Raw genomic sequence first — 58,238 nt, 5'->3', positions numbered from 1 at the left:
AAACATGATTCTGGGTGTGTCTGTGAATGGTTTTAGATGAGATTAACACATTGGTAGACTGAGGAAAGGAGATTGCCTGCCTTAATGTGGGAGGGCCTCATCCAATCAGTTGAAGGCCTGAGTAAAACAAAAAGGCTGAGGAAGAGGGAACTCCTCCTGCCTGACTGCCTTAAAACTAGGACATTGGTTTTTTTTTTCCTGTCTTCGAACTGTAACTAAAACTTTGGCTCTTCCTGGGTCTCAGCACTGCTGTCACTCAGATTGGAACTACACCATCAGCTCTCTGGGTCTCCAGCTTGCCGACTGCAGACCTTGGGACTTACCAGCCTCTATAATTACATGAGCCAATTCTTTGTAATGAATCTCCTTATATACACACACATCCCATTGGTTCTGTTTCTCTGGAGAACCCTGACGATTACACTCAATAAATAAACCCCATTACAGGATAAATACTCCAGTGGGCCCACTGATTTTTCCGCACAGTCTGAGGCAACATACAACCTTTAGTTCCTCCAAGTCACAAGTACGGCCTCTCTTCCATAATTAGAATATCCGGTCCAAGCTAATCATACCTCCTCATCTCCCCTGGCTCAAGCCTGCTTCTGGTTGGAACCCTCTAGCAGTTAAGTGGGTGTGGCTGGCTTCCCGTCTATTTTTCCACCTTACACCTGCCTGCCCCCCCCCCCCACCGCCCTGGCCTCTAACTTCTCTGAGGTGAGGTTGAGAGGAGGGAGGAGTGGTGTCTCTCTCGACCTGTCACTCTCTCTGAGTCTGGCAGGTGTCTAAGGCTGCTGCTTTCTCCCTGGGGAGTTTTTGTGGGCTCTTCAAAGATTCTCACTACTGTCACCCTCTCCTGAGGTTGTGGATACTGAGGTGCCTCCCTCAGCCCTGGGCATTGGGCACTACCCTCCAGCTTCTTTTTTTTTTTTTTTAAAGATTTTATTTATTTATTTGAGAGAGAGAGAGAGCATGAGAGGGGGAAGGGTCAGAGGGAGAAGCAGACTCCCTGCTGAGCAGGGAGCCCGATGCGGGACTCGATCCCGGGACTCCGGGATCATGACCTGAGCCGAAGGCAGTCGCTTAACCAACTGAGCCACCCAGGCGCCCTACCCTCCAGCTTCTTTATGTGTTCTCACCTCCTGCCCCCCCCACCCCAGAAGTCCTCTTGGGCAGTCTCTAAGACAACCCCAAGGAGGCTGTCTCTTTTGGGGCCAAGAAAACACCCAGACAGCCTTTCTCCCAACAGGCTCCGGAAGGGCGGAAGGGTAAGCCAATGCTGAGGGACAGTGCTTCTTCTCTTGGCCACAGTGGCAGTGAGCTTGCTGTCATTTGCCCTTTAGAAGTCTTGGGTGGGAGGGACGCCTGGGTGGCTCAGTCGGCGAAGTGTCCTACTCTTGATTTTGGCTCAGGTCATGTCTCAGGGTTGTGAGATCGAGCCCCACGTCAGACTCTCCCTCTGCTCCTCCCTCTGCTCATGCTCTCTCTCTCAAAATAAATAAATAAATCTTAAAAAAAAAAAAAAAAAAGAAGTCTTGGGTGGGAGCAGACCCCAGTCCAGGGCCTACTTTAGCGTTCTGGAGTGTGGAGCTGACACCACTCACTCTGGCCCTAGGTTTCTTTGTGGCTGGGTGGGGAATGGGGGCTGGGGGGACCCACTGTGGCATTCTGACATGTGTGCAAACACCCTGGGGCCAACCCTTGACCGATTCGGAACTAGGAGTCCTTGCATAAATTCAGTCTTCCTCCATCCCCCGCCCCCAGGCTCTGAGGTACCTTTTATATGGCTCCTCAGAAAGTCCCCGGTGATATCAGGGCCCAGTTACCTACAGCACTGGTAAACCTTCCCTGGTTCAATCTTTTCTGCCCACCCCCCCACTCCCATTCCCTGGGACCACTCCACAAAATAAACTCTACAAGGAAGCCCCTTTCTCAGGCTCTGCTTTTGAGGGGTGGTGCGGAGACAGGCTCAGATGGACCCCTCATTCGGCTTTGGGTTAAAAGGCATCACCTCCCCACATAACCTGTCGTTTTTGGGGGGTAGATGGGGTTTTGGACACAGCAACTACTACCCACCTCTGCCTCAAATCTCTTCAATTCTTTTCCCCTTCCTACTCTCAGACCTTTCCTATCCTTGACCCCCAGAGTAGCTGAACAGGTCTGAGGACCATTTCCTTTGTAGATCTGTGTATGTATCTGCCAATTTGGCACCTTACCCGGAGAGTTCATATTTACTGTTGCTTAGTAGCTGTGTAGAAGCTTCCATTTTCATATCCTGTCACACACCAAACATTCAGGCTAGAGTTCGTTTTCTGGGAAACAATGGCATCTAGTTTTTTCTTTTGGGTCTGCAACATGATTTCCAGCTCTCCTACCATCCTGGTCACATCCGCCCCCCTACCCCCCATCCCCCATCCCCAGGTCCTGTTCTGAGCTGGCTTACTAACGTCAGTCTGAAACTATGCCCACTCCCTGCCCCCCGCTAGTCACAACAACAAGGCCTACATACTATGCAGCTATAAATGCAGCCCTGATGTGTTTGTTTTAGCAGCCACGTCATCTGGCTACTTCAGCAGTAACTCCCCGTTCCCATTTCCTAGTGCCTTCTGGACATTTCCACTTGGATGCCTGCAGGCTCCTCAGATGAACAAATCTGCAGCAGCTCGTTATATCCTCCCACTGGCTGTCTCATGTCTTTGTGGTCTCGGTGGATGGAGTCATCCAGACAGTGTCCTGGGCAAGTCACCTCAGAGACTTTCCTAAGGCCCCTGACTTCTCCTCCCCTGCCCTTGCCGTTGGCCTATCCCCAGACCCTCTGCAGACCCTCTGTGTTCGAAGGCTCGAACATTTCCCAGTCCCCACTGCCTCCTCTGACCTCCCTCCCATCTCTAGTTTGCTTTCTCTAAGTCAAATCAGATCTCATCCCTTTTCCGGGATAGAAACTCTTACGGCCTTTTTGTTGCCCATATGATCATCAAGCTTTTTTTTTTTTTTTAAGTTTTTTAAGTTTTGTTTTTTTTTTTTTTTAATAGAGAGCACACACAGGTGTGCACACGAGCTGGGAGGGGCAGAGGGAGATGGAGAGAATCTTAAGCAGGCTCCAGGCCCAGCGTGGAGCCCCATGCGGGGTTCGATCTCATGACCCTAAGATTGTGACCTGAGCCAAAAGCAAGAGTCAGATGCTTAACTGACTGAGCCACCCAGGTGCCCCGTAAAAATTTTTTACGGCGCCTGGATGGCTTAGTCATTTAAGTGTCAGCCTTCAGCTCGGGTCATGATCCCAGAGTCCTGGGATCGAGTCCCACATGGGGCTCCCTGCTCGGCGGGGAGTCTGCTTCTCCTTCTGCCCCTCCCCTTCTTGTTCTCTCTCTCTCTCTCAAATAAATAAAATCTTAAAAAATTTTTTTTTTATTTTTAACTACACCCAAGGTGGGGCTCGAACTTATAACCCTGAGATCAAGAGTCGCTTGCTCCACTGACTGAGCCAGCTAGACACCCCTTGATCAGCAAGCTTTTGATTCATGAGCAAGAGATACAAGTGTTCCCAAACTGGTCTTAACAGCCTTCCTCAGCCTCAGTCCATGCTCGTGCATGAGGCCCATGCCCAAGGTCTTCTTCCCAGGTCAACGCCTCGGGTCCAGTGGGACCGTGGTTTGAAGCTCTGGGTCCCTCTTTAATTCAGCCACCAAGTCCCTGGATTCCAGTCACTGACGGTAACCTGGTGACTGTGGTTTTCCAGTCCTTTCCAGTGACTTTCTGCTCTCCTCATTTTATTCTCCTATTGAGTCAGGTTGCTCAACGATGACTGCCTGCTATTCATTTTCAAAGTCTCAGGATCACGCTGGCTGCATCCAAATAACCCAATCACGTGAGTAAATACTTCCCAATGCCCTGGGAGCATCGAGTGGCCATGGCTCGTTAGGAGGCTGCACAGTGGCCTCCACGCTTCACTCTCAGTACCCGGCTTTGAGGGCAGGATTCTGGAACACTGTGATCTTCTCCACCCACACTTCTCAGTTGATGTCATCCTGAGACACTAACCTTAGGGCACTTTCAAAGTACCTGCATGGGTCCATGGATCTGCAGAGGCTCATGGGTAGGCCCAGCCTATTCTTGGAGTGGCCAAGGGGACCTTGGCGCCACTGGAGCCAAAGCAACTGAATCCACGGGGTGGAAGTCACCCGGACTGTGGACGGACAGTTGTGTTTTTTTTTTTTTTTTTTTTTTTTAAGTAATCTCACAAGTGCCCAATGTGGGGCTTGAACTCACGACCTCCAGATCAAGAGTTGCATGCTCTTCTGACTGAGCCGGCCAGGTGCCCCATGGATGGACAGTTCTTAACTCTGGACCCTATGAACCTCTAGGTGGTGAATCCCCAGAAATTCTTGTAAAATCTGATGATGGGTATTTGTAGTTCTGGGGAGAAGGTTCACAATTTTCAGCAGATTCCCAAAGGGATTTGTGGCAAATAAGGTTCAGAAAAGGAGAACGAAGGAGCCTTACAGAACCACCATTTTGTTAGAATATGGTTCTTCCTGATTATAGTAGTAATCCATATTCATCATAAAATTGGAAAGTAAGAAGACCACAGAGAAGACTCTGAAATCACCCTTGATTCCAGCATGCAGAGATAACCATGTTGGCATTTGGGTGTGCATCCCTCCAGCCCTTTCTCTGTGCAAACATAAGCACATATCATCCTAAATCTGGGCAAAAGGCTCTTTCGTGACCTGCTTCTTTCTACTTAAGATATCATGGACATTTTTCCAACTTATTAAATATTCTTCTAGAACTTTAAGGACTTTTTTTTTAAGATTTTATTTATTTATTTGACAGAGAGAGACACAGAGAGAGAGGGAACACAAGCGGGGGGAGTGGGAGAGGGAGAAGCAGGCTCCCCGCTGAGGAAGGAGCCTGACGTGGGGCTCGATCCCAGAACCCTGGGATCATGACCTGAGCCGAAGGCAGACGCTTAACTGACTGAGCCACCCAGGCGCCCCTAGAACTTTAAGGACTTAAATGACGTCATAATATTCAATCACTTGGGTGCCTTGTTTATTTTACATTGCTTTCTGGGTTTTGTGTTTTTTTTGTTGTTACTATAAATAATGTGATAAACATCCTCTTACATACATTTAAAAATATTTCTTTGTTTTCTCTCAATATAATTCTAGAAGTGGAATTTTTCCCTCTTTTATTTATTTATTTTTTAAATTTAACTTCAATTAATTACCATATAGTGTATTATTAGTTTCAGAGGTAGAGTTCAGTGATTCATCAGTCTTATATAATACCCAGTGCTCATTACATCATGTGCCCTCCTTAATGTCCATCACCCAGTTACCCCCCCACTTCTCTCCCCTCCAGCAACCCTGTTTCCTATGATTAAAAGTTGCTTATGGTTTGTCTCCCTCTTTGATTTTGTCTTGTTTTGTTTTCCCCCTTCCCCTATGATCCTCTGTTTTGTTTCTTAAATTCCACATATGAGTGAGAGCATATGATCATTGTCTTTCTCTGTAGAAGTGAATTTTTCTAAGTTTATTTAAGTAATCTGTACACCCAGTGTGGGGCTCAAACTCATGACCCCGAGATCAAGAGTCACAGGTTCTTTCAACTGAGCCAGTCAGGTGCCCCTTAGAAGTGGAATTTTTTTTTTAAAGATTTTATTTATTTGTCAGAGAGAAAGAAAGAGAGAGAGCACACAAGCAGGGGGAGAGGCAGGCAGAGACAGAGGGAGAAGCAGACTCCCCGCTGAGCAAGGAGCCCAATGCGGGCTGATCCCAGGACCCCGGGATCACAACCTGAGCCGAAGGCAGACGCTTCACTGACTGAGCCACCCAGGCACCCCAGAATTGGAATTTTTTAATTAAAGGGTATAAACACTTTTATTTAAGGATTTTTATATTGACAACTTATTCTCCATAAAGGTTGGTTGCAATTTATTCTTCTGCAGCAGCTTGTGAGAACACATATTCCCTTGCCTCCTCTTGTGATCAGTACTCATTGGTGTTATCTTTTGGAGAGACTGGGAGGGGGATATCTGTGATTTGCTAGATGGAATATCACATCTCAGGCTTTTCTGAGTCTCATGTGGAAGCTGGTCTGTGCTCTAGCTGGGGGTTGCACAGTCAACACTGCCTGAGAATTTTCTCCAGATTTTGGCAACCCTCTGACAGGTGCTATTCAACAGAAGATGACTCTGCTCTTTGCCTGTTGAGGAGACCTGACACACAGCGACAGCTTAATTTCCAGGCAGTGATGAGAGCCCGTGCAACTGAATGACAGCAGGATAAAATATTTGGTGGCTCTTTCCAAAGATTGCCTCTCGTCCCCAGCTTAAGTCAAAATTTCAATGTCCTGTGAACGTTTAAGAATTGTAGCTCAGGGGCGCCTGGGTGGCTCAGTCGGTTAAGCGACTGCCTTCGGCTCAGGTCATGATCCTGGAGTCCCGGGACCGAGTCCCGCATCGGGCTTCCCGCTCGGCAGGGAGTCTGCTTCTCCCTCTGACCCTCTTCCGTCTCGTGCTTTGAGAGAGAATGAGAGAGAGAGAGCACATGGGGGGGAGGGTCAGAGGGAGAAGCAGACTCCCTGCCGAGCGGGAAGCCCGATGCGGGACTCGGTCCCGGGACTCCAGGATCATGACCTGAGCCGAAGGCAGTTGCTTAACCGACTGAGCCACCCAGGCACCCTAAACAAATAAAATCTTAAAAAAAAAAAAAGAATTGTAGCTCATCCCAAAGTCCGCCCCCTCCCCCCCACCGGCATGCCCCAATTTTCTGCGTAATTTGAGGAGAAATGAGCATGTCTGAATAAAAACCATTCGTAATTAACAAACATCTGCATAAAGGCGTTTCTGGTTTTACAGAATGGACACGTTAGGGATTCCAGAAAGTTGTGAGTAACTGAAACCCTCTTTCTAATTTCTCTAGGATTAGCCTGAGGTGATTCTCTTTATAAAGGAAATAACATCTGTTGCAAATCTCTGTTTTTGTCCAGCTGAAACAGACAGTCACTTAGGCAGTTGGCTTCCTGGGAGCCTAATGTGTGAAGAACATTGTACTTGGAGCTGTGGGAGGGACGGGTTCTAGTCTTGGGCCTCAGTCCTGTCCCTCGGGGCTTTATTGAGGAGTGTGGCAGGGTCCCCGACAGGCTGGGTCTACTACTGTCCCTCCTTCCTGCTGGGGGGGGGGCCCCGTTGCTGTCACAGCTGTTCCCACTATCTCCTCAGCCTTTGGATACCAGCAGCTGGAAGGGCACAACTGAGGGAAAGCAGATCAGTGTGGAAAATGACCCCAGAGGTCACCAGCCCACATAGTAGTGTCCCCGAACTGGCCAGCAATGTTAACTGGCAGTTTCTGTTTCTTTCTTTTTTAAAGATTTTATTTATTTATTTTGAGAGAGAGCAAGAGAGCACAAGCAGGGGGAGCGGCAGAGGGAGAGGGAGAAGCAGGTTTCCCACAGAGCAGGGAGCCCGACGCAGGGCTCGATCCCAGGACCCTGAGATCATGATCTGAGCCGAAGGCAAGCTAACTGACTGAGCCACCCAGGCGCCCCGGCAGTTTCTGTTTAAACTGAAAATTGTTCCTCCAGGGAAATTCCTGCCCTTCTCTGGTTTACAGTAAGGCTAAAGGTTTTGACTGATAGAGATAGCATGGCATGGACACAAGCAACTTGGTCCTGAACCAACACAGAATGTTCCTTAAATTCCCCATCAAGTTTGCTTTTCAATACCTTAATGTAATGCAACCAACCCCAAGTTCATGATATAACTCCATGGAAGAAAGAAGCAAATGAGCAGGAGTCAGATACAAATGGGACGTGTCCACAAAATGCCATTTTAAAGTTTGTGGTCTGGAGCTTGGAATGCTTTTTCCCAAAGAAAACCAGAGCAGTGTTTAAAGTGGTCGTTAGACTCCTAGGCTAGACCTCAAAATTCTATGTAATTCATACTATGGCTGAAATACCCGTCTCTTGTCATTAAAAATTAGTAGGAAACAAAATGTGATTTTGCAATAATATTTTAAAAACACAAAGGGGGGCGCCTGGGTGGCTCAGTTGGTTAAGCATCTGCCGCCTTCGGCTTAGGTCATGGTCTCAGGGTCCTGGGATTGAGCCCTGCTTTGGGCTCCCTGCTCAGCAGGGAGTCTGCTTCTCCCTTTCCCTCTGCTCCACCCCCTGTCCTCTCTCTTGCTCTCTCAAATAAATAAATAAATCTTTTTTAAAAATTAAAAACATGGGGCGCCTGGGTGGCTCAGTCGCTAAGTGTCTGCCTTCGGCTCAGGTCATGATCCTGGAGTCCTGGGCTTGAGTCCCGCATTGGGCTCCCTGCTCAGCAGGGAGTCTGCTTCTCTCTCTGACCCTCCCCCCTCTCATGCTCTCTCTATCTCATTCTCTCTCTCAAATAAATAAATAAATAAATAAAATCTTTAAAAAAATAAAAAACATGAAGGAAAAACCATTTCAGAACAGAAAATAAGACATGTTTTGTTCATCTGAAGCACTAGTGCTTAAAAAAAAACAGACTTACTAGATAGTAAGTAGGGAAGAAGGAGTTCACTTCGGGGAAGATTTTAACAGGTACTTCTGGGAACTCTCAAAGGGCTTCGAACTTGAAGGCACAGGTTCTTTTTCCCTAATTTTACTTCACAACTGATGGCTTTTCTTCTTTCTTTTTTTTAATACAATCATAGCACTAAAACCACCCTGGTTTAACATCAGCTGAGCTCATTGCCAAAGATGGCCTCCCCAGTGCACTGGTATTCATGCTCTTGGATCCTGGCTGACCCTGAGACTTGCTTTTTGGCTGATAGAAAACGGTGGAATGACACTGTGTGACTCCCGAGGCTAGATCCTAATAAGTCTTGTAGCTACTACCTGGGGCTCCTGGAACACGAGCTCTGGGGAAAGCCAGACGCAACGCTAGCTTCGAGAAGCCCTTGTACTCAGAGACGGCTACTGTGTCATAAGGAAGCCCACAGCTGCTTTCCAGCCACTCTAGCCCAGGTGCAGACATGTGAGTGAAGAGGATTCAGGTAAGTGCAGCCTTATCCACCATCTGACTGCAACCAAACTCAGAACCTCAAGGAAGAACTGTATATCCGAGTCTGTTATCCCCCAGAACTGTGAGGAATAATAAATATGTGGTTGGGTTTTTTTTTTTTAAAGGTTTTATTTAATTTATTTATTTTGAGAGAGAGGGAGAGCGAGAGTGAGAGAGCGCAAGCTTCAGCAGGGGAAGGGGCAGAGGGAGAGAGACAAAGAATCTCCAGCAGGCTACACGCCCAGCGCGGAGCCCAATGTGGGGCTCAATCTCACAACTCTGAGATCGTGCCCTGAGCCGAAATCAAGAGTTGGACGCTTAACCGACTGAGCCACGCAGGCGCCCAATAAATACATGGTTGTTTTAAGCCATGTATTTATTGGGCATCTGGGTGGGTCAAGTTTTGGGGTATCTTTTACATAGCAGTAGATAACAGGAAACTGGATTAAGCCCAAAACTTGCTGGACTACAAGGCACACCCACATTTTAGTTCCAAACTACCATCTACTCCCATGAGGATGTGTTGACCCATCCTTCAACATGCTTAGCACAAGGGGACATCCAGGATCTCCCAGCATGTCAACTATACTTCAATAATAATAATAATAATAATAGGGATGCCTGGGTGGCTCAGTTGGTTAAGCATCTGCCTCCGGCTCAGGTCATGATCCCAGGGTCCTGGGATCGAGTCCTGCATCAGGCACCTTGCTCAGCAGAGAAACTGCTTCTCCCTCTGCCTGCCACTCTCCCTGCTTATGCGTTCTCCCTCTCTCTCTCTCTCTGACAAATAAAATCTTAAAATAATCGAAAAAAACTTAAAATATAATAGTAATTTCCCAGCATGCTCAGCTTTTAGACCTCGATTCATTTCTTCCTCAGTCTCACTCGTGGGCCCTTTGCTAGGCTAGAAGTCTAGTGACTACAGTTAAGGAAAAGAAATTAACCTCTTGAGGGGCGCCTGGGTGGCTCAGTTGGTTAAGCGGTTGCCTTTGGCTCGGGTCATGATCCCAGGGTCCTGGGATCGAGCCCCACATTGGGCTCCCTGCTCTGCGGGAGGCCTGCTTCTCCCTCTCCCACTCCCCCTGCTTGTGTTCCCTCTCTCGCTATCTCTCTGTCAATTAAATAAATAAATAAAATCTTTAAAAAAAAAAGAAATCAACCTCTTGAATGAATAAAGGTAACATTAACTCTCTGTGGCATTCTGGTGGGGCGGCCTTGGTGGAACTCCAGAAGTATCTCTGGGCCAGTGTCCCACAGCTTACTGGAAAAGCAGGTTCCTATCTCTACAATTTCACTGCTATGAGTTGAAATCTCTTACAGGTTTCTCTACGATCTCGAAGAATTGGGTCCTTCTGGAGACACAGAACAGTGCAGGTGTTTTTCAGAGACTGGCTTAGGGAATTATGTAAAGGAAGACCATCTGGGCACACTGCTTGAGATTCCTTGCGCTATTGAAATGACTTTAAGAGAGCACTCACTTTCTTGGTGAGTTTTCCCTGGGTTGTTGTTTATGATGAGGCTGGTAGACTCACCGTTGAACAGTCACACAAATTAAGGCAATCAGGACAACAGAGTCATCGAGCTGGCTTTGAGATCCCAGTTTCACCAATTCCTTCCCTTCAGAAGAACAAACATGTGGTCACGTTAGAGGAGCTGATACGACACAGAGAATTGGTTTGAGGGGTCAGTGCCCCCTACAAGGTAGATAATCAACCTTGGGAGTGGCTTTCCTCCTCCTACCTGGAATGCTGTCTTGAAACAGATGGCCCTCACAAATGTCTGCCCGGTGAATGAATCTATGACTTCGAAGTCCTGAAACTGAGTAGCTTGGAGTCAGGTAACTCGCAGGGATACTATAAATAGCCAGACCGAAAACAGCTCCATTCATGCTGTAATTGAGTTACACCCTAGCTAACTCTACAGGGTATTCATCCAGGCTGGAAACAGGCAAAAATATAGAATGTTTTTCATTCTATATGAATGAAAAAGATGTCAAGGACATCTTCGGGGGGAGGGGAAAAAAGGTACCTACGTTTCCAGACTTCATGGACACCATGTACATTAACATCAAACATTTGTGGGTGCCTGGGTGGCTCAGTTGGTTGGGCGGCTGCCTTCGGCTCAGGTCATGATCCTGGAGTGCCGGGATCGAGTCCCGCATCGGGCTCCCTGCTCGGCAGGGAGTCTGCTTCTCCCTCTGACCCTCTTCCCTCTCGTGCTATCTCTCATTCTCTCTCACTCAAATAAATAAATAAAATCTTAAAAAAAAAAAAAAACATTTGTGATCTCTTACCAGTTTGATCTCCGAGGATGTAACAAACTTTTTTGGTTTGGAAGGCTTTGGTCGGAATCCTGTGTGGCACAAACCCTATTGTCGGCACTGCCAAGGGGCCTCACACAGAGGAGGGGACTCAGAAGTGACAAAGGTGCCTGTGAGCTGGGCTGTGGCAGCTGGTCTCTCTTGGGCTCCTGAAGGGCATCAAGAAGACATAAGCAGGCAGCCAGAGAAGGCTGGAGACAGCAGCAGTGGTTTACCTCCCCCGTCCTTCCCCAGCAGTGCCGGGCTGGAGGACCAATGGTTGGTCCCTTGGAAGCAGTAATGGTGACAGTGACGGCGGGGAATGCAGGAGCAGAACAAGAAAAGGGGCCTGATCCCATTTCCAGAGCCACCAACTCTCGGGTCTTTCTTCAGAAACATTTCTGCTAAGGGCGCTTGCCTTTCTTTTCTCTTTGCTTTCCCAGCCAACTGGGGTTGGGTCCCCTCAAACTGGAGGACGTAGGAGAAATGTTCTTACTGTATGTATATTGAAACCTTACACTCCTGTGTGGTGACATTAGGAGGCAGGGCCTCTGGAAGGTGAGTAGGTTTATAAAAGAGACCCCAGAGAGGTCCCTAGCCCTCTGTGAGGACACGGCAAGATAATCATCTAGGAACCAGGAAGCGAGACCTCACCAGACACCAAATCTGCCAGAGCCTTGAGCTGGCACAGCCAGCCTCCAGCACCATGAGAAATACATTCATGTTGTTCATAAGCCACCCATCTGTGGTATTTCCTCAGAGCAGCCCGAATGGACGAAGACGGTTTTCCAGTTGTCCCTGTGATAAGGTCAAGATACAATACAAGGATGTTGTGACGGTTAATTAACTACCAAGTAAAGAGCCCTGCCTGCTATTAAAGTTAGGTTAATTGAAAAGCATAATTATCCAATAAGCCTTTGGGGGAAAGGACAAAAGGAAACTTTAGCATGTACATTGCTGACTAGTTTACATTTCTGGACACTCCATTAAATCTTCCAGGATCCTCCAAAAATACTTCACTCAACATTCGTCAGAAGAATTTACCAAAGAAGAAGGCGGTGAGGATTATGATAACCAGGAGGAAAGGAAGTGATACTGGGCCTTTAAACGAAATCTCCTCCTGCTGTTAGCACCACAAAACAATAACAAAAGAATTGCGACTTTAAAGGCACCTTTGAAGGCTCTGGATATATTTTAATTGCCTCAAGTTCTCACAAATCAGGATGTAAGAAGCAGGTGTTTAAAAGAGAGGGCTCACATAAAGAAAAAAACAACGCTGCAAGTCAGAAGTGCTGACTGGTTTCTGTTTTTAAAAAAAAACTTCTAATTTTGAAATATTATAGATTCACAGGAGTTGCATAACTATAGTACAAAATGAAAGTGGGGAAGTGTGTAATCCACAGACGTCATTCGGATTTCACCAGTTTTGCAAGCACGCAGTCGTGTGTGTCTCTGTGTGTAGCTCCATGCAATGCTATCACATACGTAGCTTGGTGTAACCACCAAGACACTGCGCTCTCCCATCTCCACAATGCGCCTTCGGATTAACCCTTTATAGCCATACCCACTCCCTTCCCCGCCCCCCCCCCACCGCCCGTGGCAATACTACACTGTTCTCACCTCCAGAATTATGTTATTTTGTGAATGTCATGCAAATGAGACCATGTAGTATATAAACTTTGAGATTGGCTTTTTAAAAAAAATTTTTTTAAAGATTTTATTTATTTACTTTAGAGAGAGAGAGTATGCACAAGGAGGGGGAGGGGCAGGGGGCAGGGAGAGGGCAAGAATCTCACACAGACTACCCACTGTAGAGCCTGACACGGGGCTCGATCTCCCAACCCTGAGATCTGGCTCATGGCCTGAGCCAAAATCAAGAGTTGGACTCTCTCTTTTTTTTTTTTAAGATTTTATTTATTTGACAGAGAGAGACACAGTGAGAGAGGGAACACAAGCAGGGGGAGTGGGAGAGGGAGAAGCAGGCTTCCTGCAGAGCAGGGAGCCCGATGTGGGGCTCGATCCCAGGACCCTGGGATCATGACCTGAGCCGAAGGCAGACGCTTAAAGACTGAGCCACCCAGGCACCCCTCAAGAGCTGGACTCTTAACCAACTGAGCCACTCAGGTGCCCCAAGATTAGCTTTTTTAAAACAAGTTTACTTACTTATTTTTTAGTAATTGCTACACCCAACACGGGACTTGAACTCAAGAGTGGCGTGCTGTACTGACTGAGCCAGTCAGGCACCCCTGGTGTCTCTTCTTATAAGGGCACCGATCCCATCTTCAGGGCCCCACCCTCATAACCTCCTCTAAACCTAATGACCTCCCAAGGGCCCCCCCCATCTCCAAATACCATCACATTGGGGGTTAAGGCTTCAACACATGAACTTTGGGGGGGGGGTCACAAATGTTCAGTGCATAACAACTGTTCATTCCTTTTTATTTTTTTAAACTGTTCTTTTTTTAATTAAAAAAAATTTTTTTTAAGTAATCTCTATGCCCAATATGGGGCTTGAACTCACAACTCTGAGATCAAGAGTCACATGCTCTGGTGCCCCTCATTCCTTTTTATTGTTGAGTCGTATTCCATGGTATGGATGTGCCACAGTTTAGCCAGTTACCCACTGAAGGACATTTTGGATAGCTTTCAATCTTTGGCTATTACAAATAAAGCTGCTAAGAACGTTTGTGTAGAAGTTTACACAAGAAAATAAATTTTCATTTCTCTGGGATAAATGCTTGAGTGCAAGTGCTGGGTCATATGGTAAATCCATTTTTAGTTTTAAAAGGACTTGCCCAGGGGCGCCTGGGTGGCTCAGTCAGTTAAGCATCTGCCTTTGGCTCAGGTCATGATCTCAGGGTCCTAAGAAAGAGCCCTGCGTCGGGCTCCCAGCTCAGTGGGGAGTCTGCTGCTCCCTCTGCACCCCCCCACTTGTGCTCTCTCTCTCAAATAAATAAAACCTTTAAAAAAAATAAAAAATAAAATAAAAGGACCTGCCCAACTGTTTGCCAGAGTGGCTATACAATTTTACATTCCCACCAGCAATGTATGAGAGATCCAGTGTCTCTACATCCTCTCCAGCATTTGGTATTATTGGTATTTTTTATTTTGGCCATTGTGACAGGTGTGTGGTGCTTTCTCATTGTGGTTTTAATTTGTATCTCTCTAATGACTGGTGATGTCAATTGAAATTTTTTCATGTGTTCGTTGGCCATCTGTATATCCTCTTCAGTGAAATATCTGTTGATATCTTTTGCCCATTTTCTTTTTTTTTAAGATTATTTATTTATTTATTTGAGAGAGAGAGAGAGAGAGAGAGTGAGAGAGAGAGCACAAGAGGGGGTAGGGTCAGAGGGAGGAGCAGACTCCTTGCTGAGCAGGGAGCCTGATGCGGGACTCGATCCTGGGACTCCGGGATCATGACCTGAGGCGAAGGCAGTCGCTTAACCAACCGAGCCACTCAGGCGCCCATCTTTTGCCCATTTTCTAATTGGAACATTACCATTGTTGATTTTTGAAAGTCATATATTTTAGATACAAGCCCTTTGTTAGATGTGTGATTTGCAAATATTTTCTCTCAGTCTTTCACAGGGTCTTTGGCAGAGCAAAGTTTTTAATTTCAATGTGGTTTTATTTTAAAATTTAAAAAAATAATAGTGCTCTCCTGGCCTGCCCTGTATTCCATGCCAAATAAGGGCAACTACTTATTTCATCCACCCATCTGTCCATCTAGGCAATGTCTATTGAGCACCTACTATGTTCCAGGTACTAGTGATCTGAAAGGAATAAAATATGGTTGCCTCCAAGGGTTCACAGTTTTATGGGAAGAGGGACATGGAGCACATGCCTTTCATCAGAGTGTAGTAAGGGATGTAAAACAGGCTGCGGGAGCACAAGACAGAGCACCTGCTCTGGCCTGGGGAGGTGGGGAAGGCTGTTCCTTGCTTTTCTCCTTTACACAGATTCTGAGGGACTGTCAGTTATGAACGAGTTGAAATCCTAGCATTATGCTAGCTCTACATAGGTCATAGTGTATCATGGAAAAACATTTCCATCCATTCTTTTCATCAAAATTACTGCTGGTTCATTTTCTAGAACATTCTTTCCACATCCCCAGATGACTAATAACAAAACTGAGATTCCGTGAGCCTAGCTGAGAATACACCCCTGAATGTGATCATTTTACAAAAATAAAATAATACCCGTTAGTTCAACAGGTGGTCTTCACCGTGAAGTATAAGTATCAAGGGAAGGTATAGCCATGACTTGTTGCATAACAGTCCTTGGTCCTAATATAGCAACATTCATCTGAGAAGCTTAAAGGACTTGACTCACATGACAAGCTGCCTCATTTTGCACTGACTCTTCGAGGAAGACAAGACAAGATTTATTACACAGTGGTCTATATTCCAAATAGAGTATGATGTTCCCTACCCAGGTAACTGGAAAAGTATGTCCCGTGATGCATTCGGGAGGAACCTAGAGATCCTTTGGTGAGAAGAGAGAATCGAACCATTGGTTTAAGCCACGTTTCTGGCTCCAAGAATTTTTTTTAAAGTGTAAGGCCCGATCTTGCTTATATAGAACTGAACAAATTATTATTATAACAAACAATTGAGGCTCAAAACCTGCGTGTTCTTTGTGTTCATATCTAATCAGTACTTCGTCTTGTCAGTTCTCCCTGGGTGATGTCCCCCGCTTACATTCTCCTTCCTTCCTAGTCCTACTACAGTTTGGTCCAGAGACAGTTGACATCTAGCTGCCCAGCCTCGGTTTCTTTGTGCCCAAACCCATAACTGAACATAACTGTTATAGATTAAATGTTTGTGCCCCCCCCCCCACCGCCCTACCAAATTCATGTGTTGAAGCCTAATCCGCAATGTGATGGTATTTGGAGGAGGTAAGTAGGTCCTGAGGGTGGCGCTCTCATGAACTGTGTCAGTGTCCTTACAAAAGAGGCCCATATAACACTCTTGCCCCTTCTACCATGTCTTCACATGGAACCAGGAAGTGGGCTCTCACTAGACAGCAAATCAGCCGGCATCTTGATCTTAGATTTCCAGCCTCCCAATACTGTGAGAAATAAATGCCTGTTGTTTATAAGCTCTCCAGTCCATGGTATTCTGATATAGTAGCCCGAGCTAAGACAGCAGCAAGGACAGAATTATATCCCAAATATAGCATTTCCTCTTGTCACTTCCCTGCTAAGAAATCTTTAGTTGCTCCTCACTGCTTACAAAATAAAGTCCAAATGCTTCATTCTCCATGATCAGTCCCAATAGATCTTTTCCACCTACCTTTTTATCTTCCACTACTTTTCTTTTCTTTTTTCTTTTAAAAGACTTTATTTATTTGAGAGAGAGAGAGAGAGAGAGAGAGAGAGGGAGCGAAAGTGAGAGAGATCACAGAAGGGGAAGAAGCAGACTCGCCACTAAGGGGAGAGCCTGATGTGGGGCTTGATCCCAGGACCCTGAGATCATGACCTGAGCTGAAGGCAGATGCTTAACCGACTGAGCCACTCAGGCGCCCCATTCCACTACTTTTCTAAACATATATTTATTTGTTTATTTGTTTGTTTGTTTATTTTCTAAACATATATTTAAACACCATGGTCAACAGACAGGCAGTCCCATGACATCAAGGACTGGTGTCTTGCTCATTCACCACTGTATCTCTGCATTGTGGGTTTTCCTGAATGAATAAATGAACCATCCTCTCCAGCCACTGTTTCCCAAACTCACTGCTTCCAAAAGCTCCTTGGCCATTCCTACCCCCCAGCCCCTAAGTATCCACATACTAGCAGACTAGGTGTCTTCTCTCTCATTCCCACAGCCAAAAACAGCCTTTCTCCTCCTCTCTGGTTATCTGACTCCTATCCATGTCTCCAGGTTCGACTCAAGTTCCAAATTTAAAGGCTTCCAGAACTTTCTAGCCTACCATATCTTCCTCCTTAGAAGAGCTACTTCACTTTTGGTACCACTCATTCATTTACTCCACATTTACTAAGATGGACAGAATGCAGGCCCTGCAGTCGAGGAGCTCACAGTCTCATAGTCTAGATTTACTACCTATTGCCTCATATTTACTACATATTTACTATATATAACCCATGTTGGGTTAATGATCTTTTTGTGTGTATGTCTTATCTCCCCAGTTCTGTAATGGCAGAGGCCACGTTTTAAACTTATGTGTCCCCTCCCCCCCACACCCAGCCCTTAGCACGGTATTCACTAAACATCTTTTTTTAAAGATTTGTTTGAGAGAGAGAGAGAGCAAGCATGCGCACGTGTAAGTTGGGGGAGGGGCGGAAGAAGAGGGAGAGGGAGAGCAGACTACCTGTTAAGCATGGAGCCGGATGCAGGTGTCGATCTCACGACACTGAGATCATGACCTGAGCCGAAGTCAAGAGTCAGATACTTAACCAACTGAGCCACTCAGTGCCCCTCAATGAACATCTTCTGAATGACTAAAATAATAATTTGATTTGCTATTTCCCCTCTCTGTAGTTTTCTCCCTTCACCCAGATAAAATAACGTCCTATTACCCATTCGCAGTACTTAGGGGATGGCTCTCGTTACCCTTATTTTATCAATGAGGAAACTGAAACACAGAATGGTGAAGTTACTGTTCCAGACTGCAAGTGAGTCATGGTTCCTTCATTCAAAATAGAGGTTGAACAATTTTGGAACCAAAGACAGCTCTATTTCCATGGTGCCAGTATGTAGCTTTCTCTCTTAGACGCTGAGTATAAATTATGCCCTATTACACACACATAGAGACTTCATCAAAATCACAAAGAGGAACATGTGTGTGTTTGAAGTCAGAGTTTGATTTGTGCAGAATAATGAATATTCTTTTTTTCAGAATAATGAATATTCTGATATTCAAGATCAAGTTGTACGAAAGGTAACATATGATAGATTCCAAGACACTCCAGAGAGGAAAGAGTGGGTGGCAGCTGGTGAGCTGCAACATTTTTCTTTTCATAGAACAATTCTTGTGGAAGAAACAGCATTGCTGCCTTTTTCTATTTTCAGCGCAAAGTAACACTTAACTAATCTAATTATTATTCAAGTGAAGGTGTATAGCTAGCTGCAAACCTTCATCAGCAAGTTTTACAAAACTGATATACGGTAGAGGACGCAAATGGGTAGTCTGTGGCAAAATTGAATTCACATAAAAGGTTTACAGTTTGAAATCGGATTACCTATACAAGGGTATTTACAACCTATCTATGAGGCAACAAACCCTCGTGTACCCATCAACCCAGTACTGATAGCCCTGAAGACTTCTAGTCACACTCAGTGCCTAGAAATAATAGGGATGAGCTGCCAACAGTTAAATGGTTAACATTTCATTTATTTATTTATTTATTTATTTATTTATTTTATTTGAGAGAGAGAATGAGATAAAGCATGAGAGGGGGGAGGGTCAGAGGGAGAGGCGGACTCCCTGCTCAGCAGGGAGCCCGATGCGGGACTCGATCCCGGGACTCCAGGATCATGACCTGAGCCGAAGGCAGTCGCTTAATCAACTGAGCCACCCAGGCACCCAAACGGCTACCATTTCACGTAAACACCTAGATATCCAGCTTCTCTTGAAAAACCTGGCACTGCTGGGGGCCTGCATTCCTGTAGGGAAATATTGGGTTGGGTCACCCCTCCAGTTCAGCACATCCCGCCCTGTGTCTGCTTATCTGGCTGCCTTCCTTCATCCACATGACCTGTCTGGCCCCAAGGCATCTGAGTTCATAACCCCTGGTATGTGTCTTTCCTTTCTGGGTTGGTTTTCTTTCCTCTGACCTGGTTCAAGACCTCCATTTCCCTAGTTCTCCTGCCTCTGCTTCGGGGCACCTCCTTTCTGGGTGGCGTGGGGCCTTTCAGAGGCACTAGGCTCCACGAAGATGCACCGATGAGATGTCTCAACCCTTGGTGGACATGAGCTGCGTACATCCTAGTGACCTGTGTACGATTGCATATTATCTAAGACAGGCAACAATGGGAATGGAGAAAGGGTGTAAGAGCACAAAGCAGGTAGAAACTGTGTTAGTCAGGGTTCTCCAGAGAAACAGAACCAAGGGGATCTGGAGATTGATTTTAAGAAATGGGCTCACATGACTGTGGGGCTGGCAAGTCTGAAATCTGCAGGGTAGGCTGACAGGCTAGAGCCCCAGGGAAGAGTTGATGTTGCAGCTTGAGTCCAAAGGCTGTCTGCTAACAGAATTCCCTCTTCCTTGGGGAGCCTCAGCCTTTTTCCTCCTTTCCTTCCTTTTTCCATGTATGACTCACCTACATTATGGAGGGTCATCTGCTTTATTCAAAGTCTACTGACTTGAATGTTAATCTTATCTGAAAAATACCTTCACAGCAACACCTAGACTGAGTTTGGCTAAATATCTGTGTACCGTGGTCTGGCCAAGTTGACATATTAAAATTCACCCCCGGGCGCCTGGGTGGCTCAGTCGGTTAAGCGTCTGCCTTCAGCTCAGGTCATGATCCCAGGGTCCTGGGATCGAGTCCTGCATCAGCCTCCCTGCTCAGCGGGGAGTCTGCTTGTCACCCTGCCTGCAGCTCCCCCTGCTTGTGCTCTCTCTGTGTCAAATAAATAAATATTAAAAAAATAATAATAAAATACAATTCACCCTCACAGATGGCATTGGGTGCGTGCGTGTGTGTGCACACGTGCAAGGTTCAGGTGGGAATTTAAGAGGTAGGAACACGGGGAAAGAACATTTTGTGTGGAGGGAACGCTGTGAACGAAGGAACAGAGGCGGGGTTAGTGCTGAATATGTTAAGAGAATAATGAGCAGGGCAGTGGAGGAGCACAAGGTGTAAGTATAGCACTGGTGGTTGTGGGGGGGCGAGGGGGACGGGAGGGGTGGGGAATGGTGGGGGAGAGGAGAAAATGGGATTGGGCCTTGAATGCAGTCAGTGGGAGATGTCAAAGTGTTTTGAGCAGGGAAGTGGCACAATAGGACTGTTTTAAGAAAACCTTGGACACCGAGGTGCCTGGGTGGCTCAGTCTGTTAGGCATCTGCTGCCTTTGGCTCAGGTCATGATCTCTGGGTCCTGGGAACGAGCCCTGCATTGGGTTCCCTGTTCAGTGGGGAGTCTGCTTCTCCCTCTCCCTCTCCCTCTGCCCTCCTCCCCCTGCTTGTGCTCTCTCTCTCTCAAATCAATAAATAAAATCTTTAAGAACCTTGGACAGACCTGTAAAGAGCTGGGCAGAGGGGAAAGAGTGAGGCAGGAAGAACAAACAGTGAGGAAGTTTCTGGAATCATCAAGAGCAGGCTTGAGCAAAGCCCAAACTATTGGGGAAAATTCTTTTTTTTTTTTTAAAGATTTTATTTATTTATTTGAGAGAGAGAGAGAATGAGAGATAGAAAGCACGAGAGGGAAGAGGGTCAGAGGGAGAAGCAGACTCCCCGTCGAGCAGGAAGACCGATGTGGGACTCGATCCCAGGACTCCAGGATCATGACCTGAGCCAAAGGCAGTCGCTTAACCCACTGAGCCACCCAGGCACCCTATCGGGGAAAATTCTTATAAACATGTATATTGCTCTTAAATTGGCACTCATGCCAAGAAAGAGAGATTGCTCACTACTGATGTCAAGGTAAATAAAGGCCCGAACTAGGCAGTGGGACAAGGAGGCCAGTTAGAGAGGCATGAGGTGGGAAGGAGGAGGAGGGGGTCTGTTGATGGATAGCGGGTAGGCTAGAAGGGAAATGGAATCCAAAAAAATCACTGAGGTTTTAAGTCTGGGTGTGCAAAATGATGATGCTAGTATGTGAGATAAAAGCCAGAGAAACAGGTGGTTTGGGAGGCGATGGGGAATCTTGTTTAGGTCTTGCTGAGTTTGAGGTGTAGGAAGGGCCCTGGTTAATGGCGTGCGCCTGATCCTGCTTAACGGTGTGTGCTGGATCCTGGTTAATGGTGTGCACTGGGCCCTGGCTTCATGGGTGTGGTGTGACCTCCAGTGGTGTCCACCAATCGCCAGGCCTGCCAATGACAGCATGTCCTTGTGCCTTCTGTCTGTGCCCTGGGGGCGGCGGGGGGGGGGGCGCTTCCTCCCTTCTAGAGCTGCTGTGAGGATTAGCTGAGCTAATAATGCGTGTGAGGCACTTAGAACACGGACACAGAAAACCAGACCATGGAAAATGCAGCTCCATCTTCCCAGAAAACGTAAACGAAGAGTTCCAAAGCACTTTCCCTGGTCTCCACATTGCAGGAGGGCTCATCTGCCCTGTGTGGGTGGTGACACAGACTGCCTGTAATTAAACTGAATTTCCATGACGAATCTTTCCTGCCTTTTGGTTCATTACATTAGGATGGCCAACATGAAGGAAAGACTCTGAAGAAGAGGGTTCGGGGTTCTGCCTAAGTACACAATTCTGCATTCATAGAGTACAAAGGGTTGGACAGTAGGATTTTGACTCCAGTTACAATGTGTATTTTTTTTCTACACTACCAGGCAATTCTGACACCAGCTGGGAGCCCTACATTCAAATCCTTTCTGATGCTGTCTCCAGGTAGATTCCATAGGGTAAGGGCTAAGTCCTCCAAGACTGCTCCTCTTCCCCCACTTCAGATGCCACAAATCCAGATTCTCACCTGTGCTTCTGACCAACCAGCTACAGATTGGAGGTTCCAACAACCCCCACCTTTGGTTCGATTAATTTGCTGGAGCGGCTCACAGAACTCAGAGAAGGATTTCACTTAATAGATCGCCGGTTTATTATAAAAGGATGTAACTCAGAACAGCCAGATGGAAGAGACGCACAGGGCCAGGTAGGGGAGAAAGGGCGGGAAGCTTCCATGCCCTCTCCAGGCCCCACCACTCTCCCCACATCTCCGCGTGCTCACCAACCCAGAAGCTCTCTGAAACAGTCTTTTTGGGGTTTATGGAGGCTTGTTACACAGGCACAATTAAATCATTGGCCATTGAGATTGAATTTAACCTCCAGGGGCGCCTGGGTGGCTCAGTCGTTAAGCGTCTGCCTTCGGCTCAGGTCATGATCCCTGGGTCCTGGGATCGAGCCCCACATCGGGCTCCCTGCTCTGTGGGAAGCCTGCTTCTCCCTCTCCCACTCCCTCTGCTTGTGTTCCTGCTCTCTCTCTCTCTCTCTCTCTCTCTGTCAAATAAATGAATTTAACCTCCAGCTCCCCGCCCCCTCCCAGGTCGGCAGGGTGGGACTGAAATGTCCAACCCGCCAGCCAACCAGCCCCCATCCTTTGGCACTTTCCAAAAGTCATTAACGTAACAAAAGACCTTTATCACTCGCTCTCTTCACAGGAAATTCCTAGAGTTTTAGGAGCTCAGTGCCCGGAATGGGGGTCATAGACCAAGTACGTATTTCTTATTCTAAAGCACAATCTCATAGACCGTCCTAGCAAGAGGTCTTTAAATAAATCAAAATTCAAACGTTGCAAAGGTCTAAAACACTTTAAAAACGGGTAAACCCAGCAGCCACCAACGTCTGTAAGATAACGACAGCAATAATCACCAAGTAGGAAGGCATAGGGGAAAGAATTAATGAGTTTTTTAAAGCACAGAGTGTAATGCCAACACAAGGACTGCAGACTGTGCGGTTATGGCCAAGTTCTGGATCACCCGAGAGAGAAAGACTGCTAAAGATGTCATTACCTAAGACACAACATGGAACCTTGAAGGCACGTGACCCCCATCGTTGTATTTCCGAGCCCTCCTCTTCTCTCCCAAGGCAAGTCAGCCTCGTTGCGCCCCCCCGCCCCCCCCCGCCCCCGTTCCCCTGGCTCAGAGACTCCACCCAGGGCTTCCCTATTATTTATCCCTTGTACTGCCTTGTCACCTTGCATGAATGAAGGCAGAAGTGCACTGGATTTTTCTGTTTGGAAATATTTTTAGCAGTGTTAGCGGTAGCGAAAATACCCTCCGACGTAACTTGGTTTTTCGTCTTGCCATCTTTGTGGGAGGAAAGTGGATTCTGGGCTAGGTTTGCTATTTGGGAATATAATAATGGCCTAAAACATACCTGATTTTGAATATACCAGCCCTCACCCTTGGAGAATAAGGGTGTACAGCAATATCCCCTAGTCTAAGACTCCTCTTTTCCCTTTAGAACTTTTATCAGCCTGCATAGTAACATCTTCCTAATCACAGTTGACCCTGGGACAATGTGGGGATTAGGGACACGGATTCCTGACCAGTTGAAAATCCACGTGTAACTTTCGACTCCCCCAAAACTTGACTAATAGCTTACTGTTGACCAGAGGCCTTTCCGACAACATAAACAGTTAATACATTTAATATGCTTTATGTATTACATACTGTATTCTTACAACAAAGCAAGCTAGAGAAAAGAAAACGTTATCAAGAAAATCATAAGGATGGGGAGCCTGGCTGGCTCAGTCAGTAGAGCATGTTCCTTGATCTCAGGGTCATGAGATCAAGGCCCATGTTGGGCACAGAGCTTACTTAAAAAAAAAAAAACATAAGAAAAGAAAGTACATTTACGGGGTACTGTATTGTAAAAAAAAAAAAAAACAAAACCCATGAATAAATGGCCCGCGCAGTTCAAACCCCTGTTGTTCAAGGGTTAATTGTACTGTAAATTAGCTGGCAGGGGAAGGTAATCTGCTTTATTGGGAGCCCGAAACAAACAGAAACTCAAAAAGGCTATTACACTTTAAAACATAAAAGGAGACTCAGTGGGCACTGCTTTTACCTCCATACCTGGTCATTTTCCTGATTACAGGGGAGTTCCGCCCTCTTCGAACTTTATTCCCTGTCCACTCTAAAGGGAAGTATGGGTCAGTTGGACCCAGGAGACCTTTCCTCTGGACCTTGCAGAAAAACTACTGGTAATCATAAGGTTCACTAAAGGCTCTGAGGTTTCTAGCTCTCAGCATCCCTTTTCCTACCGCTTTTCTTCAAGCCACAAAATAGTCTGATTATCTTTCTGCAAGGTTTTAGGTTACTTGGGCCCATTATTTCTTTGTACCACAATAATGTGATTTCAGTTTATTTCAGTCTCAGAGAATGGTGATGGAATTTACTTAAAACCATTTGCGGAAGCAAAATAATGGATTTAGACCCCTTAACGTGTCCCGCATTACAACTTGCCCAGGGCGGGCATTTGCACTAATTACTCATCATCAAACATCTATGGGGCAGTCCCAGGGTGTGACGAGTTCCCTCTCCTCTGTGGGCTCACACACGACCGCAGTACAACACGGTGAATGTTAACAGTGGCTTAAGTGGCCCGGTGCCAGAGCAACTCACTTTGCCGAGGGAGCTGAGACAATGGGGAGAGAGCCAAGTGTATGTGTACATGTATCTACCATGTACTAATCTCTCACTCCTTGCAAAGCATTTTCATGCACTAGCCCTTGAATCCCAACCACCTTTTGAGACAGAAACTATTTTTTTAATTTATTTTTTTTTTAGTAATCACTACACCCAATGTGGGGCTGGAAGCCATGACAAGATCAAGAGTCGCACGCTCTCCCGACTGAGCCAGCGAGTCTGAACTGCCGGTTCAAGGATCTGCAGTTTCTAGGGTTTTGTCTGCTCGGCTGCCTCCAGGGATTGGGGGATGGAGGGGAGTGCAAATAGTATATTTGCTTCAATAGGGGCCATCAACTTAAGAACGTCTGGGAATGTAAGGAAGTGAGAATGCAAAAATGTTTCCCTGGTTTCAGCTTTTCCTAACCCTTTTTAGGTCACTTCAAATAAAATTTGCAAATGACTGCCCTGTGGAGAAGATATGCAAATGACTGCTTAGTGGAAAAGTCCTTTGGAGTGCTATGAAAGTTACTTTCAAGTAACTTTCTTGAGCTACTTCAAGTGTGCACATTATTCTTTTTGAGTGAAAGTGTTTGAAGACAAAGCTTTGTGTGTTTCCCTGCTTCCTTTCCAATTTGATATTCCAATTATAACATATTGATTAACAAAACACCCTGGTGGTTTGAACTGAGTATGCCTATAAGCAGGGGTTAATTGAAAGTAGGAAACTGCTGTATATTTTAATTCTTTTGGGTACTCCCATGGTAGTACCCTGTACATTGGCTCTACTGAAAAGTAAAATAAAGCCCAGAGCCAGGGATATCAGTACATCCTATTGTTGCTACATGCAGTTTGAACGGTCAGAACTATTACCTTTTGAATCTGTTTACCCTGGTGTATATATTTTTTTCTTCAGAGTCTTAAGTTTATTTAAATAACTAGTGTTTATGCTAGATAGCCTGAAAGATGTTTGTTTCTTAGTGATTTTTAAAGAAATATTATTAGTGGATAATAGAGGGGGTGATATAACTAAGAAATGTCTTTCTTTAGTGAAAGACTTCTGATAAATCAATATATGTCAAGAAGAATTCTATACACTAGAAAATGATGTATCAGACCTTTTGAATTTCTTTAGAAAATTTGGGTTTATATTTTCCTGATTTTAATTGTAGTTAAACTGTGATACCTTTGACATGATTTGCACTTAAAGGTTTGGAATACCTAAGGTATACGTAGGACAAGCTCTAGGCAAAACCATGAAACAGGTAAAATTCAACAACACTCGACAGTTATGTGTTTGTTTTCAGCAGTCTAGGTACTGTGGATGTTCCTAGCTCCAGATTTTTCTATGTATCTCCCGTCTGGTCCCCAACTTTTCTTTATCCCATCTCTTTGCCTTAGGATTCTGATCTCTACTCAACCTAGAGGGTTTTTTTTTGTTGTTGTTGTTAGAAAAGTTTCTTTTTATTAAGAGTTTGTTAAGAGCATCTTTTTTTGAAAATAATGAACATATAAACAAATCTGTAACGTCCAAATATTCCTGAATTCCTAGAAAAATGTAAAATTCTGTAAGTTTACTTTATAGGTACATACCCTGGTGTATATTAAAAGGAAACCGGGGGTCGCCTGAGTGGCTCAGTCGGTTAAGCGTCTGCTTTGGGCTCAGGTCATGATCCTGGGGTCCTGGGATCAGGATCCAGCCCCGCATCTCGGGCTCCCTGCTCAGTGGGGAGTCTGCCTCTCCCTCTCCATCTGCCTCTCCCCCAGCTCATGCACTCTCTCTCTCTCAAAAATAAATAAATGAAATCTTAAAAAATAATAATAAATAAAAGGAAACTGAAGCCAAACCAAGCAGAAACACCTCACCAACGCTCTGTGAGAATTCATGAATCTCAGGGCTGAAAAGGACCCTAATGGTCATTAAGCTTAATGGTTCTCAAGGGGGCATTGTAGGTATCTGTATTTTTGGATGTCACAATGACCAGCATGACTACTGGCATTTAGTGAACCAGGCAAGCTAGATGTTTTACTATGTTGGTCAGTCCTATGCTGCAAAGAATTGATCCAATGGACACTCATATAAGTGAAAAACGAGTTCATCATGATATAAAGCCTGGAACACTATTTTACACATAAACAAAAATATTTTTGCCCAGTTTCGATGTACACTGAATTCTCTACAAATGGTAATACTGCAACAATTGAGAGACGATCATTTTGTTTTGTTTCAAACATTACCAAGAGTTTATCATTTTAGAAAAGGTCACCAATGGCAACGCTGCTCTTAGAATCCCTTGAGTTGCATTTGTTGACTGCACTGGGCAGGTCTCTATCATCACTTAGTGTTGTTGAGCGGGAGCGTTCACATATTAAAGTACGCTGTTTTATTATAATCATTTTGTTTTTATTCCACAGTTAGGTCACGTTTTTTTGAAATTGTGTGTTGTCCGATTTAGATATTATCTATGTTATTTCAGCATGGTTAAAGGCGGCGTTAACAAACGGTCGTCATAAAAAGAAATTGAGTCTTTTACAGGGTTATGTAGTCCAGTCAACTCCTTATATAGATGAGGAAATGGAAACCCAAAGCAGTTAAGCAACTTGCCAGGTCACAAGTGTTATGTTATCTCCCATCTCCTTAGAATTTCGGTTTCAATTTTAAAAATCGGAAAGGGAGAGAAGCTACGTGGTAATTTATGCGATGAGCACTAGCTATTTGAATTCTGGCTGCAGAAGACCCTTTTGAGGGATGGTGGAAAACCTGTGTGTATTATTTAATTCTATCAGTCTGAAGGCTAGAAGGGAGGAGGAAAAGCATTTGTAAGAACCACGTATGCGCGGCCGCTCACTTAAAAGCCAGGGATCTACTAGTCAATACATTTTCTTCTATATAAGGGTCTGTGGCACTTAAGCAAGAGCTAGGGGTGGCCTGCTTCGGAGGGGGCCACAAGAACGGGTTCCTCCGACGGCAAAAACCCATTTCCTCCCATTCCTCATCCACTGCAGTGGCCTGAGTGTCACCCCCACCCCAAGCCGATAACGCCGTAGCACTTCCGCAGGCCCTGACTGCGGCCAGCTACAAACACTGCCGACTCTCTAGGAGAGCCGTTTGCAAGCCCCAGGGTCCCCTAGCTTTGGGAGAAGCAGCAGAGCACCGGAAGCCACCGGCCCTGAGTCGCTAAGCGCCCCGCGGTTGGAAACTAGGGGCCTAATGTAGCCGTTGTTCCCACAGAGGGCCGGGGTCCCAGGAGGGTACACAAGCACCGGCTCAGGTTCAGCGCTTGGCTGTCTCATTGTTTCCTCACCCCGGGGGGCGGGGGCGCGCGCAGGAGCGCTCTCGCGTCGCAGGGCGAAACAGGAGGGGCTATTGCCTTCCTAGGCGGCGGTCCCGCTGCCTAGGCAACCGCGCAGTTAAGCGTCCGGCCACCAGCACTTGTCCCCAGATCCCCTCCGCTACCCCCACCCCCTCCCCGGCCACCATTCCTCCCTCCTTCCTCCTCCTTTTCCCTTTCTTTCCTCCTCTACCCCTCTTCCCTCTCCTGTCCCCTCTCCCCCCACCCCCCCGCCTTCCGAGCACTCAATTAAGGCCAAGGTTTCCAGCTCCACAAAATGGCCACCGCGATCAACACCTGCGGTCACGTGACCCGCCGTCCTCCCGGCTTCGGGCTTTTTTTGGCCTAACTCCGTTTTCGGGGAGGCTGCCCGCGGAAGAACGAGGGCTTATTAGTTCGAAGAAATCTACCGACATCCCCAAGTCGGAGGACTGACAGAAACAAGAACGAGTGCTCGGTTGAAAAGAACAGCAAAAACAGCATAGGGAGAAAAGCAGGGAAGAGGCCTAGGTCAAATTTAAAGACCTTCTCGCAGGCGGAAAACGGGACCCAACGAGTTATCGCGAGATCTCAAGAACTCAAAGACAGGCTAGGGTATTAGCGGACAACAAGGGAACTGAGGCTCAAGCGAACTAGGACAGCATTTGGCGCTCTGAGGTCCAAGGTAGGACAACCAGCCAGGGACGGGACTGACTAGGAAATCACGCGAGGTTTGGACTAAACGAGCGCGCAGTAGCTAGGCAGAAGTCACAGAGGCAGGAGGAGGGCGGGTGTGAGAGGGAGGGCCTACGTCTTACGTGCTGACGTAGCAGCCTTTCGAGTGGGTATATTAGATCGGTGGCCGCGCCGTGAGTTCCAGAGCCGCAGTTCTCCCGTGAGAGGGCCTTCGCGGTGAGTCAAACACAGTCGCTCAGCGGAGGAAGACTCCGAGTTCTCGGTACTCTACAGGGATGAGTCATGTGGCGGTGGAAAATGCGCTCGGGCTGGACCAGCAGGTGAGCTGCAAGGAGTCTACCGGGGTGGTTGCTGACCTAACTTAGCTTATGGCGCAGCGCTGACTGGCACTCTTAGTTCCCATTTCCTAGGTGCCTCGAGCTGGCCATTGTCAGTGTTTCGGGGCTGTGGAAGAACGGGGAGGTGGCAGGAATGCTGGTTATGGCCGTCGGTCGGGCCGGGGCCCCGGCTTGGCCCGCGGTATTGTCCCCGGGCCGAGCACAATGGCGGCTTTTGTGTGTGCGTGCGCAGGCGGGCGGAGGGGGAGGGGGCGCGCTCTCGCGGGGACGCGCACGCGCGAACCTCGACTGGTTAGTGACCCATGGGTGGTGTGTGTTGGGGGGTTGCGCGGCGCGGCGGTGCGCGATTGGGCACCCCTTTGGCCTCTAGGGCTTTCGACTCTGCGCGCGCGGCCTGGATTCTTGTCCCAGAGACCCGGCGGCGTTGGTGTGTGTGTGTGTGTGTGTGCGCGCGCGCGCGCGCGCGCGCGCAGCGGCATTTGTGTGTGTGTGTGTGTGTGAGAGAGAGAGTGAGTGAGTGAGCGGAGGGACGCGGCCCTGGAATGTGGGAGGTGGTGGCGCGGGGGGTGGCCTGCGCTCGGGGTAATGGCGGCGGCCTTCTTTGTGTGGGGCTGGGCGGCGCTGGGGCCCACTAGCTGGAGAGAGCGGGCCCCGGGCCGGCGAGGGCATGAAAAGGACCATGGAATGGACATCTTATTCCTCCCGGGCTTCCTTCCGCAGGCTTTTTCGCTCCAGCCCGGTTTCCGGAGGGGCCATCGTACGGCGGGTGCCGCGGCCGTGGAGGCCGCGTTTCCGGAGTGGAAAGTTTTGTGACGCAGAAGATTCGGGGAGGAGTGGGGGGAAGGGGAGGGAGTAATGGTCTCTGCGTGCGCGGTGGCACTGGGTTCTAGATAGAGATTAGAACGCGGCGGAGAGACATCAGGGAGGTTAGGGACCTGGAGTGGCCCCTTTTCCTTACTTGCTCCAGATAGTTTTGTGTCTGGCGATTTAGCGAGGACCGCGCGTTGTTTGGGTGGTACCACGGGTTGTATGACCATTCCCGTGTTAGTGACGTTTGATCCAGGAATCGGCCGGAGGGAAAATACCCGGAATGTAGCTTGGGGGAAATAAACGCTTTGTTGTTGACTTGTTGCTGCCTGTGCAGTGAAATTGTGAAATAGGTCAGACCTTCGGGTCTGTCATCTTAACCGGAATCCCCTCTTCTAAGGCTTTGGGGGTAGATTAGAGGAGGACGTGTGATCTGAGCGAGGAGGAGGGGTTATGGGCTTCGGTGGCAGGAAGTCTGCATCCCTCTGCAACTGAAGCAACGTGCTTCAGATAAGCTTTTAGGTGGGATGTTTGGATCCTTTAAACTTCTTACCAGGAACGCCAGAAAAATCCTGAAACGAAGTTTAGTGACACAAATTGATAGTAGATTTTAATGTAGTCGTGGTTATACGACTTCAAGGATTTAATGATCTGTTTCTTTGGGAGCATCCCCCTCCCCATTAATGAATCAGTTACATCCTCCAAAATGCTGACACGTCATATGTTGAATGAAGCATATAGAATATCTTGTCAAGAGCACTGACTATCCCCAGTTTTAACATTTTCTGTATAGGTGGAGCCGTTTTAAAAAGATCATAGGAATGAAGCAATGTAATCTTAACGTTTTATAGTAGTCTTTAACGTGCTCTTTATCGTTCCTGTTGCCCAGTGCAAAATTAACAAAATTTGTAACAAGTGCAAAAGGAGTTTTTGTTACTATTGCACTTTAAAGAATCAGTCTGTTAACAGAAAGCATGGCAGCGTTTTTGCTAATACACACTATGGAAGCGAGGTGCCTGAAAGTCTTACCATACTTAACTTACTTTTTAAGATTTAGCATCTGCTTCCAGTGTTCAGTGACTCCATTGATGATGCTTGCAATTTGACAGTATCAATCTTGAACTTTTAACAGAAGACTTACGTCATCTTTGCAAACAGGTGGCATCAGTACTATGTGATTTGGTCTTTGTGGCTTTCTTAAAAAAATACTGTTTCTTTTGACACGTGTAGTTTTTTTCCCCCCAGTATTGTCTGCAAATAGTTTCTGGTTAGTCATAAAAGAATGAGAAAACATAGAAGGTCTTTTTGTAGAATGTTGAGGTTTTGAGTTCCAATGTTAAGGGGATGAGTAGAAATGGAGATTAAAGGTAGCGAAATGTGTTCAACAAGAAAGTGTTGAATGTCACTTGTGCTATTTATGTTCAGTCTTCTGAACTTAATCTGGATCTTGAAAATGGGAGAGCTGATCTTAACAGTGCTACCCTAATTAAAAATACTTGTGCAGCATTGTGGGATAAAAGAACTAAGAAGTGGTCAGTTAAAATTCTGTTCTGTTTTTCAGGTGTGCTCTGTAGGCTTAAAATAGTTCCAAGTAGGAAGTTGGTGGCATTGGAAACATTTGTCAAATATGATTGGAGTAAAGGTGAATCCATTGCCTATCTGACATTTTAAAATACTTTCTTGGGGCTTTTACTATGGAAAATGTTACAGGGGGAAATTCATTTTTAAGTGAATGACTTAAATTTGGACCCAGTTTCTACCAGATAACGTCAGCATCCTGGTGTGCTGCTTTCTGTAGTATAGACAGTTAGTGCTATTTTGGGTTTGCTTAGAATTTTAGTCTTCAGAGCGCATTCTTAGTTCATATTCTCATTAAGAGTTTCACATCAGCCCCACGAAGCAGGCCGGGCAACTAGTGCTTGCTATTCAGTGCTAGAGGGCAGGACTGGTTTTCTCTTAGTGTGCTAACCATTTAACTCTCTTCTCCTAGTTTGCTGGCCTAGACCTGAACTCTTCCGATAATCAGAGTGGAGGAAGTACAGCAAGCAGTAAGTAAACCATTTTATGAATTTCTTGACTATTAGAGCTTTAATAACTTCATATTTCATTGGACTTACTTAAGGCTTAAGAATTTCCCCTCCACTTTTTACTGTGGAAAGAATTATATAGTCAATGTTCTTGGAATTACGTAGTGTAATTAGTAATGAAAGCATTGTGGCCTTTTGGTAATAAAAGGGACTTTTTTTGAGTAAAAATCATTAAAAAGAACTTTATAACAAATTGTCTTTGGAAGTGTTTATGTTCATTATGAATCTTGAGCCCAGCTTAGAGGTGGTGGGAATGTGTTTATCCCTATTTGAGTGAATTTACCAGAATTAAATTCAGTAAAGGGAACGTACACATGCTACAGCTAACCCTTTCCTGTGAAGAACATGAGATTTACAGGGCTATACTGAATCTTGAGGTGGTGGTTAGGATTGTAAATGCTGAATTGCATTGTTTTTTTCAAAAGAAATTAGATAAAAGCTTTATTTCATTTTTTTTTTCAGTTTTTGTTTTTGCTTTTTTGAGACTTGTTACAGATTAGTATTGAGGTGTAGGTGGTTTATTATTTGGCAGTAGACCTGCTTCAGTTTCCTTCAGGTCAGGTCTTCCTATTAAACCCCCTCCCCCCAAGAAAAGGAGGGGGGAAATGGGTACAGGCTGTAGGGTGTGAAAGCATTTTTTTCCAAGCACTGTTAGGTAGTAAAGGATGTGGCCTCATTTTTAGGCAAGAAGGACCTCGCTGTGCACGAAGTTAACTTGGTATTTTTTGTATTCTACTTTATTTGCCATGGTGAAGATCTTTTAAGGGTTGGTCATCTTTTTTTTTTTTTTTTTTTTTTTTTTATTTATTTGACAGAGACACAGTGAGAGAGGGAACAACACAAGCAGGGGGGGAGAGGGAGAAGCAGGCTTCCCACTGAGCAGGGAGCCCAATGTGGGGCTCTATCCCAGGACTCTGGGATCATGACCTGAGCCGGAGGCAGACGCTTAACGACTGAGCCACCCAGGCGCCCCTAAGGGTTGGTCATCCTCATAGAGATATTTAATACTTAATTCAACCCAAAAGTGGAAAGGAAAGTTAGGTTGTAGATTCATTAGTAATAAAGCGTGTTGATTTTCCTTTACTTGGTAGATACACGTTATTTGCTTTTGTTTCTCATCCACTGTCTAGGCTATATTCTTTTTTTTTTTTTTTTTTTAAAGATTTTATTTATTTGAGAGAGAATGAGAGCCAGAGAGCACGAGAGGGAAGAGGGTCAGAGGGAGAAGCAGACTCCCCGCCGAGCAGGGAGCCCGATGTGGGACTCGATCCCGGGACTCCAGGATCATGACCTGAGCCAAAGGCAGTTGCTTAACCAACTGAGCCACCCAGGCGCCCAAGTCTAGGCTGTATTCTTGCCTGCCTACAGAACAACTTGACTATAGACTCAGCAAGCCCCAAGTTAAAACTCAGTTCCTTGAAATCCTTTCGCCTTCGCAGTTTTTTGTTTATGTGTATCGTCTTGTTTTTTGGAACTTACCAGGATGGAAACAAAAATGTCTCTTAATGTCTAATTCCATGATTTGTTACATAGTAGTCTGTGAGGTTGTAATACTTGGGTTGTCAACCGTGTCTGTTTATGACCTTTCTCTGAAATAATGGCAGGGCTTTAAAAAGTTGCGTTATACTAACCACTAGTGACAAGTCATATTTATTTGTGGATTTCAGTGATTAGGTTCTGAGTCAAATTTTTATTTACCAAACTTTTCCTCCTCCCCTTCCCTTTTTAAAGTTCTTAAAAAGCAATATCCATTTAAAAGTAGATTCATTTTTCTCCCCCTCTCAGTTTCCAAGTAAGAGACTAGAAGGTTGGGTACTAAGAAAATTTTTTTCCAGGACCATTTTTTAATTGCACAAATTTTCGTGAAAAGCTTTAACTTGAAGTTTTGGCATTTAATTTTATATTCTTTCTTTTAGAGGGGCGCTATATTCCTCCTCACTTAAGGAACAGAGAAGCTACTAAAGGTAAGTCGAGCAACTTGGTAGATCTAATTCTTGGTGTTTAGAAGTCGGAGCCTAGGGAAAAGTGAGGCACTTTGGGAAGTCTGTAAAGATTGTGCTCTCCTGTGCCTGTCAGAATTGGTTCAAATATTAGGACTTTAATTCACTTTTGGGAAAACTCACCTTCGGTCACGCAGTGCAAAATTCTATTTCCTCTGTCAGATTCTTCTGTGGCCAAGGGCGTGGTTTTGTACAATTTTACTAGTGTTGTACTTTGTGATTTGTGTTTGTAATCATTCACATCATGATTTCACATTGAAAAAGGTGAGTAGGCACCCTACCATGTAAACCAAATTGCATGGTTGATAACCCAGTTATTTCTGTTTTGCAGAGCTGTCAAGAAAGATGGGTTATTGCAGAATAGATAACAGATTATAAATCGATCGTAGCATTGGGCATGCTCCCAGTAAGTTGGGAGTGATCCTCTGGTTTCATCTCCTTGCCCTTAACTGCTTCATTTGAAAGGATTCGTCTAAAATGTATCACAACACCTGGTCTTTTCTGATTGTGTTTGTAATGTAGTGATAGGTAACTAGTACATACTTCATTATGGGACCATTGTTTGCGTGCTGTATATTCCATAAAATAGGTGATCTGAGATTTGGAGACAAAGTGAAGGTTTGGGAAACTATTTAAAGGTTAAGAAGAAGGAAGATGATAAAGAAGGCGGAGGGTGGAGAAGCCCACAGAAACCTGTGGTTTGCTGTCGTTCCTCCATATGCATGTGCAGTCTTTGTTAGCTGCACTGTCCTTGCAATACATGGGTATAAAATCCATATTATAATTTCTTGACTATCGTATCATTGTTCCTAGTTACAGCACATTTTGTCTTGTATCATCATGGGTTCTCTCATTCTTGAGAGTGTTCTAGCTGAAATTGGCCCCATGTATATTTAGTGCTTAGTGCTTTTCCCTCTTCATCCCAGTGACAAAGATCAAAGGGAAGAGGCAGTATAGAGGTTTTAGAACTGAAAGATTTTAGAAATGTAATTCACTTCTTTATTGCTAGCTAAGGTTGTCAGTCACCTGGCTGGCTAATAGTAGGGACATCAGGCGGAAGGAAAGTAACTTGTAAACGATCTCTATTCAGTGCTACTGAAACTAGTTTACACCCTCCACTGCTTGTTTTTTAAACCCTCTACCTGTTGGGCTAATTCATACCTTTCTCATTCCCTGTTACTGAATGTTTATAGTTTGTACGTAAGAATCTGTCCGCACTAACAGTGTTGCAGGGATGAGGATTTTCCTTTTTTCTAGGTATTCCTGATTCTTGTCTGATAGTATGCATTTCATGTGAACAGAGCATTGTTCTACTTGTTACTATGGAAACTGGAAAATTCTCTATTAAAAAGTAATCTGACCTTTAGGAATGTCTTAAATAAACAGCACCTCTAAGAAACATTGAAATAATGGCAGCTGTTTCCAAGTAAACTGGGTTCACACCTATAAAATGAATGGAAATTAAATTGTGGTCATATAACAATTGTTTTATAGGCAAAGCGATTGACCTTCTTAGAGGTGGTATTTTATTCATTTTAGAACACTTTCAGACTGTCGAATTGCTTGGCTTAGTGCACAGTATTTTCTAGTGGAGAGAGTTAAAAATACAAAAAATTTTGTGTTCCAGTTGTAAATCAGCTCTAAGTCTTGGTTCTTTTCTAGTACCGTGATAGGAATATTTCCATTGTCCTTTCAGTTCACACACATAAGATAAAGTTTTAGAGGGCTTCGAATTCAGAGACCTAGGTATTGTAAATTTCTAATTAATACAATAAAATGGGTTTGCTTTTTTTCATTGAAGGATTCTACGATAAAGACAGTTCAGGGTGGAGTTCTAGTAAGGATAAGGATGCGTACAGCAGTTTTGGATCTCGTAGTGATTCAAGAGGGAAGTCTAGTTTCTTTAGTGATCGTGGAAGTGGATCAAGGGGAAGGTAAGTGATTTTTATTGATCTTCTGGTCTTGTGCGTATGCAATTTAGGAATTGGTCTTTAATTTGATAAGTACTCATTCTTGTCCCCTGACCATTAAGCATGTTTTTTTTCCCTTAATGGACCACCTATTTCGATGTTAAGCATTATGTCTGTGTAATCCTAATTTCCTAGCTGTAAGAGGTGTTAACTAAATTGAACTTGTTACATAGAAATCGGATGAGAATAAGAATGTGCCCCTGGGCATAGTGAAATCAGTTGCTTTTATATTTCTTCAGTTTTATTTATATGTAAAGGAGTAAGTTTATCTAGTGAGTGGCCTAATATGGTTGAGATTTTTTGTGGATATTCTAAATGACAGTTTTTAAACACCTTATATTTTTGATTACACAAGTGGTGAACTGACCTCATGCGCCTAATAGCTGTGGTTAGTCCTGTGTGTCCTGATTTTTCGCAAACAGGCCTAAAACTAAAAACATCTTAATTCAGGTAAGGATTATTTTCTACCTTTTATCCAAAGTCTGTCACACAGGTCAATTGATTGTCCTTTCAAGTGACATCCTAGTTATAACTGGGACAATTGATATTTGGTGTCTTTTTACTTTTTCCTACCACTAAAATATATTTGGATGAGAAGTTTAAGTAAAGGTGTAAGTTATGTGCTGATACCAAATGTTTAAGACTCGGTTCTTAATTTCAGCATGTATGAGGCCTGTGTAGGCTGTATAATACAGAAATCAAGAAGGATACATACTTAGCGTATGTGAACGACACAGTCTGATTAATTGAAAGGCCTTATTTGTCAAATAAGAGTAAGGAAAATTGACATCCTTGAAGTTAGCCATAATGAACAGTTCAACTTCTCTTCAGGTACAGTTCTAGAGTAGTGCTAGGAATCCGATAGTGGTTAAATGATATGATTCTGATTAGTTGTTTATGCTGTTCAGGTTTGATGATCGTGGACGGAGTGACTATGATGGCATTGGCAGCCGTGGTGACAGAAGTGGTTTTGGCAAATTTGAACGCGGTGGAAATAGTCGCTGGTGTGACAAATCAGATGAAGATGATTGGTCAAAACCACTCCCACCAAGTGAACGCTTGGAACAGTAAGTTTTTGAAATGTATGTTAATTATGATAAAGCCTCATTAGCTAGTATAACAAGTAAATGTACCAATCTTTTGATTTCAGGGAACTCTTTTCTGGAGGAAACACTGGGATTAACTTTGAGAAATATGACGACATTCCAGTTGAGGCAACAGGCAACAACTGTCCTCCACACATTGAAAGTGTAAGTATTTGTGCTTGACCTTTTAAGACACAGAGGGAAGTGTAAACTTTTTCACAGCACATCAAAATGAGGCGGCCTTCTTAAAAGCAAATGCAGACTGTACTTACTTTAATAATTCTTTAGTTACATAAAAAACCTGCCTCATCGGTTTGTGGAAAGGGAAAGATTGAGTTCAGTGTCACCATTACTAATAATTGGAAATAGAAAATGGGTCAAATACAGGAAGAACCCAGACTTCTCCATCGTATGTTAAACCTGGGGGTTGATTTTTCTCAAAATGTATTGTCGTTTCACGTAAAGCAGCTGTATAGTTCAAATCAGCTTTTAGGGTTCCCCCCCATTATTGTATTAGTGTAAAGCAAAAATGGCTCCAGATAGCATTTCTAGCTATTTAACCCCGTTGAATTTCTTTTGACAGTTCAGTGATGTTGAGATGGGAGAAATTATTATGGGAAACATTGAGCTTACTCGTTATACTCGCCCAACTCCAGTGCAAAAGCATGCTATTCCTATTATCAAAGAGAAAAGAGACTTGATGGCTTGTGCTCAAACAGGTAAGTTTACTTGATAAAAGTAAAAAATTGTCAAGAATGCCATAATAGGGTTTGGTCTTGTAAAGCTAGTACCAAAAAAAACCACATGGGGTATCTTAAGTTTCACAGGGAAGCTTGAGTCCCAGATGTAGCCTCACCAGTATCCGTTGATACAGGTATGCAGTAGCTGGCTGCTGTTTTCTTGTGTTGGACCTTTGGGTTTTACGTTATCTCTAGTGTTCTCATTAGGGCCTATGGAAAGTCCTCAGCCCGGTACTGCTGCAAGAGGGCTAGAAGATTGTCCGTGCGTTGGTGGGAAATGAGCACTGTAACGTTGTATCTGGAATAAGGGGGATAAGATGAGAATAGTCTGACCCACAGGAATGTGGCCCGGGGAAAGGTGCCTTCATGGGAAAGGAGCACCTCCCATCTTCTGGGAATTGGGGGTATTTCTTAGGTTGCCCGGGTCCTTTGGGTGAGGGGTGTTAGAAGGGGTTGACACCGAGTTGAAGCCAGCCATTCATGGCTACAGCTCTAAATTGAGTACAAGATTTGCTATATTGGTGAGTTTGACCGATAAGAAAGAGGGTGGCACCCCCCCCATTAAAAATACGTAATAATCATTTGGTATTTTTTCTTCCCTATGGGAGAGTGAGAATATCATCCTTTGTACACCATCAATATCTACAGATATCTACAATATCTACAATTTCTAATACTACCTGCAAGGAAGTATTAGAAATTGAAATTGACATTATTTTTGAGGCAAAATTGCTGTTTCCTTTACACATGCAAATGCAAAGAAGCGAATACTACATTGTTACTGATCAGAGTTTGGTATACTTTATCTGTAAGGGAACAGAATAAACCTTTTTTGTTTTATGGGCCACATGGTCTCCGTTGCCAGTCTACTCATTTTTGCTGTTGTAGTCTGAAAGCACCTATAGACCGCATACAAATTTTGCATGGCTGTATTCCAATAAAGCTTTATTTACAAAGATAAATAGGCTGGGTTTTCATTTGCTGACTTAGAAGAAGTCATTTCTCGGTATTTTTAACTTTGGTGTTAATTTTTAGAAAATTTATTTGGGCATAAAGTAAAACTACTAATTAACCAGTAAATAGGGCAGTTAAAAAACCTCATGTACCAATATTTATTCAAAAATAATAAGGTTTTTCTGTGGTTGAATTAGAATATGCTTTCTCTTAAACAGGGTCTGGAAAAACTGCAGCGTTTCTCTTACCCATCTTGAGTCAGATTTATTCAGATGGTCCAGGCGAGGCTTTGAGGGCCATGAAGGTAAATACTTGTTAAATGGGACTTTATTTTAAAGTAAGCTCTATGACTGATGTAGGTCTTGAACTCACCACCCCAAGATCAAGAGTTGCATGCTCTACCGCCTGAGCCAGCCAGGTGCCCCTAAAGTGGGACATTGTTACTATTTTTTTAAGATTTTAAGTATTTGAGAGACAGCTAGAGAGCACAAGCGGGGGAGAAGGAGAAGCAGGCTCACTGCCCAGCAGGGATCCCGACGCAGGGCTCCATCCCAGGACCCTGGGGTCATGACCTGAGCCAAAGGCAGCCGTTAACCGAGCCAGCCAGGCGCCCCAGTGGGACATTATTGTTGAACTTTGTAGGTCGCTGTTGAAAGAACTTTCTAAATGAGAGTTCTTTATAAAGAACTTCCTACTTATTCCAAATTATTTAATGAAAAAGTTTTCACGTAAGCAATGAATTACAGAAGGGAATTACGTTGTAGTGGGTCTTTAAAAAAGGATGTTGAGAGTTTAACTTAAATTCTTTCTTAGGAAAATGGAAGGTATGGACGTCGCAAGCAATACCCAATCTCCTTGGTATTAGCACCAACTAGAGAATTGGCAGTACAGATCTACGAGGAAGCCAGGAAAGTAAGTATGCATTTCAGGGATTATTGGCTTTCCCGTTGATTGTAATGAAACGTTTTATGACCATGTAAAAGTGTTGGCCTTGAAGTTGATAAACTTTCTTCGCTTACAGTTTTCATACCGATCTAGAGTTCGACCTTGCGTGGTTTATGGTGGTGCTGATATTGGTCAACAGATTCGAGACTTAGAGCGTGGATGCCACTTGTTAGTAGCTACTCCAGGACGTCTAGTGGATATGATGGAAAGAGGAAAGATTGGATTAGACTTTTGCAAGTATGTTAATTTTAAGTGCATGAAATGTAATAATTTTTAATTACTGGCCATTAGTTTTGCAGTAGTTATTAGCATTGTTGGCATTTTGAAGTTTGAGAAGTGGCTTGTGTAAGTACTTGTATAGGAAGTTCGCTAATTGGAACTTTAATGTTGAAAAATCCAGGGACCTTTTTTAGTAGAGGCTGAGAACAACCAGACTGGGACAGAGTGAAAAGTAGTAAGAGCTAGTTTTGCTGTATGCTTGTGAATGATGGCAAAAATCCTGGGCTAGGTCTCATGTACATGTGTCAGATCATGCAGTATGAGGAATTTAACTATCAAAATAATACTAATTTTGATAACAGCTGTACTAAAACTGTCTTCTCAAATTCTAAACTGATTATTTTTATGGCAGATACTTGGTGTTAGATGAAGCTGATCGGATGTTGGATATGGGTTTTGAACCTCAGATACGTAGAATAGTTGAACAAGATACTATGCCACCAAAGGGTGTCCGCCACACTATGATGTTTAGTGCTACTTTCCCTAAGGAAATACAGGTATTGTTTGATGCTGCAACTTTTCACCACTCAGGAATTTGTTGGTTTCAGTAGATAATAAACTTTTTTTTTTTTTTTCCCCAGATGCTGGCTCGTGATTTCTTGGATGAGTATATCTTTTTAGCTGTAGGAAGAGTTGGCTCTACCTCTGAGAATATTACACAGAAAGTAGTTTGGGTGGAAGAGTCTGACAAACGGTCATTTTTGCTTGACCTTCTAAATGCAACAGGTAATAAATAAATGTAACAGGTAAAATAATATTAGCATCACGCTGGTGACTTAGGTAATGAGAATCCATTTGGATCGCCTTTACTGCTTTTCCTCCCCATTCAGAACATTTGTTAAAAGTCTATTATTTGCCTCTCTTTGCATGTTTACTAAATGTAAAGAGAACTAAGTCACTATTAGTGACAAAAACCTGGTAATTTTTCACAATCAGGCAAGGATTCACTGACCTTAGTGTTTGTGGAGACCAAAAAGGGTGCAGATTCTCTGGAAGATTTCTTGTACCATGAAGGATATGCTTGTACCAGTATCCATGGAGACCGATCTCAGAGAGATAGAGAAGAGGCCCTTCACCAGTTCCGCTCAGGAAAAAGCCCAATTCTAGTGGCTACAGCAGTATGTATAAGACAGTTCTTACTTTCATGTTCAGCATGTTCCGACTTTTGGCTTTAAGTGTGCCATATATAACAAAAATTATTTTTCAGGTAGCAGCAAGAGGACTGGATATTTCAAATGTGAAACATGTTATCAATTTTGACTTGCCAAGTGATATCGAAGAATATGTACATCGCATTGGCCGTACAGGACGTGTAGGGAACCTTGGTAAGTGTTCGGTTACTTGATGGTCTGGTGGTGGTTTTTCAGTGGGAGGCGTGCAGCCAAGAACTTCCCAGGATCTTAAAGAACTACTTTAAGAACTACTCTGTTTCTAAGGAATGTAGTTAAAATCTATCTCAGCAGTCAAGTGACTGCTGTCACTTGTGACAGCAAGTGACGTGTCATCTCTTTTTCTTGGTATTCTACTTAATATGCTGTGTAGGAAAGTAAGAATAACTCTGCTTTTGTGGAAGACCTTGATTTCTGTACTTTTTGGAACTGGTTTAGGCCTTGCCACCTCATTCTTTAACGAGAGGAATATAAATATTACCAAGGATTTGTTGGATCTTCTTGTTGAAGCGAAACAAGAAGTGCCATCTTGGTTAGAAAACATGGCTTATGAACACCATTACAAGGGTAGCAGTCGTGGACGATCTAAGAGGTAAGGCATACAGGTGGTGCATAAAGAGAGGGATGGGTGCCACGTCCACAGTTCACTTTTCCAGTATTTAGTTGAACAGGCTTTGTATTTCTTAGGTTGCCCGGGTCCTTTGGGTGAGGGGTGTTAGAAGCGGTTGACACCGAGTTGAAGCCAGTCATTCGTGGCTACAGCCTTTAAGATCACTACTAGGGAAGAGAGGGCTGGGCTGGATAGGGAAATGTTTTCGTTGCAAAATCAGAAATTGACCATCGGGAAGTTTTAACAAGAATTGGGGTGTTTGGTGGATTTCATTGTCCTGTGAACCCCTAACACACCCTGTCGCAGTAGTAGATTCAGTGGAGGATTCGGCGCTCGAGACTACCGACAAAGCAGCGGTGCCAGCAGTTCCAGCTTCAGCAGCAGCCGCGCAAGCAGCAGCCGCAGTGGTGGAGGCGGCCACGGCAGCAGCAGGGCATTTGGTGGAGGTAATGGGAAGTTTTTTAACCTGTCTTTGGGATGGGCTTCTTCCTTGGAGTCCTCTTTTTCAAAGTGTAATTACAAACAGTGGGGAAATGCAGCCCTGTAGATTGCTTTTCGTAATTTGACATCAAAGTATTTAAAGGAGGGAAAGATTGTATTTAATGGTGGGTGACTTAATTAATTTCTCTCTTTTTTTAAATCTCTCATTAGGTGGCTATGGAGGCTTTTACAACAGTGATGGATATGGAGGAAATTATAACTCCCAGGGGGTTGACTGGTGGGGTAACTGAACCTGCTTTGCAGTAGGCCACCCTGCCAAACAAGCTAATATGGAAACCACATGTAACTTAGCCAGACTATACCTTGTGTAGCTTCAAGAACTCGCAGTACATTACCAGCTGTGATTCTCCACTGAAATTTTTTTTTTAAGGGAGCTCAAGGTCACATGAAGAATTGAAAGGAACAATCAGCAGCCCTGTTCAGAAGGTGGTTCGAAGACTTCATTGCTGTAGTTTGGATTAACTCCCCTCCCGCCAAACCCCATCCCAAACTGCATTTATAATTTTGTGACTGAGGATCATTTGTTTGTTAATGTACTGTGCCTTTAACTTTAGACAACTTTTTATTTTGATGTCCTGTTGGCTCAGTAATGCTCAAGATACCAATTGTTTTGACAAAATAAATTTACTGAACTTGGGCTAAAATCAAACCTTGGCACACAGGTGTGATACAACTTAACAGGAATCATCGATTCATCCATAAATATTACAAGGAAAAAACTTATGCGGTAGCCTGCATTAGGGCTTTTTGATACTTGCAGATTGGGGGAAAACAACAAACGTCTTGAAGCATATTAATGGAATTAGTTTCTAATGTGGCAAACTGTATTAAGTTAAAGTTCTGATTTGCTCACTCTATCCTGGATAGGTATTTAGAACCTGATAGTCTTTAAACAAGCCATTCCAGTCATGATGAGGTGATGTATGAATACATGCATACATTCAAAGCACTGTTTTCAAAGTTAATGCAAGTAAATACAGCAATTCCTCTTTCAATGTTTAGGCAGATCATTAACTATGAGCTAGCCAAATGTGGGCATATTATTACAGGGAAAGTTTAAAGGTCTGATAACTTGAAATAGGTTTTTAGGAGAATTCATCTACTTAGACTTTTTAAATGCCTGCCATAAATGAAATTGAAATGGTAGAATGGCTGACCACAGCAATGACCAGCCCTCCTCGGGGCCCTGGGTGATTTTTGGTCTAATAACGCATGCTAGTGTTGATGTTTTTTGGTCAAGAGGGTATGAACAGGAAGAATTAATGCAGCAGGCTTTATTTTAAATGCCGATTCACATTACTCTGTTCAAGCTGCGTTGAGATGTTAAACTGGCTTACTATAGACTTTGTAAAAATGGCTCCAGAAGAGTAACAAACTGAAATTTTTGAGATCACACAGGTTGGAAATATGTACATAACTGCACAAGGTGTCGATTCTGCTCTACAGTGCAGTTTTAGTCAGTTTTAGTTGCATAGGTTTCCATTGTATTTATAGTCTGTTTATGCTAAATCTGGCCAAAGATGAGCATTGTCCACCACTAAAATGCCTCTGCCACTTTGAATTCTGTGCTAATTTTGTGGCCAGAATGCGGTGATCAAAACGCTCAATCTTTTTACAGTGGCATAGGAAGACGGCAAAAATTTCCTAAAGTGCAATAGATTTTCAAGTGTATTGTGCCTTGTTCTAAAACTTTTATTAAGTAGGTGCACTTGACAGTATTGAGGTCATTTGTTATGGTGCTATTTCAATTAGTCTAGGTTTAGGCCCTTGTACATTTTGCCCATAACTTTTTACAAAGTACTTCTTTTATTGCACATTCAGAGAATTTTATATATATGTCTTGTGTGCGTGTCCTTAAACTTCCAATCTTATTTTGTCTCTTGGAGATTGTTGAACGCAGCTTGTCTAGGAAGGGGATGGGACTAGATTCTAAAATTTATTTGGGACCACGGGAATAATAGTTGGGAAGAAAAACTATTTGCACACGACAGATTTCTAGATACTTTTTGCTGCTAGTTTTATGTAATATTTATTGAACATTTTGACAAATATTTATTTTTGTAAGCCTAAAAGTGATTCTTTGAAAGTTTAAAGAAACTTGACCAAAAGACAGTACAAAAACACTGGCACTTGAATGTTGAATGTCACCGTATGCGTGAAATTATATATTTCGGGGTAGTGTGAGCTTTTAATGTTAAGTCATATTAAACTCTTAAGTCAAATTAAGCAGACCCGGCATTGGCAGTGTAGCCATAACTTTCTGATGTTAGTAAAAACAAAATTGGCGACTTGAAATTAAATCATGCCAAGGTTTTGATACACTTGTCTTAAGATATTAATGACACACTTCAAAAACACTGATAAGAAGTGTCCAGATTCTCAGATGTTTGTTGCGTGAGTTTTGTTTAGTTGTGTGTATTTTTTTTTTTTCAGTGAATGTCTGGCACATTGCAATCCTCAAACATGTGGTTATCTTTGTTGTATTGGCATATTCAGTGACTTGTACATTCAGCGGTAGCGTTTGAGCAAGTTTTATCAGCAAGCAATATTTTCAGTTAATAAGGTTTCAAAAATCACGTAAGAATGGATGTAAACTTGCTGAATGTAAAGATTGAACTTCAAGTCACTGTAGCTTTAGTAATTGCTTATTGTATTAGTTTAGATGCTAGCACTGCATGTGCTGTGCATATTCTGATTTTATTAAAATAAAAAGTTGAACTGCACAGTCTCCTTTGTTGTTGTCAATTGTGGTTTATTATTATAGGTGAAAATAAAGTTGTGCTCTTGCCTGAAGAATTGTAAGGTGTAATTTTTTTGGTTTTCCGTCCAGTGCTAATTTGGAGATGCCTCTTGGAGACAGAATTACTCTGATAGAAGTATTTGTAATAAAAGATGAAGTTGGCACAAAAAAGTTGTTGGGGTAGATGGGATTCAGGTCCTTTGTGATGTATGGCGTGTATTGCAAATTGGTTTGTACTTTGAGCAGTTGAATACGGGTAGGAATCTCTTTTTCTGAAGCACTTGAAGGTCGTTTGAATAGTGGAAGAAGTTGGGCAAAAACCAAATGTACTAGTGATCCAAGTGATGATGAACACTTGGGGGTCAAGAATGTATTGGGGGAGGGAGCTCCTGGCTGGCTCAGTCGGTAGAACACGTGGTTCAGTCTCAGGGTCGGGAGTTAAAGCCAGATGTTGGGCATGGAGCCTGCTTTTAAATGTATTTGGGGTCAGGGTGATGGGGGTGGCATGGGCACCCTTCCTCCCCCTTAAGTTTCTTTGCTGGCCTCCATTACTCCACTTTGCTGCAGGCTCCTACCACCAGTTAACAGACGGTCTGGATAAGACTCCTTAAGTTACATATGTAAGGACTGCTCTGTTTTGGGGCCCAAACATGAAGTTTGGCAATCAGATATGATTTAACCTAAGGAAAGTAATTCACCTTGTTTCACTTGGAGTTCTCTGCAGTATGAGAACAGTTTTTTGTTTTTTGTAAAATACTTGGTTCTGGATAGCTGACCATTTTGATCTCAAAGCAGCATGCCTAAATTTTTAGGGCAGAATTTTGAAGTATCATAAACCATATTGGTTTTGGAGGTGGGGAAGAGGAGGGGGAGCCTGAGACTAGTCAAAAGTGGAAAGAGGTTATGTTAGGATGGCTAGATTGACAAGATCGTGGCCCAAGGTGACAGTGAAACTGGATTCTAAGAATGGTTCAAGGTCCTTTTTATGTAAATTAAGAGTGAACACAAGCTATCTGGGGGTACTGTCTAAATTTTTTTTTTTAAGATTTTTATTTATTCTTGAGAGACAAAGAGAAGCAGAGGGAGAAGCAGTCTCCCAAGGAGCAGGGAGCCCGATGCGGGACTTGATCCCAGGACCCTGGGATCATGACCTGAGCCGAAGGCAGATGCCTAACCATCTGAGCCACCCAGGCACCGCGCCCTACTGTCTAAATTCTTAATTGAGATTATTTCTAGTCTAGTAGGGTTAAGATAATACAGGTTTACTTGCATACTATGTTAATTTTTGTAGTTTAACTTTTGTAATTTAAATGATATGTTTAAATATAAAATACTAGTCATTCTCCCCCTCCACCCACTGTTAATGTTTCCTGGGTTTGTTCTTAACCACCTCTTGGCTGAATTTCGACACCAGATAATTTTTTTCTAAAATGACTTACAGGGGCCATGTCTGAAAATGTTCACTGTCTTTGCTTAAAACGATACGTTTCTTCTATTACGGGTGGCTGTTTCCCTTGCCTCTGCTCCTAAGTGACCTGGTTGAATGGTCACAGGCTTGTTCTCTTTGAAACTGAGTAACTTAAGCTATCTGGGTGTTGACACTGCTCTTACCTGCTTTCCCACTGGAATGCAGAGATTCCATTCACTGCATTTTAGGAATATCTCGGGTTTTTTTCTCTTCTCATTGAACACGATTCTGATATGTTTAAACCTGCTTTGTTTCAGATCTTGTCCTCATTTCAGTTGATCTACTTTTCAGCATGTTCAGTCTGTTTCTCATGTGGTTTCCTCTCTAATGGCTGTTCTCCATTTCTTTCCTCATTTTCATTGTTGATGAGTTTTTCCTACCTATACCTGACTGGGTTGTCTTCAGGATAATTCTGAAATAGGATTATTTTAACACAGGGCCCTGTGTTTAATTATAGTGTGGAAGAATATTTCATGACCTGCCAACATGTTTATTATGGGAGAAAACACCATAAAACAGATGAACACATCTACTGTAAGAGAAGCAGAAGTCTCAAAACAGGTGTTAAATGTAGAATTACCATATGACTTGGCAATTTTACTCCTAGGAGAATTCTATCCAGGAGAAATGAAAACAAGCTTACAGTTAGGTTTGCATGCAAATGTTCATAGCATTCATAATGACCAAAAAGTGGAAACCACCCAAATGCCAATCAGCTGGCGGATGGACAAACAAAATGTGTATATGTGGAATGGAATGCTGTTTGCCCTTAAAAAGGAGGAAGTACTGATGCTATCTCTATCCTCCAGGGACATGACCACATCCCTAATTTCCTTTCCACTCTTCAGAGGATCATTAGGAGGGCCTGTTAGTACTGTGACACGTCTGTATTCTGACTTAAGGTTTTCTGTGGATGTCTGTACGGTTTCAGTCCTGATTTTATTGTGTTAGCAGATCTAGTCATGGTTTATAATTTGAGGGTTCCTGTTTTCCTTGTTACACTGAAGATGACATTTTACTTTTTTTTAAAAGTAGGTTCCACGCCCAAAGTGGGGCTTGAACTCAACGACACTGAGATCAAGTGTGGCGCCCTGACATTTTACTTTTTAAGAGCTAAGTGGAGTAAAAATGCCTCTCCCATCTTTGGAAGAAAGAGGAAATCCTCATTTTTCCTTTTCCACTCTTAATTCTATACCACACTCACCTAAATTTTCAACAGCCCATCTCATTTACCTGACATCAGTTGGTTAGTTGGTTGCAGAATGGTCTCTGAACCTCCACTTCTGACCCAGTCACCTGATAGAATCCTAGTGGGTTATCGAGTAGACATTTGGATGGCCAAGGTTGATTTAGGGCTCATTCAAAAACTGATTTGGGGTCTGCTGAGTGTTGGGGAATGTAGCAATGACTTCAAATGTAGTCCTTGTCCTCTTGGAACCCAGTTTTTCTTTTGTGATTCCCCAACTTGTTGCAACAGGAGAATCTGGGAAATGATTCTATGGCAACTCCTAATAGAATCCATCCCTGGAGTTCACTCAGGAATCTCTTGCTTTTTGCTTTTGTATATAATTTCCCCAGGCAATTCTGATGCAGCAAACTTATTATGGAGCCTGCTGTTCTCTACCTTTTATCATCTGTTCCAAAACTTCAATTACCATGATCATGTTTCAGGTACTTCATGGCAGAATCATCTCTATATTCTAAATTACAATAGATACTGCAACCAAATTCATGGCGCTGCATTAAGTTAGTCCAGTGGTGTGGCACCAGTCTACCTTGGCAGCTTTTAACTTCTTCCCCATACCTTACACTGTAGCTGAATATGATGCTATTGTGAAGACATATCCTCCACTCTGCCAGAGTTTTTGTTCACCCTGTTCCTTCTGACTAGAATTGGAGCTGAATTGATATTTAATTTTATATATTGTACTCAGAATATTAAGCCGCTACTTACAATTATTAGCGATGTAGAGAAAATAATTGCTCTAATGGGTTGAGGAAGTAGTAGGTTTCAACTTGGAGTGTGCAGAATGAGCGCAACTCTTTGGAGAAGATGTAGAAAACTAGAAGGAAATCTGCAAAAATAGTGACAATTCTTGCTTCTGGTTGAAGCGGAAAGATTTTCTGCTGCTTCATACTTTTCCTGTACTGAACAAGTTTTATACAATTATATTTTCAATAAAACTTGTTTAAACATTTTTTTAGTCTGAAATGATAAATTCACAGGAAGTTGTGAAGTGTAGTACAAAGAGATCATGTGTACCTTTCACACAGTTTCCCCTGTTGGTAAAATCTGGCATAACTAATACATCAAAACTAGGAAACTGACATTGGTACAATCCACAGACCTCCTTCAGATTTCACCAGTTTTTATGTGTACCTGTGTGTGTGTGTGTAGTTCTATGCAGTTTTATCACATGTTGATTCGTATAACCACCTCCACAGAACTGTTCCACCACCAAGGTCTCCCTAGTGCTACCTCTTTATAGTCACATCTGCCTCCCTTCTTGCTTCCCCACCCTGTCACCCCTGGCAACCGCTTATCTGTTTTCCATCTCTAAAATGTCATTTCAGAATTGTTAACATAAATGGAATTGTGCAGTATGTGACCTTTTGAGATTGGCTTTTTGTCACTCAGCATAATGTCCTTGACAGCCATTCAAGTTGTTGCAAATAGTTGGTTTCTTTATTGCTGAGTGGTATGGATGGTCCATAGTTTGTTTATTCAGCTGGTGAAGGATATTTGGCTTGTTGCCAGTTTTTGACTATTACAAATGAAGGTTGCTACGAACATTGAACATTCACGTACAGATTTTTGTGTGGACATGAATTTTTGTTTTTCTGGCAGAAATGCAATTGTTGGATCATATGGTGAGTGTATGTTTAGTTTAAGAACCTGCCAAACCATTTTCCAGGATGGCTGTAACATTTTACATTCCCACCAGCAATGCACAAGAGATCCAGTTTCTCTGCATCCTCACCAGCAGTTGGTATTGGCATATTTTATTTTGGGGGTTCTAATTAATTTTTTTAAAAAATATTTATTTATTTGACAGAGAGAGACACAGCAAGAGAGGGAACACAAGCAGGGGGAGTGGGAGAGGGAGAAGCAGGCTTCCTGCAGAGCAGGAAGCCCGATGCGGGACTCGATCCCAGGACCCTGGAATCATGACCTGAGCCGAAGGCAGACGCCTAACTGACTGAGCCACCCAGGCGCCCCATATTTTGGCTGTTCTAATTGGTGTGAGGTGGTGTCTCCTTGTGGTCTTAATTTGCATTTCCCTAATGGCTAGTGATGTTGAACATCCTTTCATGTGCTTGTTTGCCATCTTTATATTCTCTTTGGTAAAATATATGTGTCTTTTGCCCATTTTAAAATAATTTTCAGTGCTGAGGTTTTTAAAAAATTATTGAAGTATAGTTGACATATGATGTTACATTAGTTTCAGAGATTTGACAATTCTGTACGTGACACAGTGCTCATCACGGTAAGTGTAGCTACCATTGTCACCATACAGAGTTATTGCAATCTTATTGACTATATTCACTATGCTGTACTTTTCATCCCCATGATTTATTTCATAGCTGTAAGTTTGTACCTCTTAATCCCCATCACCTATTGCCTCCATCCCCCCAACTCCCTCCCCTCTGGAAACCACCAGTTTGTTCTCTGTATGTATAAGTCCGTTTCTGTTTGTTCATTTATTTTGTACTGTTGAGTTTTAGAGTTCTCTATATATTCTAGGTACCAGTTCTTTGTCAGATGTATGACTTACAAATATCTTTTCCCAGTCTATAGCTTGTCTATCTTTTTATTATTATTTTAATTCCAGTGTAGTTAACATACAGTGTTCTATTAGTTTCAGGTATACAATACAGTGATTCAACAATTCCAGCGCTCAACAAGATAAGTGTGTTCTTAGGGTGCCTGGCTGGCTCAGTAAGAAGAGCATGTGACTCTTAATCTCAGGGTTGTGAGTTTGAGCTCCATGTTGGGTGTAGAGATTACTTAAATAAAAAAAAGATAAGTGTACTCTTAATCCCCATCACCTATTTCACCCATCCCCCTACCCACCTCCTCTCTGGCAATCCTCTGTTTTCCATAGTTAAGAGTCTGTTATTTGAGGGGCGCCTGGGTGGCTTAGTCAGTTGGGTGTCTGACTCTTGATCTCAGCTCAGGTCTTGATCTCAGGGTCTTGATCTCAGCCCCATGGTGGGCTCCATGCTAGGTGTGGAGCCTACTTTAAAAAAAAAAGTCTGTTATTTGGTTTGTCTCTCTTCTTTCTTTCATTTGTTTGTTTTGCTTTTTAAATTTCACATATGAGTGAAATGATATGGTATTTGTCTTTCTCTGACTGGCTTATTTCAGTTAGCGTTATACTCTCTAGATCCATCCACATTGTTGCAAATGGCAAGATTTCATTCTTTTTTATGATTGAATAATATCCCATTGTGTATATATATATATATACCACATCTTCTTTATCCACTCATCCATCAATGGACACATAGGCTGCTGATTTTTTTTTTTTTAAAGATTTTATTTATTTATTTGAGAGACAGAGAGAATGAGAGAGAAAGCACATGAGATGGGGGGAGGGTCAGAGGGAGAAGCAGACTCCCTGCCGAGCAGGGAGCCCGATGCGGGACTCGATCCAGGGACTCCAGAATCATGACCTGAGCCGAAGGCAGTCGCTCAACCAACTGAGCCACCCAGGCGCCCAGGCTGCTGATTTTTCTTAACAGGGTTTTTTGCAAACATTTTTAGTTTTTTAAAAACATTTTCAATTTTGATGCAGCCCAATTATCAATATTTCCTTTTGTGGATTGTGCTTTTGGTGTCATGTCTAAGAACACTTCACCTAGCCCTAGGTCCTAAAGATTTTCTATTTTTTCTAATTTATAATTTTACATTTAAATCTATGATCCATTTTGAGTCCATTTTTAAGGTGTGAGGTTTAGGTTAAGGTTGACCTTTTATTTATTTATTTTTTAAAGATTTTATTTATTCATTTGAGACAGATACAGAGAGAGAGCGAGAGCATGAGCAGGGGAGAGGCAGAGGGCGAGGGAGAAGCAGGCTCCCTGCCGAGCCAGGAGCCAGATGTGGGGCTCGATCCCAGGACCCTGGGATCATGACCTGAGCCGAAGGCAGCTGCTTAACCATCTGAGCCACCCAGACGCCCCAATGTTGACCTTTCCATCTATGGATGTTCAATTGCTCAACCACTATTTGTTGAAGAGACTCTCCTTCCTCTGTTGAAATGCCTTTGCAACTTTGTCAAGATTCAGTTGACCATCCTTGTGTGGGTCTATATTAGGTTCTCTTCTGTTTCATTGATCTATGTGTCTGTCCCTCCACCGACACCACACTGTTTCCATTACTTCTAGCTATATAGTAAGAATGAAAACTGGGTAGAGTGATTCTTCCCTCTTCATTCTTTTTCAAATTTGTTTTAGTTGTTCTAGTTCCTTTGTCTTTTCACATAAATTTTAGAATAAGCTTTTTTTTTTTTTTTTTTAAGTAATCTCTATGCCAGCTTGGGGCTTGAACTCATGACCCCAAGATCAAGAGTCTCAGGCTCTACTGATTGAGCCAGCCAGGCGCCCCTAGAATAAGCTTTTCCTTACAAAAAAATCTTGCTGGGATTTCGATAGTAATTATACTGAACCTATAGATCAATTTGGAGGAGAATTGACATCTTTATTATGTTGAGTCTAAAATATATTTTTAAGTTGTGAACTCAGAATATCCAGCCAACAGGAAAAATCATCTGCTACTTCCTATCTGGGGCACTCCTATTTATTCATCCCAGGATCATGCTCCTTGTTTGGAGGATGTCCATGGAGCAGGTGTCTCCATGAAATGCCACATTTTGTGAAGGAAGTTCACGTAGGAATATATATATGAAGGAGTCCAGCTGGGTCTCATGGCAGCCTAGATATTTCAGAGCAACGCTCCTGCTGAAGGCAGCCATAAAAACACGTAAATTTAATGCAGGCATTCCCTTTCTGATCCAGTAAGCACCTTCTGGAAGGGTTCCTGTTAGGAACAGAGGCAGAGGCTTCCCGAAAGTCAAGTCAGTAACTGCTTGTGCAGAAAATGCAATATTCAGTTCATCTCAAACTTGTAAGTTGTACCTTTTCGGTTTCATCTTCTTAAAACTCATCATTGGGAGAGTACTTGGGAGTCTTACTTGAATATTAATTCTCAGCATGCACTGAACTTAATGACCATAATGTCCCAGAATTTTAATAAAGTTTTAATGTCAGTTTTCATCAGGGAACTGTGTCCTTGGTTTGTACTGTGGTGACTTCCTGTAGAAGTTTCTTTAATTGGCATACACTTAGGCAAAGCTGCCTTTTCCACAAGGGGCACGGAAGCTTCCGTGTGCAGTTTGCGAGTCTGTTTATTCCGTGGATTTCTAAGAGATCCACAATGTTCACAGTATTCCTTGTAATAGGACCTGTGGGATAGATTTATTTTGGGTGTCAGTGTCACAGATAGGCTTTGTTTCTAAGGACATGTTTTCACTTGGGGCCACTCCTAGGAATGAGGTCTGGGGCATTTATTAACCATACCCCCGCTTGAATCTCAGCCTACTCATTTCTCTCTTCTGACTTCTTTCATTTTCTTGCACGGACCTCTGAAACTTGCCTCTACATTTTGGAGAGAGATAAGGTATACACATACAAAGTGAAACTTAATGCTATTAAGTCTGTTGTTTTGGTGTGTAACCACAGGAAGGAAGATCTGCAGATGGGAATTCAGCTTTAACAATGATAATAAAAAAAAAAGAGGGGGCGCGATTCAATTTTGACAGCACAGCAACCTGAGTAATCCTATTTATTTCCTGCTTTGGAGTTGGGGGGGATACCACTGCAGAGGTTTTATCTAATTCTATAGGACAGTAGGGTTTATATTCCTGTCTGTGGCTTTCCAAAAACTAGCTTAACAACACTGGATGGCCCCTATGATTGTGTTCTCTGCTGGGAGAGAGCCCACAACCAATGAGATTTGTTGTGACTGGTAGTGTCAATAGGTGGACACAGCTATAGGCTTACATGTTTTTGTGATCAAGTAGCCAAAGCAAAGGTGTTTTTAATAGGTTTTTAAATTTATTTTTATTTTTATTTTTTTTTACAGATTTTATTTATTCATTTGAGACACAGAGATACAGACAGAAAGAAACAGCATGAGCAGGGCGCAGACAGAGAGGGAGAAGCAGGCTCCCCGATGAGCCAGGAGCCCGATGCGGGGCTCCATCCCAGGACCCTGGGATCATGATCTGAGCTGAAGGCAGACGCTTAACGACTGAGCCACCTAGGCGCCCTGCAAAGGTGTTTTTTAGAGGCATTTAGTACAGAAGATCAGGATGTATTTGCTAACAGCTCTGTGGAAAACCCTAAGTAAAGAGAGGAACCGGCATCACCCCTGGCCAGATTCATACTTTGCGTTCTCTTAGATGCTTTCCATTACCTCCTCGTGGCTGGAGTATGGCCTGCTCTTGTTTAAGGCCTGACCGTCCGGCTGTGCCTTTCTCAACCACTTAGCACTGTGGTGGTGTTTTACCTGTGAATGTAATGTATCATCTGTATTTCCCTCTCTTCTGGATCATTCCCTTAACGTCACCCATCTCAAAGCCCTGGCTTGATTTCATGTCTCTCTCTCCAGCTTGCACTTCCACCCATGTTCATCGCTTTCGATACCATGTCTTTTAATATTTTACCTAGAGAATACATTGACTTATTTGAAGAATCACACGATATGTGAAGTTATACAGTGAAGTCTTATTCCCACCTTGCCCCCATCCCAACCAGTAACCACATATTACTTACTTGTCTATACTTCTAGAGTGTCTTTATGCAAAGGGAAGCATCTATGAATATATTTTCTCCTTGTTTTACATGAACAACAGCATATTACAGGGCCCCTGGCTGGCTCAGTCGGCAGAGTGTGTGACTCTTGATCTCAGGGTCGTGAGTTCAAGCCCCACGTTGGGCATAGAGCTTGCTTAGAAAAAAAATAGCACACTATATTGTTCCATACCTTTTTTCTAAACAATATACAATGGAAAATTTTGCATGTCAGTACATAGAGCCCATTCTTTTTTACAGTTGTGTACTCAAAATATGCTTATTGTGTGGCTATACCATAATTAAGCAACTATCCTATTAATAGGTTGTTTTCTATCATTTGCTATTTCCAGTAATACTGCAATGAATGATAAACTTCGTACACATAAGTATATTCATTGAAATTTGGGTACATATGGTCAAGTTCCCCACAGGAGTTGTATCAGTTTGCACTGCCACCAGCAAGGTACAAGAGTGCTGCTTCGTCCATAGTTTTGTCTATGAGTGTGTTGGCAAACTTGTATTTTGGCTAATGTAATTGATCCTGTTTTGTTTTGTTTTTTTAAGCTGGATAGTTTTAATTTATAGTTCTCTTCTGAGTGAGCTCAAACACCTTCCCGTTATTTAAAAGGCTATTTGTATTTCTTTTTCTGTTATCTCTTCCCAATGATCTTTGGCCGATTTTTCTTTTGTGTTATTGATCTATTTCTTGTGTTTGATTTGTAGGTGCTCTATATTAGGAAGATTAGGTCTTTGTTATAGTAGTAGCCAAATTGTTTTTGTTTTTGTGGTTTTGGTTTGTTTTTTTTTTTTACATTTGGCCATTTGTGTTTTCACGTTGCTTATGGTGTTTTAGTTTTTGACAATACAGAGGGTTTTTTAAAATTGTTTTTTATTAGCTAATCTCTATGCCCAATGTGGGGGTCAAACTCAAAATCCTGAGATCAAGAGTCGCATGCTCCACTGATGGAGTCGGCCAGGCACCCCTTCTTGGTTATTTCTTAAAAACATTTACACTCCATTTGTCTAGCTTTAAAAATTTGTCAGGTTGTTTTGGAATGGTGTTGATTTACAAACTAACTTAGGGGTACTTGACGTTTATGATGACTCTGTTCAGGTTGTCTTTTTGTAACTTCAGTAGTGTTTTTAAAGTTTGCTTTGTATAATTTTTGCGCATTTCGTGTGAAGTTTATTCCTATGTATTTTATGTTATTTGTTTCTATTATAAACGAGCAATGTTATTCCATTATATTTTCTAGCTGGTAATTATATATGGGAAAGCTGTTGATTTCTCCGTACCTTATTTTCTGCTACCTTACTGAATTCTTATATTGTTTATAGTAGTTTCTCAACTGAGTCTCTTGGGTTTTCCAGGTATACATGTACAAATAATAACAGTTTTACTTCCTCCTTTGCAGTTATTAGACCTCGAATTGGGGGAGCAGCACCAGCCAGGTTATGTTTCTTTCTTTTCTTTTCTTTCATTGCAGAAATGGTACAATTGATGAAAGATAAACTATATCATATACTATATAAAAGATATACTATATTAAAGATATACTATAAAGATATACTGAAATCACTCGAGTAATACATAAAGTAATTGTATCTGTTCCTTAAAACTACACTATTGGGCCTCTAATCCGTTTTTCTTGTCCAATTACCTCAGTTGGTATCTCCAGTACAATGTTAAAATAAGAATTGTGAATTCTTCCGGTGTTTGCCATTAAGCATGATGCTAGAATAACATTACCTAAGGGTATCAGTCTGTTCATATTTTGAATTTTTATCAAGAATGGGTGTCGAGCTTATCACATGCCTTTTCCGCCTCTGCAGAAATGAGTATATGTATTTTTTCCCTAGATTTATTAATATACTTAATATATTAATATACTTAAATATACTTAGATTAATCAATCCCCTAGATTTATTAATATCAATATATTTTATTATGTTAATATAAATAATAATATAATATAGCAATATAGTAATATCAATATACTCGAATTTATATTAAAATATAAATGAATATAAATATACATAAATTTTAATAGATTTTATAATATTCAAATAATGGGGTACTCTCCACCATCTGAACTAAAGGACTGAACAGTAGATACTTGTACCTTCTCACTCCCTTTCCCTGACCTCTCCTGGGTCCTTTCCCCATTTCATTAAATGGCTAGATCATTCACCTACTCACTCAGGTCAAAGGCTTAGAAGTCATTCCTTTTTTTCTCTTTCTCTCATACCCTTCATCCACAAACCTCAGACGTTCTACTTCCAAACCTGGCCACTTCACCATCCCCACTGCTAAAGTCCAAGTTAACTTCCTTTCTTTCTTGAACTACTTTAACAGTCTCCTCAACTGGCCTCCCTGCCTCCATTATGCCTTATAAGACTACCTGACTTGATTCCTCCCCGCATCCCCTGTGTCCTCATACCAGCCTCCTTTCCCTCCCTTAACCGTGCCAAGTTCCTCCATTCTGCTAGAACTTCCTTTCTTCTCACGGCAGTCTCCTGCTCATTCAGGTCTCACCCAAATGTTGCCTCTTCAGAGAGGCCCTCCCCGACATTCTTAGCTAACTGCTCTAATTATAAAGTACCAAGGAAGCCCTTAAGGAAAGACGTGCAGCTTCTGACAGGGCCCTGAGCCAGTCTCTTGCCTAAAAAAGGTGGAGCAAGAGCTGCTGAGGCTGATGACTCTTCCTTGGCCACCTCCTTTCCAGCTTATGAGGGCCAGCTTACAGAGGGCTGGGTTTCCACTCTCTCCCGGCCACTAGATGTGCTTCCCTGATGCTCCTACACCGAGGGCCATCCTCCCCTACTGTCTTCCTGCCGTGAAAGGATCTATAGCGCCAAACCACATTTACTCCCTAAAAGTAAGATGCTGTCTGTCTATTCATGAGCAAGAGAATGCCACCTTACTGACACTGACCTTCAGCAAGCGACTTAACCTCTGAATCACAGCTTTCGATGACAGTATCCGCCTTATACACTTTTGCTGACCATTAAGGGAGGATGTATTTAAAGGGCCATTGTATGATTCCATGGATTCGATGGACAGATCACCAATAGTAAACTGTCACGACTGACACAAAAAATTATGCCCTACCCCCCCCCCCCCCCCCCCGCCAATCCTTCCACTTGTCTGCCAGGGTAGGAAGCTTAGAGCCACCCCGATGGTCCATTGTAACATCTCTCGTACCATCACCTAAGGTTGGCTCGTTGTTTCTGAACATGGCTCTTGTCTGCTGTTCCTTCCCTTCCTGCTGCCTTCAGCCTGGGCCCTGGACATAGCTGCCTCTCTGTCTTTGTTCTCTCCCTGTCTGTGACAGATAACTCCTTTCTGGTCTCCCTTCTGAACGGAACTCCAATTTGGTTCAGGATGGACATGCCTCTCTTAAGAGTTCTAGGCTTCTCAGCCCCGCCTTCCTCTAGGGTAGTCTTGTCTTCCAATTCTGGTCAATGAGATGTAGAAGTCCCTGGGATGGGTGGGTGTCCCTTCCCAAGCAAAACCCCTGGGATGGACAGGTGCCCCTTCCGAAGCAAAACCTCATAAGAAAACTTTTGGATCTGCTATTTTTTCTCTCCTAGAACTTGGAGCCTCGTACCCGTGGGGCAGGAAATTCTCTGTGGCCAGAAAGACTAAAACCATATGCAGACCATAGTGGAGTAGAAAGATGAGCAAACCTACTTCATGGATGACCCAGTGAAACCAGTACCCCAGCCTGAGCTCTCTTCCCCTGTGCCTCTCCTACCATAAGAAAAATAAACCCCTGTGCATCTCACTTTCTTTCCTTTGGGCTGTTTATTCTTATAATCTTTGGCAGGTTTGAATTTTTTTCTAAATAAAATATCGGGAAGCAAACAAACCCATAAAGCTAGTGGGAAAGGGCAGCTCCAATCTGTCATGATACATAAATATTTTTACATATATTTTCCATCATATGAGATATTATATGCATGACCGCTTGGCAAATACGAAATTTCTTGTTTTACAACTCCTAGCTGTATATTTTATTTTATTTTAATTTTTTTAAAGATTTTATTTATTTATTTGACAGAGACACAGCGA

At 43.3% G+C, this 58,238-nt stretch overlaps 1 protein-coding gene across 3 annotated transcripts; it reads left to right on the top strand.

The window, feature by feature from the left end:
• Positions 1-28,773: 28,773 nt before the first annotated feature.
• DDX3X (DEAD-box helicase 3 X-linked) lies at positions 28,774-57,932 on the top strand. 3 transcript variants are annotated; one of them, XM_088028827.1, is made up of 17 exons: positions 28,774-28,930; positions 31,746-31,803; positions 33,759-33,806; positions 35,644-35,776; positions 36,721-36,879; positions 36,963-37,062; positions 37,481-37,616; positions 38,810-38,895; positions 39,405-39,503; positions 39,613-39,773; positions 40,168-40,312; positions 40,397-40,541; positions 40,752-40,933; positions 41,023-41,140; positions 41,423-41,576; positions 41,901-42,040; positions 57,758-57,932. In XM_088028827.1, the coding sequence occupies exons 1-17, from the start codon at positions 28,886-28,888 to the stop codon at positions 57,829-57,831; spliced, it is 1,983 nt and encodes a 660-aa protein (XP_087884953.1). In that variant the 5' UTR covers positions 28,774-28,885; the 3' UTR covers positions 57,832-57,932. The 3 variants fall into 3 exon arrangements, with proteins under 3 accessions (XP_087884953.1, XP_027969130.1, XP_027969129.1); XM_028113329.2 differs by lacking the exon at positions 57,758-57,932 and adding an exon at positions 42,246-44,823 and having other exon boundaries at positions 41,904-42,040; XM_028113328.2 differs by lacking the exon at positions 57,758-57,932 and adding an exon at positions 42,246-44,823.
• The last annotated feature ends 306 nt before the right edge of the window (positions 57,933-58,238 follow it).

This window comes from Eumetopias jubatus, unplaced genomic scaffold (assembly GCF_037043125.1).
Source record: "Eumetopias jubatus isolate StellerSeaLion01/CBP00866 unplaced genomic scaffold, mEumJub1_p1.0 scaffold_11, whole genome shotgun sequence".
NCBI lineage: Eukaryota > Metazoa > Chordata > Mammalia > Carnivora > Otariidae > Eumetopias > Eumetopias jubatus.
Note: the sequence above shows the minus strand (reverse complement) of the source record. Positions and strands in the feature narration are given on the sequence as shown.

Bases quoted from the DNA above. Each gene is read 5' to 3' on its own strand.
- DDX3X (XM_028113328.2), top strand. From the start codon at position 28,886: ATGAGTCATGTGGCGGTGGAAAATGCGCTCGGGCTGGACCAGCAG. The intron at 39,774-40,167 runs GTATGTTAATTT...TTTTTATGGCAG, and splicing joins ATTGGATTAGACTTTTGCAA to ATACTTGGTGTTAGATGAAG. The intron at 41,577-41,900 runs GTAAGGCATACA...ACCCTGTCGCAG, and splicing joins AGTCGTGGACGATCTAAGAG to TAGTAGATTCAGTGGAGGAT.